Here is a 62288-nt window from a genome sequence, read left to right as displayed (position 1 = left end):
ATGAGATGGAGAAAAGAAAAGTCCAATGATAAGCAAGCTACTTTTAAGGCAATGAAGAACTTGAAAATCAAGGAGAAGAAGAAGCAGCTTGTTGAGGAGGATTCTGATGAGAGTGAAGATGAGGTTACAACTCATGTCACCAGAAAGTTGAAAAGGGGAACAGGAAAATACAAGGATAAGTTGTCTTTTAAATGCTTTAACTGTGGAAGGGTTAGACTTTTGTAGCCAAGTGTCCTAATTAAAGAAAAATAGAAAGTGATGAAGATGAAAGTAAAAAGAAAAGTCATTTCAAGGGAAAGAAGAAGTTCTTCTCAAATAGATACAAGAAAGGTAAGGACAAGAAGAAACGTTTGGTTTCTAAGAAATGCAGTGACACATATGATGATGAAGATGATGAGGCTATGTTCATAGTCTTAATAGATGTGGAAAAAAACAAGGAAGATTCTTCTAGCAAGGAAGATTCTACAGTAGAAGAAGAGGAAGATGAAAAATCACATCTAAAGGCTGAACTTACACTTACCATTAAAGAGCTCATAAAGGAAAGAAAGAAAGTCAAGAAGATCACCCAAGACCTCAAGGGGCAAGAACAAATTGTTATTGAGTTGAGAGAGCAAGCTGATAAGTCAAGGAAGACCTTAGATGATATTGAGTATCAACTCTCTCAGAAGAACATTGACTGCAATGCTCTTGAGTTAGAGAAAGTGGATTTGAAAGCACAATTAGAGGAGCAAGTTGAGATTCTTGCACAATTTGATAGTTATACAGATGAACTAGCCTTATTAAAGGCTAAAGTTGAAGACTATGGGAGAATTGAGATTGAGAGAGAAGACTTAGAAAATGAAGATGTTGAAAATGACTCTACTCCAAAGAAGCATCCTAACAGTAAAAAGCTTAATGACATCATCAAAGCTCAAAGATCTGCTCACATCAAATTTGGGCTTGGATTTATTGGAGAATCTTTCAAAAATACCAAGGCAAAAGGTAAGGGAACAATATATAATCCTATCAAAGTTAATGACAGGAATGCTCAAAGAGGGAAGGCATATGTTGCTACTGCGGGCAATGTCAAGAGAGCAGTACAAAAAGATGGAGTGCAGACTGGTTCAATCAGAAGAAGAAATCCCTCTGTATTCCATAAGGCTAACAATGCTAGACAACCACAGTTTGCAAGGCCAAGCGGGATAGCAGAGAACTATAGATATATTCAAGGTCCTCAACAGAGACCTAGAGCATATGACAACTTTAGAGCTCCTTACAGATAGCAGATAAAACCTGTGATGCCGATGCACACATTTCAAGGCTATTATTATAAATGCAATACTTTTGGACACAAGATCTCAGATTGCAAGTTCAATATTGGTCCAAAGAGTTATATGGATAGAAATCCTTTTACACCCCTTATGGAGGAAACAGCTGAATGTTACAGATGTAACAAGCTTGGACATATTGCAAGGAATTGTAGAACTGTGTTTCCCCCACAAAGACAGGAGAACAGAGGTAAGCAGAGAGTTTTCAGAAACACAAAAGATGATGAGTTGGAGAGACAATTTTCAAGATAGAAGAAAGTAAAGAAATCTCAATCTGTCAAGAAAGTCTGGGTTCAGAGAGAGAGAGAGTAGAAGATGAAGAAGATGTAGCAACATTTGTTATTCAGAGAGATTTGAAGGCTCAAGGAGACTCTACTCCATAGATTCTTGATAGTGGTTGCTCAAGCCACATGACAGGAGATAAGGAAAGGTTTGAACAATTCTAAGACTTTGAAGGTGGATCTATGAAGTTTGGCAACAACAATGGTGCCAAAATTATAGGGAAGGGGTCCATAAGTCTGAACCATGGGAAGGTGAAATCCCTTGATAACTTGTATGTTGAAGGGCTCAAACACAATCTTCTCAGCATCAGTAAAATCTGTGACAAAGGGCTTTCACTAGTAAAGGGTGTGAGATAAGAAGATCAAGCAGTGGAAAGATTATAGCTACTGGACAGAGAACTTCAGGGAACCTATACACCTTGATAGAGTTAGAGAAAGATTATTGCATGGTTAGCATAGATGAGGAGATATGGTTATGGCATAGAAGACTTGGGCACATTGGTTTCAAGAACCTTGCCAAGATTTCTTCGAAGAAGGCAGTGAGAGATGTTCTTGAGTTGAAGAAGCTCTCCAATCCTATATGTGCATCTTATCAAAAGGAAAAACAAATCAAAATCTCCTATAAGTCTAAGGAGTACTATTCCAGCTCACCATTGGAGTTGATTCACACAGACCTATGTGGTCCTATGAGGACACCTAGCACCTCAGGAGAGAGATACATCATGTTGTTTGTTGATGATCATTCAAGAATGGTGTGAGTGATATTCTTGAAACACAAGTCAGAGGCTTTAGAAAGATTTAATATCTTTAAGAAGCAAGTTGAGAATCAGACAGGGAAGAAGATAAAGTATTGGCGATCTGACAGAGGAGATGACTACAATTGAGATGATTTTGAAGAATACTACTATGAGCATCATATCAGAAAACAAACTTTAGCTTCAAGAACAGCCCAATAGAATGGTGTTGCAGAGAGAAAGAATAGAACAGTGCAGGACATGGCTAGAACAATATTGACAGAGAATGACATGGGCAAGAAGTTCTGCAAAGAGGTAGTTCTAACTGCAGTGTACATCCATAATAGATGTATGTTGAGACCTCATGAAAGCAAGACTCCGTATGAAATATGGTTTGATAGAAGGGCTACAACAAGACACTTTAAGGTCTTTGGTAGCAAATGTTACATTAAGACCACAAACCAAGATTTGAGCAAGTTTGATGATAAGGCTGATGAGGGTACATTTCTAGGCTATTCTACTTCAAGTAAGGCCTATAGATACTACAATAACAGACTTGGCAAAATTATGGAGAGTGCTGATATTACAGTTGATGAGAAAAGGGATATTCCTTCTGGTTCAAAAAATGAACTTCGGTGCTAAATGGGTTTTCAAAAACAAACTCAATGAAGATGGTCAAGTGGTGAGGAGCAAAGCAAGACTCATATACAAGGGGTATGCTTAAGTGGAAGGCATTGACTTTGAGAAAACTTTTGCTCTAGTGGTAAGACTTGAGGTTATCATAATGTTCTTGGCTTTGTCAGTGTACAAGGGTTGAAAATCTATCAGATGGATATCAAATTAGCTTTTCTAAATGAAACTTGAAAGAGGAGGTTTACATAGAGCATCCTGATGGGTTTCAGTTGAGTGAGGATCCCACTCTTGTTTACAGATTGAAGAAAGCCTTGTATGATTTGAAACAAGCTCCAAGGGCATGGTACTCTAGATTGGACTCTTACTTATGTTAGTTGGGTTTCAAGAAAGGCTTAGTGGACAGTAATCTTTACATCAGAACTGAAGAAAGTAGTCAACTTGTGGTTGTTGTGTATGTTGATGATATCATCTTTGGGGGTCACAAAGATGAGTTGTGCAAAGATTTTGCAATGAGGATGCAAAATGAGTTTGAGATGTCCATGTTGGGCGAACTGTCATTCTTCTTGGATTTGCAGATCAGTCAAAAGAAGGAAGATATCTTCATATCTTAGTCTAAGTATGTGAGGGAGATGTTGAAGAGATTCATCATGGAGGGTTACAAGCCAGTTAGTACACCTATGATGACTGGGTGTAAGTTGATGAAAGAAGATGACTCTCCATCAGTTGACCACATCTCGTATAGGTCAATGATTGGTAGCCTATAAGTTATGTGCATGGTAGCCAGATTCCAAGCAGGACCAAAGGAGATACACATGCCAGTAGTGAAGAGAATTTTTAGATATTTGAAGGGGACTGGTGAGTTTGGTTATGGTATTCGAAAATCAAGAGCTTCAATTTGTCAGCTTTTTCAGATGCAGATTGGGTCGGATGTGAGAATGACAGGAAGAGTACCAGTGGTGGTGCATTCTATTTGGGGAGCAGCTTTGTGGCATAGCATAATTAGAAGCAAAAGTCAATCTCTCTTTCAACTGCAAAGGCAGAATACATTGTAGCTACATCTTGTTGTACACAAGTGTTGTGGATGAAGCAAATGTTGAAGGATTTAAGTGTGGAGGTTGAGCAGGCAGTGCCACTGTATTGTGACAATACGAGTACTATCAACATTTCTAAAAATCCGGTGATGCATTCTAGAACGAAGCACATTGCAATTCAGTGTTATTTCTTGAGAGACAAGGTGATGGAAGGTAAAGTAAGGATGGAGTTTGTTTTCACAACAGAGCAAGTGGCTGATATCTTTACTAAACCACTTCCCAAAGATCAGTTTGATTTCCTCAGACAAAAACTGAGAGTGGTGGTTCTTCCCAAGCACTAGGGGCGTTGGGAGAGGGGGAGCAAGTTGCTTGATGTTGCTACCCCCATATTGAATTCAAGGGGAGTCCATTGGTTTCACCCTTTATACTTATTGTCAAAGGGGAAGAGAGTTACTCATCGGAGCTTTGGAGTGTATTGGTGATGAGGTGGTTGCCACCAACTTCAAAGGGGGAGATTGTTGTTGTATGGTTGTTCTTGTTGGCAACCCGGTCACGTGGCAGTGATGATGTGATCGAAAATGATGACATGATAACATTGAGTGTCACTGATAAGATAACATAGCCACATTATGTGCATGGAGTGGTTTGATTTATCCATAGTAGGTGATGCGGGTTTCTGGGTCAAAACTGACAAAATTGACCTATTTATGCTCGGAGGCATTTTCTATAGTGAAAATGACATTTTTGGAAGACCGTTTCTTCATGAAAAAGATAAATTGTAATTTATCTAGTCCAATGCATTTGATTTTGTCGCATTCTGATAACGTATAAAGAAGTTACAGTGTTTATGGAAGTCAAGGGCAATTTCAAAATTGGAGATGATTTTTAACGATACGACAAAAATCTGATCTTTCCAATGGTCCTGATTTCATCGCATTCTAATTCCGTATGAGGATGATGCATCATTGGAAAGGTCTAGGGGAATTTTAGTCTTTTTATATGGCTGAGTCAGATGATCATGTCTTTAAAAAATTGTGGAGTGCCCAGTCATGGTTCTAACGCACTTCATTTCGTCTCGATCGAAAATCATATGAAAAAGTTACATGTATTTCTGTGAAGTCAGTTCAAAAATCCGAACCAGAAAACCAACAGTAGCTCTTGGCCAATGCGGGTTCTTTTAGAATTTTGATTGAATTTTTGGAGGATTTTCTTATAATTATAAGAAGTCAGGGGACTGGTGCGTGATTTAAGAAAGTGGGTGCTGATTGAGTATGGCGCATGTGTATGACACTTTCCAAGAAGATGATTTTTGGGGCTTATGAAGTTAATCTAGATTTTAGATCCAAATCTAATGGCTATTATTAGTTTCAGCTTTTTGTGAGTGGGAGACAAGCTCCCATAAAATCCGAAAAAGGAGCCAATAAAAAATCGACACCAAAAAGTAACTTGACCGATGACATCAACATGACATCATTAGGTCAACTTTACATCAATCTATGATTCTAATCTAATGGCTAAGATTCAATATCTGTTACATGGATCCAAGGGCTTATATTAAATGTGTGCCTTTCGATTAAATGAACGGCTCAGATGGCGCCATTGCTTCCCATGCCGCCAGCGTATGCCAAGCCATCCTCTGAAGATTCTATTTTTGGCTTTCTGGTTAGTCCAACTTCAAATGGCCATATCTCCCTCATCTCAACTCCGATTTGGGTGAATCAAATTACAGATTCTTCACCACTCCGAGATCTACACAATGGAAGTGAAAAATAAGGGTTTTAGGGAGTGAAAAGGTACAAAATTTGTATGTGAAACTCCTCCCTCTATTGTTGATCATTGAAAAGTTTGAAGCCTTCATATGAGTTGTTTTACACTCCATTAATAGTGGTTTAGGAGGGTATTTGGGTGGTATTGATGGTACTTTATTTCTAAGCCAAGAGAAGAAGAAGAATGAAGAGAGGAGCTTTTCCCTTTGTTAGTAGAACCATGAATGGGTTTTGTTGCTCAATAGGAGTTTTGTTTACTCCATTAATGAGGGTTTGAGGAAGTGATTAATGTGTGTTGATGATGCATTGTCTCAAAGCTAAAGTGAAAGAGAAGAAATCAGATAAGGGTTTGATTGTGGTTACTTTGAAGAGCAAGAAGTCAAAGGGGAGAGAAGGTGTGAACACCAAGCTTGTCAATGCAAGTTCCCAGTCATCCCAGGTAATCGGTTGTGAGATTCCCTAACTTTAGATTTACATTATATACATGTATAATGATATTTATGTATGCTAGGGTGTTAGTTGTGGATGAATTGTATACATGTTAGGTTAGTTGTGGATGAACTGTAAGCATGCTAGCTAGTTGTGGATGTATATGCTAGGCAGGGTTTGACTGTAGGACATTGATAGAAGCCCAAATTTACTATATTCTTTATTGAGTGCTTAGTGGGTGCTAAGTACTGGGAGTGGGTGCTCCCGTATAGTAGGTGCTATACATTGTACTGGCACTACGAGTGTCATCTTAGCTTCGACTTGGGAAAATTAGGTGTGGGTGCTCTGGACTATGGGTGCAGTCAAAAGTAGTGTATTGAGTAGGTATGAAGCCTTTATAGGTACTACTCTGGGGATGTAGATAAATTACTGAACCTCGTAAAAATCCTGTGTTGTGGGTGCTTGTTGTTTACATTTTATATGAAGTGCGTGGAATGCGGAATGTGTGTGCACACTTGGAAGTGCCTAGAGAGGCTGAGTGTGCATACGATTATATGCCAACAGGGATAGGTACAATGACAGGTGTATCAGGTTTTTCTTGGCCAGACATCAGACAGGTTTTTGTAGGGTGTCAATCGGTTGGGCCGGTCCGATTTTGATCGGGCTTAATCGGGCTTGAAGACTTTCAGAGGCTACATTGTGTCCACCCATTTAACTAATCGGGCTTAGTTATTAAGGGCATGGTACATTTTATATTCGGTCGGTCGACCTTGGGCTATAATCGGGCTACCTTAATCGGGCTTTAGTCGGGCCTTAACCAGGCTACGGACATGTTTAATGTTAAATGGGCTTTAACTGATTTTTAAACGGGCCCTCTTTAAAACGTGCTCTTATATTCCGGCCCACTCATATAAGTCCAAAAAAATGACAATAAACCAATAAATGATACCAAATATAACCATTATTTAAAATGTGAACATGTCTTTACTTTTTAGTTTTTATTCTTTAATTTGGGGGGTAAAATAGGTATTCTACAATCATTAAAGGGTCGGTCCAAGTCGGTGCACAATAGGCCGGTCTCGGTCGGGCGTTATTCGGTCGGTCTCGGTCGGGCGCCCGACGGTTCAAGTAGCAAAACCGAGACCGACCATTTATAAACGGGCCGGGCTCAAGCCCGACACGTTTAATAAACGGTCCGGGCCGGGCCGGTCTTTAAATGGTCGGTCCCGGTCGGTTTACCCGGTTCGGGCCACAAATTGACACCCCTACCTCGAACTGTTGAACAACCTCGGCTGAGAAAGTGAGGCGGTGCATCTCGAATCAGATTAAATGCTCTAGCAGGTCGACTCGAACTGCTAGAGCGGGGGGCTGGTGATGAGGCAAAATATGTCACTTTCCTCAGCACGGCTAAAGTATGTACCCACCTCGGCACCAACCAGGCCGTGCTCACCCTCGGCCTCAATCATGCCGTGCTCCACCTCGGCACCAACCAGGCCGTGCTCAACCTCGGCCTCAATCATGCCATGCTGCACCTCGGCACCAATCAGGTCGTGCTCCACCTCGGCCTCAATCATGCTGTGCTCCACCTCGGCACCAACCAGGCCGTGCTCAACCTCGGCCTCAATCATGTCGTGCTGCACCTCGGCACCAATCAGGTCGTGCTCCACCTCGGCCTCAATCATGCCGTGCTATTGCCTCGACATCCAACAGGTCGTGCTCCACCTCGGCCTCCATCAGGCCGTGCTACTGCCTTGGCCTCCAATATGCCGTGCTACTGCCTCGGCATCCATTAGGCCGTGCTACTGCCTCGGTCTCCATCAGGTCGTGCTCAACGTCGGCCTCCATCAGGCCGTGCTCCACCTCGGCCTCAATCATGTCGTGCTTCACCTCGGCACCAATCAGGCCGTGCTCCACCTTGGCCTCAATCATGCCGCGCTATTGCCTCAACCTCCAACAAGCCGTGCTATGTGCCTCGGCATCCAATAGGCCGTACTGCCACCTCGGCCTCAATCATGTCATGCTCCACCTCGGCACTAACCAGGCCGTGCTCAACCTCGGCCTCAATCATGCCGTGCTATTGCCTCGGCATCCAACAGGCCGTGCTCCACCACGGCCTCCATCAGGTCGTGCTACTGCCTCGGCCTCCAATATGCCGTGCTACTGCCTCGGCATCCATTAGGCCGTGCTACTGCATCGGTCTCCATCAGGCCGTGCTCCACCTCGGCCTCAATCATGTCGTGCTCCACCTCGGCACCAATCAGGCCATGCTCAACCTCGGCCTCAATCATGACGTGCTCCACCTCGGCACCAATAAGGCCGTGCTCCACCTCGGCCTCAATCATACCATGCTCCACCTCGGCATCAATCATGCCGTGCTCAACCTCGGCCTCAATCATGTCGTGCTCCACCTCGGCACCAATCAGGTCGTGCTCAACCTCGGCCTCAATCATGTCGTGCTGCACCTCGGCACCAATCAGGCCGTGCTCTACCTCGGCCTCAATCATGCCGTGCTATTGCCTCGGCATCCAACAGGCCGTGCTCCACCTCGGCCTCCATCAGGCCGTGCTACTGCCTCGGCCTCCATCAGGCCGTGCTCCACGTCTGCCTCCATCATGCCGTGCTCCATCTCGGCACCAATTAGGTCGTGTTGTTGCATCGGCATCCATCGGGTCGTGCTGTTACCACGGCCTCATCTGGCCAAGCTGCCACCTCGGCCTGACGTCAACAACAAGGATTCCAAAAACGTGTTTCCGTCCACCCCTACATTCAAGGAACGTAGTCTAATCCGGAGGTCAGGAGTCTATCCACTACACGTCATCATGACGTCACACGGTTGATCTCTCCTAGTTAAGAGGGAAATATTCCAAGAATATTCCCGGAATCACAAAGCCACTCTCCTTGAGGACTCCACTCTCCTTGAGGATTCCACGCCTAAGTAGGACTCTTCACAATCGTCTCCCACTTGCCTTCCATCACAAAGGATCGATTACTCACTTCTCATACCGTAAAGCTCTCTTGAGCATCTGTTGTGGAAATGTCTAACTTAGGCATCGGAGAGTCTCCCGTCGGGTCAACTCGGCTCTCTTTGTCATCTCTTCTGTGCAGGTCAGCCAAAGTTCCAGGAACTGCAGGAGAGATAGTCCGGTCAAATTTTTCCGCATCAATACTATTTTTTTAATTTAAAAAATTCTCATTGGGAATGGTTAAATTTTATTCTGCTGTCAAAAAAAATTCTTATCTAAAACATAAAAAAACATAAAAAAACACTAAAAAAAAAATTTCATTTCTTTTCTTCTATTGGTAGTTAAACAGACATTTTTATTTTTTCTATTGGCTACTGAACACAGCCTTAACTTGACACCCTTAAAGGCTTCCAAGACATACGCAAAAAGGATATGACTGACATGGCAAATTGATTTTAATTATAAATTTAACATGTGGTTAATTCACATCATTCCCTATGCATCCAATGATCCAAATTGTCACCACTTTTCTATGCGACAAAAACATAACGTGTGATTACATAGAAATCAGCATCAATTGTCACATCACTTTTCCTTTTCCATTTCCATGTAACAAAAATATTAGTTTATTTTTTGTTTTCAACACTAAAATATGGAATGGATTACTTAGAAGCATTTCAAGAATGTGCTGTGTCTTTTACACTAACTGATGTGCTGCAGCTTCCTTGCTCACATCATACCCAAGATTAATTGTTCCTTCCTTCTTTTCTTCTTCTGTGATTGCAATTGCTTCTGGAAAACTCCTACCGTCATGAAGTCAAAGACTTCAAATGGGTTTTCGTTCATATCTCTGGAAAGGGCATCAGAATTTGACTTCAGTAACTTGAAGATAATCCAGTGCCACAAGATCAAAAACCAACCTGTCCTCTTACCAGATTTGTCTTTGAGAATGGTCAAGGCGGCTGCGAATAAAGCCCAACCGAATACTTAAATCGTTCAAGATAGATCTCAGATTCAATGCATCAGAGAATGGTAAAGACAGCAATATCTGGTCCACACGACCGGCGTCAACATTTGAAAGAGCAGAAATAACAAAAATCAGATGAAGAGAGCCCAAGCACTGTAACATTTTGTTGGAAAGTTGGTTTTCCAATTACATTCTCCTCCAAATGCTGAGGCACCTGCTTCAATCTACTAATTCTGCCTCTGCCTACTTGAATCCATCAACAGTTGAGGTTTCTTGAGTTTTCTTCCCTGTCAACTGTAAAGTCCCCCTCTCCTGGAATTTGTTCCTTTGCAGATCAAACCCACTTTCAAATGAATTATCTGGATCAGACAAAAACATTTGTTCCAATTATTTGCTCTTCCCTGATAAAGAAGGGTTCTTGAGCACATAGCGAGAGTGTATAGATCTGTTATAAGAAATTGTCATGGAACATGACAAAATCTCTAAGACATTTGAAAGCTCTGAGACGTCACAATTCAGCAAAACTTACCCGCATACCATGACTTTACAAGGCAATGTTCTCCGCACTAGTCATGGAATAGGAACTGTTCACAAATTACACTGCCAAAAGACTGCCAGCACAAGTAAACATGGAATTCTGACAATCACCAGAACCCAAACCCCAGAATTTCAAAAAATTATCCACAATTCTTCCATCAAACAGAGCTGCATACAATGAAATATCCATGCAAAGCACAGTAAGCTTGTGACCAAGCAGTGAAAAAGAAAATTCCAGTGAATCCAGAAGACATTGGCTGTGATGAATTTCGCATCAAAAACCACGGCAATTGTTCTCCAAACTGACACCACCTGCAGGGAGACTGAGATCGGAACAGAGTAGCAGGATTGACTTGGAAATTTCCAAGATGCCAGACTGGCCATATGATTTCAAACATATTCGTAAGCTTGCCGTTTGCTTTCCCATAATTCGTTAAACAAATAGAAACAAATATATCCTAGCGATTAAAGTTTGCCTTCAGGGCATCTCCCACAGATTACAGTATGGACCATATGGTAGAACTTACCAGGAACCAGGAAAGAAAGATAATTCACCATACCAATTTCCTGTAGGATTTTTTTAGGAGAGAATGGAAGACCAAAAAATCCACACATACTAACCGACGCAAAATGGATGAAAGTACATGTCATTTGAGATACAACTATGCGCTCGGGCACCAAAAAGCCACAAATCAAGAGCATCCAGGAACAATGACCAGGCCCTATGGTACTTAATAGAAACAACAAAGTTTTTCACATACAAAGTGCACTGCCCGCAACCTGTAGAGTGTACATGACCTCTTTTCTCACAGATAAACTTGAGGATCTCAGCACATAATCTCTGGATCAGCCCTAGAGATCCTCCCACACCTAAAGGCCATTAGGACTGCAATGAAAAAACAGGCCACATTTCTTCACTTCAAATTAAAACAAACAGCGAATTGATTTGCCTTTACTAGAACCTTCTGACAGAAAATATAAATGATGAATCATACTGGGTAGTGCATTTTTATAACTATTATTGTTGAGAAAGTAATATGAAACAAGTAATGAGTTATATTTTTTTATCATTCAACCAGGGAAAACCTACATCACAGAGCAACTAATTAAAACTTCATGTGCAACCATTAGTCCATACCAGGAGATCTGATCGGCTCTATCACGAATTGTCATGCTTCACTAATATTGCAAGACTAAGATTTTTACAACTGTAAGTCCTCAAGATTCCAAGTTTAGAATATACATTGAATCATAAAATAAATAAATGAATAGTTAATAAATATAATGAACAACATAGCAACTTTAACTATGAAAATATCTACAACTTATGCACTATTTCTCATAATGCCCTGTTTATGAACCAAATAATCTACAAACCAACAAATAAATCAGGACAAGCATACCAGGGATGGAAGCAAGCAAATATTGGAGAGTTGGTAATGATCACTTCATGTCAGATCATCTTACTCTGTTGTTTTGATCTCCAGTAATGAGGTTTCCTCTTCTCAGAACTTGAATTGTTGCCCTCAGCGAGGAAGGCCTGATAGCCACCTGAACTAGACAGCTGACCCGAGCCACTACCACTCACTGAGCTCTTGATAGCACCAATCTCCGCTACAATAGGAATAGGACGATCTGGTATTGAGGGAACTGGCAGGTCAGTCTCCAATATCTTCACAATTTGATCCATAGTTGGCCTAGCATATAAATGCGGATGAGAAGAAAGAACAGCAACCAGAACGTACTTCTCCATGACTTCTTTATCACCCAACTCAGGCATGCCGTCTTCAATGACATCCAAAGCTCTCCCTTCTCTCACCAGGGACCAAGCCCAATCAGCCACAAGGGAGGTACGGCCATCATTAGCACTACCAATTGCCTTCTTACCACTCAAAAGCTCAAGAAGCACGACCCCGTAGCTGTAAACATCACTTCTCTCGGTTAATTGCCCATACAAAGCATACTCAGGGGCAACATAACCCAGTGTCCCAGCCACCCTGGTGCTCAGATGGGTCATCCCCTCCGGTCTATACTTGGCGAAGCCAAAGTCCGCCAATTTGGGTTCAAACATCTCATCTAATAGGATATTACTAGCCTTAATATCCCTGTGGATGATGGATGGCTGTGCCCCGTAATGCAAGTAAGCCAAACCTCTTGCCGTTCCAAGTGCAATTTTCTTACGGATTGGCCAGCTAAGCCTATTATCTGTTGACCCAAAAAGATGGTCATGGAGACTTCCATTGCGCATCAAATTGCATACAATGATCCTCTGGTGACCCTCGAATGGAGTAGTGGCAGTGCAGTATCCTCTGAGAGCAATAAGGTTTACATGCCTAACACTGGCAATAACCTCAAGTTCATGGGCGAAACTGGCATCCCCAGAAGGAGAGCAGTTCTTAAACCTCTTAAATGCAGCCTCAGACCCATCCCGCAGAGTTCCCTCATAAACATTCCCATAACCTCCTTTACCAATAATGTTATCCCTAGAAAAATTCCTCGTAGCCCGTTTGATTTCATCGAAAGTGAACTTAATAAGAGTCGTACTCCCACTAATCAATTCCAACCCCTCAAATGAATTCGTCCTAGGAATTTTGACAAACATCTTCCTCTTTCTCCTCCGTTTCTTATACCTTCTCCTCACAAACCAAAAGGCCACAATTATACCCAGCAAGCCAACACTACCGCCTATCACAATCCCAGAAATCAGAGTCTTGGGACTGTTGTTGCTCGAAGCAGCAGAGGAAGAGAAATATAGAGAGAACAAACACATGGCAGTCCCTTTGTCAGCCGGCCCAAACCGATTAACGATACCGGCAGCATAGATTGACGGGTATCCAGTACAGGCCGAGACGTTCCCTACTTGAGAGCCACGCAGGTAAGCTGCCTGAAGGCTCGACAGGCTTGTGGTGCACGAAGCGCAGGGAGATCCATTTTCGAGGGACTGCTTGCAGGAATGCTCGACTTCAAGCAAAGAGGACTCAGGAACTATCGATTCAAACTGCGAACGAGACGTAATATTCATACAACCCTCCGAAATCCAACTGATCTGGAAGCCGCAAGAGGAGAGAATGTCGAAATTGGGGATGATTTCACTTATTAAGGATTGGTATGACTCCCAACATGACTCAGATGCATTTAACGGAGGAAGGAAGAACCCAGTAGTTTGAAGATACAAAGATTCAACGAGACGTAGACCTTGAAGAACGTATCGACACTTGGCGGAGACATCGGTAAGGACGATCCCATTCGAACCCTGAACGAGTTCGCGTAAAGCATCGAAATTCAAAGGACAGGGAGCGTCTGCGTCTAGCCTCCTATGTGGGGATTCGAGCGCAATAACGTCACCAGAGTCGAACCCAGAAAACCCTAACCCCAACGTGATGAGAAAAATCAAGAAATGAAGGAGGGACATGAGAGAGAGGTCCAGAGGGTCTTACGACTCTTACCAAGTTCTGCAAGTTAGCATTTTTCCTCTTTCTTCTTGTCCAGCACCAATCACTGCGACTGTGAATTGTGATGGCTTCTGGTGATTTCATCTCTGTTATTTTAATGTTTATAAGTCAACAGCATTCGAAATCGAAAAAAGACTTGATGGCTCTTTCCTCGCCGTGGAGAGACGGACAGGGATGAAACACCATCCCTTGAAAATTTCTGAGATTGTTTTGACTGTGACTGTGAGGGAACGAGGAGAGAGAGAGAGATGTCCTTCGTTAATAATTAAGTAGTAAGGGTATTAATCGTTTCGATGTATTTGGTGTGATTCGATTCGATTCACATTTATTTTAAAATAAAAATCTCATTATTTACTAAATGATTGTACTTTCTAAAATTGCAACCGTTTAGTGAACAATTCGAATTTCATGATTTTTTAATGGTGTGGGTTTCACAGTTTTAAATCATTTCGATCGTGGTTTATTTCATACGATTTCTAAACAATTAGTAATCAATTTGCTAGTTTATTCGCATACTTACTAAAATTTATTTTTGTTGATAAATATTTCAGTCTTATATTAAATTAAATGAGGCATTTATAGAAACGCAACCCTAAAACGATGCAGAAGATAATAGAAAAACAAAACAAATAATGAATATAGATTTTACGAGGTTCGGCAAGGTTGCCTACGTCCCCTGTGAGATAAGATCCTGCTTCACTATCAATGGAAAATAGGGTTACAGCGCTCGTCCTCACACCTCTCAGTATTGCTTGCATCACAGAGAAATAAACCCTCCCTACAAATATATAGCGAAAAAACCCTAATCCGGATTAAACTACAATTGCCACCCTAATCCGGATTAAACTACAATTGCCCTTAAATAAAAAATTCGAGCTGGGCCTACGCCCCCCCTACACCCTCTGCTATGCAGGGGGGCCTCCTGCCCCCCTTGCAACCCCCACGGCCCGCTAACCGGCTAGCGGGACCGCCGTCCTGCCTGTCTAGGTGTTGCACCAGTACTCCCTGAATTAAACTACGACGGAATACAAGACATCATACACCAACGACATTGAACAAGTAAGGATTTAACTACATAACTACAGAATATGAGTAAATTATTGAATACATTGTTGGACAACCTCTATGGTCCTTAATTATTCTCTAAATCAAACAATTATGTTTTGTTAAAACAATCAAATATTTAATTGTTATACGAGTTAATCAGATCGATTTAAATGGTTCGATTTTCACGGTGTCAAGTCAGTTTGAAACCAACAAGTTAAACGGTTAAAACTGACACGATCAATTTAACAAATCAATCTTAAACTTGAAACCAAAACCAAGCCATTAACTAAACGATTTTACGATTTCAATGTAAATGGCTCAGTTCGATTTCGATTTCAAATTCACATCATTATTAAGTAGGGTTTAAGATACCTATTTAAACAAAAAAAAAAAGGGTCAAAGATCCATGCCACGTGGAATTGATGATGTATATATATATATATATATATATTTTTTTTTTGGGGGGTAAAGATGATGCAGATCTTATCACTATCAACATAAGCCCTCCTTGAATTTGTATAGACTAAGTTTTCATTCACTTTATCTACTTTAGAAATTATGAAATTCAAAAAATTCACCCCTTGATTATGTCTATATGCATTCTCTTAATGACTCTTTTATTAGTGTAAGGACCACGACCAAGGATCATTCTTTTTTTTTTCATATCTCCTTCCTATTTGGTGCCAGGTAGTTTCTATTACTCCTCTAAATTCTATGGAATGGTTTTGTTTCCTGTTTAACTATGGAGTCATATCCATTTAAGGGGTAGTTGGTTTTCTTAAAGGAAGAAAATTTAAGTTCCTCATTTTTTCCTAAGAAGTGTAAAGATTATCTTTGACACTTATTACGCTGCAATGAAAGTCTAGTCTTCAAACCTGTGTGATGTTGCAAGGGATGATGTAGAAACCTTTTAATTTAAATTTTACTTTAATTTTCATCAAAAAAATTTGGGTTCGGTGGGCCCTAAACCCCTTTTTTTGAGGTCTTTGAGGTACCAATACTTATCTTTGGTTCCCAAAGTTCAATATAAGATTCTGACCATTGAAGCAGCCAAGGTTCATAACACATTTTTTCATAATCTAAGGTTTTTTTAGTAAAATTAAAACTAAAAAAAATGGGAATACCATAACAGTGCATATGACATACACAAGACGTGAATGATATACCTACATAAAGCATATTTAATTTTAAATTTAAATTTGATATGTAGCCAATCCACATCATACCATAGTTAGCAAAATGCATTTAAAACAAAATTTATGCTTTTTTACTACTTTAAAAATATATTTGCCTTTTGTTTCCCAAAGATATGGAAAAAAATGGCAAACAACCAGCATTTCCATTTTAAATGCATTTAAACGTGTTCCTACTTTTATGATGGTTTTTATGACATCAGATTTATCGAACACAATATTTACTTAATTGATCATATCTCACTCTCCCAAACTCTGATTGATCTTATTCTTTCACCAACATGAAGTTAACTCAAATGATTACATTTCTCGTGAATCATTATATCACCTTCAACTAAAGTTCAATACGTGAACTTTGAAATTAAAAAAACCAATGTATACGTTGAAAATTGTTCATAAAGTTATAATTTCCAATTCAGGCTAAATATGCATCACTTTAAGAGTGTGTTGACTGTTTACTATATCGATAATAACAAGCAACATCATGGCCAATCAACACATTACTCAATAGGACTTTGGACTCTTTTTTATGGTGTATGTATTTATAATTGATGTTGGATGATATATCTTGGAATTTTATATGGGCTACGGAATATATGTACATTGATGTTGGATGTTATAATTATTTTAAACATTAGATACAAATATCCATATAATTCCTCAATTTATATACGCATCCTATCATTTTTATGTTTGGATTGATTCTGACCGATTCTTGTAATGAGTCGAGATACATGAAAACCGATTCCACTACTGATTCACTTATTTCAACCTTGACCATGACCAATGGTAGGCCAAAAAATGAAAGGGATAACTTGGAAGGAAATTGAACACAAAATCCACCACAAATTTATATTCCTGGTCCATTCTCCAGACGTTAGGGTACAAACAAATTCCAATCCCATAAATCCCATACCAAGATGGGAAGAAGAAGAAGACGAGTGGATAATACTATTAGTAGTGGAGGTCCTAGAGGAGATGGCCGAAGTGGTGGATTCTACACCAACACCAACCTTTGATATTCCGGAGGACATACTCTCGGTGCTCCCGTCGGATCCCTTCGACCAACTGGATGTGGCTCGTAAGATCACATCCATCGCCCTTTCGACACGTATCTCTAATCTCGAATCTGAATGCTCCCGTCTCCGTTCTTATCTCGACCAAAAGGATGACCTCATCTCTGACCTCCAAGCTCAGGTCCACTCTCTCGATGCTTCTCTCTCTGAAACCGCCGATCGTCTCGCCCTAGCCGATCAGGAAAAGGTAATTCCGCCTCCTCCTCCGTCATCTTCTTCCTCCGGTTCGGCTTCTCAACTTTGTTTGTGGTTGTTGCAGGAGAATCTGTTGAAGGAGAATGCTTCCCTGTCCAGTACTGTTAAGAAACTCAATCGAGATGTTTCCAAGGTAACATTAGTATGAATCTTAATAAAGGATGAACGTCCATCTCGTATTGGATTAAGCTTAATACTTTTCTGTTTGGATTACTGTATGAGATTTTTTTTAGCTCTGAACTGAATTCTCTGTTTTCCGAAGTTGGAGATAAGGAATTCTCAATTGAAATTATTCATATAAGTAATCTAGTTAGACAATATATTTTTCTCATTTTGATACATATATTTATAATTGAACAAAGATTTCTCCTCATTGGGAAGAAGGATGGTATAGTGCGTAATAGCAGCAAAGAATAACTTTCTCTTACTGTAGATAAATACTTCTTTTCTTTTTCAGTTGGAAAGCTTCAGGAAAACCCTTATGCAGTCACTTGAAGAGGAGGACGACAATTCTGTAAGTTTTCTCTTCGTTAGTTTGTCCATATTAGGGAAAAGTATTGTTCGTTCTGGACACTACAGTAGTATTTTATTTCCCCGATTACTAGTTGATTACCATGTGTCTGATAATTCCTCCATTACCCTATATATAGGCCTTAGTTATACTAACGTGTTTCATTTCTATTGCAGGCACGAGGCTCCCAAGTTGTTGCAAAGAAAATATCTAGCCATGAGAGCCTATCTTCTGCATCACTTTTTGGAGGTCTTCTAGCTGCTTTTATAAACTTTAATTGTTTAATAAAAGTACAAATTAATATATCCTTTGGTGGTCCTTGAGGATGGATCTCTGCATCCTTGGATATCTCAGGCCAAAAATCAAATGGATCGAACCCTTGTGGTGTTGATTTATTTTAGACTGTATAAATGTACTTCTTAAGATCCCAAGAGATTGCAATAGTTTACTGGTATATGATCATCCTGAGTAGTGACTTTCAGATCCCAAGAATTCCCTGTCAAGATCCATTGAATCGTGGAGCCTCTCTCCTTGCATGTGATCAAGATATGTAGCTACGCAGTTTGTATTTTAGCTTCAGTGTTTACCCGGACACCTTGATATCTTTTGAAAATAATGCTATGATGGCATCTTGGTAATTCAAAAAATGAAGCTTTAAGCATCCACGTATGGATTGTTGACCTTTGTATTTTTTTCCCCCTCTTGAATCTGGGAGTGATTTGTTGTCCAAACCACCAGGTTATTCAGCAAATTTTTTTCTGAATTTTTTCAGAAGAGGAAGCTACATTAGCACCATCAAAATCATCTTCAATCCGAAGTCAGTTCTCAGAAGCAGGAAATTCGTTTACTGAGGATAGTGAGATAGATGGTATATAGCTTTTTGTTTCCTTCAATGACCTAGATATCAGTCTCTGGCTGTAATATAATGTATCTATTTCAATTTCACTACTCTAGCTCATCTGTATTACCTTTTTCACTATAATTACTTTGGCAGCCTCAAGACCTCGTATATCCCAAGGCCTTTTATTAGCATCCCAAACTAGCACTCCAAGGTTTACTCCTCCAAGTTCCCCGCCGAGTTTCTCTGCATCAGCATCTCCAACAAGAACATCTAAACCAGCGTCGCCAAGGCGACATTCAATTTCATTTGCAACCACAAGAGGCATGTTTGATGATAGGGCTTCAATATTTTCTTCTGTGCCATCAAGCCAACACAGTTCAATAACGAGCTCTGCTGACATAGGATTTCAAACTGGTTAGCTCTGAGAACTGTGTCTGATTTATTTATTTTATAACACTTGAACTCTCTCTGATTGATGTTATTGAAAGCTATCCACAATCTAATTATTCTAGAGGCTGAATATGGTTGACCCTAAGCTACAAGATAAATGGTCCAGCAGATACTTATGTGTTGCATCATGCATTCATGCTATATGGGCTCTTCTAATTGGTAAAACAACTTGGTATCTACACCAACATGATTTAAGTATTGGATTGTGTATGGGAAGATTCTTTTCGCATGGATCCTTGCATTCCTCCTTGCTTGGAACATCCATATAGCCGAACCCATTAAGTTGGGATAAGGCTTTGATTGTTGTTGTTGTTGTTGATGTTGATGTGTTGTTCTAGGATTAATTAGTATATGGCTACTCTTATTTTGCCCGTCAGTTATTGGATTGCTTGTAGAACTGATTTACATATTTACGGGTCTTAACTCCTACCTAACTCATCCGTCCTGGAGAATGTTTCATTCAATGGAAAAGTGTCAAAACTCTTGGTGGGTGAAAAGATCTTAGAAACTGAGGAACTGCACATTCACTCTGTATAGTGTAAACAGGCTATATTTTTTGGGTGTTTTTCACCATTTCTCTTTCTAATAAATTCTTCTATAAAAAATAGTGTCATTATGCCATTGTTTGTGATGTAGGGAGGGTGCCTAGAAAACTAGGTTTCCTACAAGGGGTCAATCCACTAGGGTAAAGAATACTCGGTCTTGAATTGGGTTGGGTTCAAAGTTGCTCAGAAAAGTACAGATTTAGCATGCCAGATAATAGACTAATTAACAGGGCAACAACGGTCAATAATACTCTAAGCATGAAAAACACTTAAACTACTCGAGCGTCAAATGGGGATATGGGGAGGAAAACATGGCAACATAATGTAGATAGGCATAAATCAGTTCAAGGATTCAAAGAGTAGGTATCATGCTCTCCCTCAAATCATTCAACTAATAAAGAAACCAGCAGAATTCTTAATCACAGGAAATTAAATATGTAAACAGCAGCAGCATGTAAGTTCAGTAGGACAGAGATATATGAGCAACAGATCAGGTTTTAGACTCAGTAGGATATTTCTAAAGGACAGCAGAAAATAATAATGGCTAGAAATAGAGACTAATTCAGACTTCAGTGGGAATAACAGGGAGGTAGTAAAACAGTTAATGGAAGTGAAATTGGGGGGGGGGGGATTTACTTACCTTACGCTGTCCAATTTTGAGGGGAAAAGAAGAAGTCGAAGTCCTCCAAACAGAGGTGCAGTCCACCTTATTTGATGAAGGAGAAAAAGTCCAGCTTGATGATGTAGTGCTCAGCTGCAGCCCAGTTTGTTGATGAGGAACTCAGCAGCAACCCAGGTGGGGGTCCATTCGATGGAGGTGATCTTCAGTTATTGTGAACAATGGCTGCAACATTGCAGCAGTAGCAGAGAGAAACAGAAACAGCAAAAGAGAGAGATAAAAGGAGAGGTTAGCGAGAAAAGGGGAGGGGCGAGACTGAGAAACGAGAAGAGGGAGAAGGCAGCGAGAGAGATTAATCGTGGGGGGGTTGGGAGCTTTCTTTTCTTTTCAATATTCTTCATTTTATTTAAAAAAAGAGATGGCCATCGGCCTTACACATATAAAGAAAATTACCAAAAATAAAAAAGGAGTTATTTCGAAACTCAAATCTCTGAAATAAGAAATTACCTAATAGACCAATAGAAAGAAATACTTAGTTTCCTAATTATGCAAAACAGTTAAATAATAAGATGAACTATAGTAAATTACTAAAATAAAACAGAATTTGGTGGGGGCCACAAAGATTGGCCGATTGGGAGAGAAGGGGGGTCGAACCTAGCGTTGGGAAGGCTGGTTCGACTCCCTCTCTTTCCTTCTTCTTTCTTCTTTCTTTCTTCTAGCTTTCCTCCAGCCAAATAGAATGTACGTGTGGCTGGGCCTTGCACCTACGCCGCTGGTATACGTGGATGTCCCCATCAGTTTGCCTACCATCTCTAACGTCTATCCATCAGCCAGCTAGAATTCTCTCTATATTAAATATCTTCCCTTTATATGCTGAACGACATGTGGCTTTGTGAGACCTTGCATTTTACTCTAGCCGTTTTACTTGTTTATATGTTACTGCCTCCTTGTTTATGTAATTGAACTAGAATAGAAAAGGGTAGCGATAAGTGAAAACCATGCAAAGATCCAAAAAAATCATCAGCTTTGAGAGGAAGCTGCTATATAAAGATCATTTCAATTTATGTGTTGAAGCTGCTAGCTTCATAGAGGAAGACCAAAAACAAGTTACAAGACTCTTTTTATCAAAAACTACTTACATGACCTTCATTTGTTGTCAAATACTGTGCATTCATCTCTTTCCAAATACTCTAGTAGAGGGCTAGGGCAGTCATTTTGTAGAAGATGTAAAAATGTGGTTCCTGAATTTCCATACCAATACCACTCTGGAAGCATTGTAGGACACACCACTTGAGCCATGCTGCCTAAAAGAAAAAATCCAAAATTATGGAGAATTGGGTTAGATTATCAATGGACTAAAATATATTGTCTTTCCAAAGTTCATGAACCATGCAATTTAAGGAAAGAATTCATATTATACCAGCATTTTCCTTTCACGGATCAACCTTTAAAATGAAGATGAGTAGTCAATCTGTGTAAATAGCTTGAGCAACTGCCTTATCAACAATATTTTCAATCATTTTTTTCGTTAGGCATCTTTTGGACCTTAAAAGCATAGATGCACATGGAATGAAGGAATGTCCTTGGGCATATTATAATCAGCTGCTTTTGAAGCTATTTTAATCTTTATTGGTTTTGAATTTGCCATCTATTATTTTTGTTCCAAGTGTCATGCATGTGAAACACATTCAAGCAGATCTCCACACCCCCCCCACCAACCTTTCCAATGATAAAGGTAAATGCTTCATTAAGTCATGATTTTGAGCGTTAAATTTTCTTACAACCTGGTTGTGTGTATGTTTTTCTTTGGTAAATGGTTTTATGAGTTTTTTGAGCCATATTGTATTGGGAGGCCGGGTTAGCTAATAATATTTGGATTCTTTAGTTTGGTACTACATTTTTTGTTCTGACACTAATCTGTCTTTTATTATTTCAGGACGAACTCGAGTTGATGGGAAAGAGTTCTTCCGCCAAGTCCGGTATATACAAATCATCTGTCTTGAAACTAACAATTTACCTATGATAGATTCGCTAAACCACCTTGCTCCATTAAAATTAATAATCAAGCATGCTTTTACATTACTCTTGTTTCTGGCTATGCATGCTCAGAAGTTAGATACATACCTGGAGCACACAAACTTCATTTCATTTCATGCATAGATATGCATAGATATGACAAATGCTAGGATATTTGCACTTTAATTTGGTTATTTATGAATATGCATTGGACTAGCTGGATTCCCAATTGCTGGTGCCTGGCAGCACTAGAACCAGGAAAGACCCAGAACTTTTTCTCTTACGGCCTACTACTCTAATAACACACACACACACACACACACACACACACACGTCAATGAAAGAGGTAAAATTTTTTTTAGGGTGGGGAGGACAGCTTCATATATTTTTCTTACATACACTAGAACTTTGTATAATACAGATGCATTCAAATACAGTTTTCAAATTTTTTAGGGGGAAGGTATTACCCATGACAAGAGCAACCTGTGTATCCTGTGGCACTAAATAACATCCCTAGCTTTGCACTCTAAATCTGCTAATTTTTTCCCTAGGAAAAAAAAAAAAAAACTTCCAAATATAATCTCTGTTTTTGTTTCATCAGGACACGTCTATCTTATGAGCAGTTTGGAGCATTTCTTGCAAATGTCAAGGAATTAAATTCTCACAAGCAAACAAGAGAGGTATGTGGTTTGAACTATAGTTTCTCATTTTCTTTCCCTTCTAACATGTTTCCATGGAATCCATCTTGGTCCAACTGCCTGTGATTTGTTTCCAGGAAACTCTACGGAAATCAGATGAGATATTTGGTCCGGATAATAAGGACCTTTACACCATATTTGAAGGATTAATCACCCGCAACATTCATTAAATTAATGCAATTGTAACCAATCCAAGTCTTACTGTTTGTTGTGCCAACCCCAATTTCTTAAATCTCTACATAAATAAGGTAACTACTTGGTGTCACCGTACAATTCTATGTATAATCCTTCTTCGATCAGTATGTTTTGTAATTTATTTAATTGTGAATCTTGATACACAATGCCAGAGATCAAACCGCAAGAAATCAGTTGCTTGTACTGTTCCTAAGCATTTGCTTCGATGACAAACCAAATGATGAAAGATATATAACAGTGCAGTGACATCTTTGGAGTCTGCCAAGCTTGTCCATGCAGACTTTGAGCAGTAAAGTTATGGTATTTGTGAAGAAGTTTCCAATACAAAGCAGTATCATATGATTGAGTTGGACATCCAAATTTCACATTTTACCAGTCAACGCAGTCCTGATCTAACTATCAGGTCAGATATGTGGCAGACTTGAAAGCCTTTTGGACCACGGGTAAAGAGATTTTCTTCACCGATGGTGATTTATCACTATGATTGGACTCTGGGAGAGAATGTTATATTTAACTCTCACCCTAAAGCTTTGGGAGAAGATGAATTGGGTCCTCCACTCCAATATTTAACAGATTAAAACCAGGAAACAGGTTGAATAATATAATACTAAAAGCCACCGATTAAACTGTTGGGTCTATGATCTAATTATTAAAACTTGTCGGTGGTGTTGATAAATTTGGCTTTGGAATGGGATATGGGGACTCTGGGAGAAGACAGACAGGTACAGAGAGAGCCATGGGCCAGAAGGCAGGGTGACAGGGTTCATGGCCTGTACTTGTTTCTGTTAATAGGCAACGCAACTGTGAGTTTTGTCCTTAAAATCTGGAAGTGGGTCGGTAATTAGGTCCAATAGGTGATGGCATGATCTGGATTCTGTGGCCCATCTCTGAGATCTCTTGTTTTGATGGTCACCCGACTTTATGATCAGCTAAGCCTCAACCCGGCTGAGCCTTAAATAGTCTTAACAAAAATTGGGCAAGAGGGAGTGCCCAAAAGGGCATCAACAAAGATAGAATTTTCTATTTCATGGAGTGTAGAATGATAATTTTGCACGCTCCTTTCTCTCGGTGCAGGAACCATGCTGCCAGGCAGTGTTTTTTTTTTCCATGTAAGAATTTATGCATTTTAAATGGATCCTCATGAATCCGGTTCGTTCTTGGGCTTTCAGTTCTGAACCTTTTGAGAAATCCATCCCAGAACCATTTCATCTCAGTTAATAAGCTCCCTAAACGGCCCATTAAAGGAACGGATTGATTTTGGTATTTACGGGAAGATTCCTGTTTCCAAACCCAAATACTTTGGTAAAAAAATCTGCAATCTCTTGAATAAAATATCTGTTATTGTATATAGTAATAATTATTTGGTTTATTTGATGGATAACAAAAGTTCATATTCTTTCAATTCTGATTTGCTAAACTAAGATGAAAGGATAACAAGTTAAACTGGACTTGGAAAGCAATCAATGTAGGACGCCCTACAAATGACTGTCGAAATGAGTGGATATTAATCTGCTCTGTGTCTTTTGTCATAACAAGAACGAATCCTTATGACATGTTCTGTTTGAATGTGAATTTTCCAACAAACTTTGGGCATCAAGTCTATTAGGCCTAAGACCTACTGCTTTTAACCATTCTGTCTTTTATTAAAACAATTTTTTATTATTTTTGATTTTGTGGCATCCATAAAAACAGAGCTAGCATTCTTTTTCTCTAAAATTATGAACATTTGCTACTTTATGTTGAACCACAAGAATCAATTACTGTTTGGGTAGCAAAGCTTTTAACCCATTCAGTAAATTGAAACACGCTGAATTTTGGATATATAATAGTTTAAGTCCTGACAAGTCAACTAATCAGGTGATACCAAGCCAATCTCCACCCAACATCTCTACCCCGGCCTATCAGAATGATAGCCTCGTTCTAGTAGTTCCGTGCTATGTAGAGGGGAGCTTGGCTGGATGGGCTTTCTGTTTCTTTCATAAAAATCATAGCATCTTTTGCCATGCTAACTGTATGTAGACAAAAAAAAGTGGTGATACTGCATCAAGAGGGCTGCTATCAGGTCTCCAGCAAGCAAGGACAGAAGGATGAAAAGTGGACATGATTTGGAGTGACGAAGAAGCTATTAGTAGTATTCTAGACGGGAAGAAAGATATGATAATAGGCCATTGGGTAGCTATTCTTATATATATATATATATATATATATATGTAGAACTAAACCAATACAATCTTTACCCAAAATTTTGTCTACCAAAACATAACACTTATGTAACTAAGGTCAAGGAGCTCGAATGGCCAAGATCACCAAACAAACTCTACCTCTTTCCGATATGCTGTAATTATCTTATTACCTAGTTAAGTTTTTGCTTTGAAAAAAAAAAAAAAAAAAAAAAAACTTAGACTTGACTTTTACCTTACGTCGACCTTTTCTATCCAATAGAGAAGAAAAAAAGAAATCGTCACCCCTCACCCCTCACCCCCCACTCCTCACCCACCTTTCATTCCAAGGGTTTGGCATAGCAAGTACTAGGGGTGCAAGTTTGGCCCTGATGGTCCAAATCTGCCCTTGGCCCACCCTGATCCTGAACAAGTACCGATCCAAAAAATTTTGGTTCTGAGGGCTTGTCCGACCCTGAAATTTTTAACCCTAAATCAAGGTCAGGGTAGGTAAGGGTTCATATCTTTGGTTCACCCAGCCCGCCTTGAGTCCATCCCTAGTTTTTTTACCCTGACTTTTGGCCCAGTCCGGCCCTGATTTTTTCCCCTGATGTTGACCCTGGTTGTGACCCTAATGTTAACCATGAATTTAACGTAATTTTATATATTGTTTGACATTGAGTCATTAACACCTCAAATCTCCTAATGTATCTTCTTACTAATCTCTATTGCATTTTTTACCAAAAAATTTGTAATATTTTTTTATCTCCTGTTTGTTATGAATATTTTATATTTTTAAGTTATTTCATATTTTGTAGGATCAGGGTATACCCAGCCCTTGATGGCAAACCAATGTCAAGGTCAATCAGGGTCAGGGTCAGGGTCATCCCAACCCAATCTTGAAAAATCATGGTCAATCAGGGTCAAGGTCAGGGTCATCCCGGCCCGATGTTAATAATTAGGGCCAATTAGGGAGGGTAAGAGTTGGGCTGAACCCTTAAGGGTAGGGCCAGGGTTAAAGTTTTGCGGCCCTGAGTTAGAGTCAGGGCGGGTTTGTGTCCAATTGAGGGGACTTAAGGCTGGGGTAGGGTTTTAAGAAACCCAGTCCAACCCGGCCCTATTGCACCCCTAGCACGTATCATGTATTGTTCTCACTTCTCGCCATAGATTAAGGTATTGGGAACGGATCGTCTGACACTAGCTCGAATGGGGCGAAAAATGGGAAAAACAACAAAATAAGAAATGGCATTTTAATCTTAGGGGCAAAATATCCGATCTGGGCCGATACAGATTATCCATATCGGTGTCAACCGATACTGTGAAATAAAACCCGGCTTCTCTCTCACCTCGGTTTTAAATCAGGGTTGAGGCTAAGGTAGGGTCATTGTTGGGTCTCTGATCCAGCGACCTAACTTGAAAGCAATTTATGGGCCCACACTAACTGCTATAACTAAACACAGCATAAGTAGGCGACCGACAATTTGTTGTTCATAATTGAATGACCGAAGGTAGGATGAGCTTTTCATCTTCCTTCGTTGGCAAGCTCTGAAGATATTTTGAACCCTTTAGTGCTAGTTCGGGCCAAATCGGTTTATTTGGTGCTGGTTCTTAGCCAACACCAAACAGCAATTGCTGATATAAAGGCTTATTAGTGAATTTTGATTTCTGATTGAAGGTTTTGTATCACTTCCTATTAATATATGGTTCCACGTCAAGGTTATTAAACTCGGAATAGATTCCCGGATTGGTCCAGCCGATTCTGATTCTGAATCCAATTCAACCGGAATCGATTGCGAATCAACCTAAACCCTAAACCCTAGAAACACAGCCGGAATCAGCCCTTCAAGAACAGTGAGAATTGAGGTCAGTCTCAACTCTCAACTAATTTTGATTCAAATCTGAAGATGATACAGTGAGAGAGAGCCCATACTCAATCTTGCACACAGGTATTCAAATCATATGTATCAATATGTTTTAAGTTACACTTGATAGATCAGGTGAAGCTCAAATTTTGCTTACAAGTATGTCTCAACTTCTTCTAGTCTGGGTTTTAGCCCAAATAAAACTACAAAGGAAAGAATGCAATAAAAAAAAATGGACCATGACAGATTGAGCCCTAAAATTTGAATAGCCACATCGGCCCTCCTTACAGTCAAGATAAAAATTGATACTGGGTTGAGTGATAAAGAGGGTCTAGGGCCTTAGATTGAGAAAGAACAGCAAATGCTTAGAAAATAGTGAAAACAAATAATTGAGAGAGGGCTTGTTAAGGGAAACAAGCTTGCTGTGATCATATAATATCCAGAGAGATCTTTCCTGTAAAGGGGTACCCTTCTGAGTTAGGTCCTGACCTTTCCCTCACGATATCTTAACCATTTCTCAGCCTTGAAGATAATTAGGGTTTTGGTTATACATTGCATGGCAGCCAAATGAGCCTTGCATGGTTTAACCTTTGGCAAGACACCTACACTAAGCATCTTACGAAACAATCACCATGGATGTTAAGTTAAAGGTAACCCAGAGTAAAATGCTAAGAGTCCAGCCCATGTTTCTACTGAGGAAAGAAGATCCATTTGAATTTGACAACTTACCAAATAGTGGTGACATACAGCTATATATATATATATATATATATATATAGAGAGAGAGAGAGAGAGAGAGAGAGAGAGAGAGAGAGATTGATTTGTGCCAATTTTTGTATTCTTGGAGTTAGAATGAGATTTTCCTTCAACCATGGTGAAAGAAGAATCTCTTTACTACTACTAATCAGTCTTGTCTGATTGGACTAGGACCGGGTGCTTTCAACTATGAATTATGGAGGTAGGAGTTTACGATAATATAGAAATCCTAACACAAGGTCAAACTGTTAGTTAGGGGTGTCAATTTCAGAATGAATAAATGCGGACCAGTTTAGCCCATATTGAATCGAACTGGATCCTTGTCGAGCCAGCTTCGGTCTGAACTTTATGAAAAGATAAAAATAAAAACCTGCTGGGCCAGCCAAAATCAAACCCAATAGAAAATCAAATCGATAAAAAATTTGAAAAATTGAAAAAAAAAATTGTTACAATTTGTTCCTATATTTATTTATTTTATCTTTATATGTATATATATGAAAAACCAAAAATGAACCAAACCAACCCAATAGGAACAACTAAGAGTCCATTAACCCAAATTGATACAAAATAGGTACGAAACTGGACTGGAACCAATCCTCATTTTATCAGGTTCGCATTGTTTTAGCGTAATTGAAATCAAAAACAGTTCAATCTGATTAAAATCAAACCAAATTGACGATTGACACCCATATCACTAGTGGTGAGAGGATTCTTCCTCCTCCACAGGTAAAGAAAAACTTTTGCCATAGCTGGTAATTCCCTTTTTCTTTTTCACTCCATTAAAACCACCACCAAAGAACCGTGTTCTTGTATAAATTCATGCATTTATATTTTTTCCTTCTACTAATTACAGGTGGGTCCTCTCTCCCTTGATAATCCCAAAAATCTACCCCTAGTCCAGGCTATAAATATGACCTAATTCAGGGACTTTATCAGGCTCATAACACCTTTCTTTCAAAGAACGTAGAAAATCCATTAACCCAAAAAGACAAAACAAATAAATTAATACTACTTGGTGGCGTGACCACTGCACAAATGCACAAATGCACAAATGTGAGGCCAAGGGGGGGAGGAGTTCATGAGAATCGATCAATCGTGGTTGGGTTATTCGCATTTTACAAGGACAGCTGTTTTTTCACCTCCCTTTTGTGTCTGGAGACTCTAGACACAATGACCACATGATCAAGTAGCATTTTTTCGAATTCAACTTCTTTGTGATGCAACATGATGTTCAGTGTACATCCAAAGGTTAGAAACACTTTGACATGGAGCCCAAGGTGATCACACGTAACTTAAGAAGTTTCTAGGCGTTGGATACGTGCCGGATACTATGTTGCGCTATAAAGAATCCAAATCCCATTCCAACCCCCCCCCCAAAAAAAAAAAAAAAAATATATATATATATATATATAACAATAATAACATTAAGAGAAAGAACCTTACAAGTAAGGAAGTCTCACACATAGAGTTAGGTTTAAAATTGATGAGGCTCCAGTTAATGACAAGCCCTACTTATTCACATTTATTAGGTAACTATATATATGAGCTACGTAACATAATATACTACAACCCCCTCCATTAAAATAAAAAGCCCACTTGCATTTCCACTGTCATTAAATAATTATAAAACTATCAATCCAAAAGGCTATGCCTTTGCAAAGCCCCGGATAATTGGGATTTATGGGGATGGAAAAGTGTGGAGGTTGGGCCAGGTTGGTACCAACTTGTTTAATCTGAGCCTGATCTGGACCAATCAAGTTGAGAATAGTTGACCCCAACCCGGAAAAGCTGGTGTGGATTAATGTGGATAGATTATAGAACCCAAATGACTCCCGAAATAAGTGCCAGGATTTGCTCTGCTCTAGTCGACTTCCTTAAAATCATCATTTAAAGTATATATAGTAATAGAATAAAAGCTAATTCCATGACCATTAAAAGTGATAAGAAGGTATGGAAAAAATTTTAGACAATGTATTGGGTTGGAGCACCCTAAAAAGGACTAATTATGAGGTATGGGGTACGGAGGAAGCATTGCTCAATTAATTTTGGTATAAGCACGCCTAGTGCACTTGGCTCCCACCACTGTGGGGGTATCGGGAGAGTCATTATGTTAGCCTTATTTTCTTAGTGATGATATTTTTTTATTCTAATTCAGCATCACTAAGTTGTAATAGAGCAATCTTACTGTTGTGCCAAAATTTAATCTTTTATTTGTAAGAATATATGAATAATGGAGAAAGGAATACTGACTGTCTATGTCCTCTAAGTCTAGGCACAGTTGATCGTGAAAATACCCAGCACATGCGAGGGTAGTTGGATCTTTCACATCCAATTGTGTTTGGACATGAGAATGCTAAATGGGCAGTGTTCTTTCTCTCATTAATAATAAAAAATATTTTTTTTTTAGATCAATTTTTTTATCTTTTTATCATTGGGTCATACCAGTGGATCAGTCATACTCAAGATTGATCTCAATCCCTATAGATTCAATCAATTTTTTGAAACCATGGTCATGGTTATTTAGGTTCTAGCAAGGATTTAAGGGATGGGATCCAATACCTATCCGGATCAGTGGTATCGGTCGATTTTGCCCCTGCTTTTTATAAAAAGTTTTAATTTTTTATTATTTTATCCCTGAATCGATTTGGATCGATCAAGGATTGGAGATCGATCTTAGTCGATACCAATCTGATACGGCCGATATTAGACCGACACTTGAAATCATGGGTTCTAGGCCTTTCGGCTCTACACCTAATGAGAAACTCATCATACTATCGTCTTGTCTTACTATTAGTGAGTTTCAAAATTAGATTCTAGAAAAATCCTGTTTATTAATAGTAGAAAGTAACTCTGCCACCCTATGCCCAAATACTGCTGGGCATGAAAATACTCAATGCGTATAAGGGCAACTGGAACTTTTCACAAATAATTGTGTTTGAGTGTAGGAAATGTCAAATGAGTAGTGCTCTTTCTTTCATTATTAAGGGAAAATAACGATACCTGGTCACATGGCTCTTTACCTAGACACAATGGAGACAGAAATGATGATCCATTCTCATACAAAGTACCCACCATCCCTATTGATGCCTCTTCATGTCCCCTTATTTGCCCCATGCTAGTGCAGGCCCCGCGGTCCCAAATTACTACTCTTTTTGGTGGGTCACCCCTCATATGGGCCATACTCCATATTACTGCCTGCATGAGACGATCTGAACGGATCCTTACTATCCTGGATTCTGTGCTTATATGATTATGAACAGTTTGCGCCATCATTGGATGCTAGGATTTCACACTTTAAAGTGACATGATGAGGATGACATCATGATCCGGAAAACCGTACCCGACCCGAATCCAGGTTTTGGCATTGTTAGGAGCATCAATTGATGTGCCACTTCTTGGTATAGAGTCTACCTAACGGCTCTGAAAATTGAATATTTTCTGACCCTACCTCTACATGGCTAGTCTGTGAGCCTAGTGTGGAGGCCGACTCAGGAGGAAAAATATATATTTTTTTATTCAATTTTTGGATCAAAGGAGTAAAAATGGTTGCTGTGTTCGATTCTGTATTAGCCACCATCACCACGTGGTTTCAATCTTCATAAGGCACAAGCTTTTCTTTATCTGAAATCTGAATCATCCCTTGATTTATTACCAATGGTTGCTATTAATAGATTTTGTTTCCTTCCATAAGGCATTAAAGATAAAGACACAGCTTGCAATAGATTGAAAAGGGTAGAAACGAAAGCTATTTTTTTTTGGGAAGAAGAATCCTGGCTAATGTAGAACCAAGGCGATAGATTTCTCAGGCCTAGAAGAAAAAGAACACATTGTCTCTCCTTTCTTGCTTCTCTTTTGGTCGCATTGCCTCTGGTGGGTTTTTGATTCTTCTGAAGTCTTAACATATATGGAAGATTTCCGAGAATCTTTTTCTTCTCCTCCATGGTATGCTTCGATTTCTCCTTCTACTTTTGGTTTTTACTTTCTGGGTTTTGGCGGATTTTGTTCAGAAGGTATGATAAGAGTAGGTTTCTTGGATAATAACTTTGCTCTGTTTTCTGGGTTTTTTTTTCCTCCCCCTTTCTTTTTTCCTTTTTGCCCTGTGCTTCTGAGTTTCTCTGTATGGGTTTCCTCTGTTTTCTGGGTTTTCTGCTAATTTTTTTGTTTTCATATGCTAGCAAATTATTAAACGCTTCAGACCTTTCTTGTTCTCCTTGATTTTCGGTTTCTTTGCAATGGGTACTTGGCCTTTTACTTTCTTGAGCATTTTGTGTTCTTGCGCACAAACAAAGAGGTTTTATGGCGTCATCTTCTGTGTCATTCAGCTTTTCTGATAACCCAACATCTTTCTTCATTTTCTGTCGCTCAAATCTTTTTTTTTTTTTCTTTTTAATGTTCTTCCGGCCACATTTTGCTAAGCCTTTTTCTAGCAGCAAAGCAGTTAACGTTTCTTTCTCCATTTTCTCTGCATCTTGTTTCTATAATCTATCTTTTCCTCTTGAGATCCCCCTAGTTTCTGTTTAAAGTTAGTAATAATTTTTTCTTTCCTCTCTTGGGTTCTCTATTTATATGCATTTGTTTTGGCAGCGGACATAGAAGCTGTTTCAGTGTCGTCGCCGGAAAACCCCCAGAAAGCAAGGTTTTTCCGGCTCGGGATAGAAAGACAGTTCCTCGGCTTCCTGTTTCGGTCTCTGCTCAAGGTAAAAGACTCAAAATTTTCCTTTCTTAACTTTTGAAAGTTCACATTTCCGTCCATATCTTCTTTTTTCCCCCTCCACCTACTCTGCTCACTTAAGAAATTTTATTTTGGGGCTAAAATACTCTGCTCGCTTTAGAAATTTGTTTAAGGGCTAAATTGCTAAAAGACTCTGCTCATTTTAGAATGCTCTTTTGGTAGACCTAGCATCTGCAGATATGGAGAAGGAGGGAGAAAACGAGTTCTCTCCTAGAGGAATCCTCGAGGACTGCTTAAGGAGCTTAGAATCAGAAACGGGTTCTTCCAAGGCCAGCACCTCTGGCTCTGAAGCACAACCCAGGTCCACTTCTCATTGGAATGGGTTATGCCGTTTATTTAAAGTTAGAAACTTGAGGCGTTTGTACACCTTTCCTCCTGTTAGTGTTTTTTCTATGAGAAAAGGTGGAAATGTTGGAGAAAAACAGGGCCCAACAATCAATTCGCCTGAAACCGATTTGCACCATCTAAAGCCGTCCTGGAAGGACTTTACGTTTTCAGAACTACAAATTGCAACTAACAATTTCAGCTCTGGTTAGTAATCTTTTCTAGAATTTTAACTGTGCAATTAAAACAGTGTTAAGTCTTTGGTTTCTGTTTTTGATTTTTCGCTTGTTAATTTTCTCCCCCACACCCCGGGCCTTTGATTGAGCAGAAAATTTGATTGGTAAAGGTGGTTATGCTGAAGTTTATAAGGGGTGTTTGCAAGACGGGCAGCTTGTGGCTGTTAAGAGACTGACCCGAGGAACTTCAGAAGAGAGAACGGCAGCCTTCTTATCCGAGATTGGAATCATAGTCCATGTAGACCATCCTAATACTGCTAAACTGATAGGATACGGAGTGGAAGGAGGAATGCACATTGTTCTACAATTGTCTCCACATGGGAGCTTAGCATCTCTACTTCATGGTCTGCGTTTGTATACATTATTTTTTTCTCTAACTGTTTGTTGGTTTCTTATGAGTTACTTGCTTTATAGTCTCCTTGTGTTTTTGTTTCTCTTTTGCAGGTCCAAAGGAGACACTAGTCTGGAGCATCAGGTATAAGATTGCTTTAGGGACAGCTGAGGGTCTCCAGTATCTTCATGAGAGTTGTCAAAAGAGAATCATCCACAGAGATATCAAGGCTGCTAATATTTTGCTTACAGAAGACTATGAGCCTCAAGTATGGTTAAAACCTAAAGTTCCATTAGACCATGAGACCTCAATTTTGTGGAAGTTTGTTTCATTTGTAATTTCATTGAGAGTTTAGTATTTAGAAAGTCTAGGAATGGAACATTTTTTTATTCTTTGCAGATGTTCTCACTTCTTGTCTATTAGATTAACCCCTCCAATAATTTTTGGTCATACAATTTCAAAGGTTTCCATCCCAAAAAAAGTTGTATTGCTCGTCTGTTGACTGTTGGATGTTGCTCTGGGTATTTTGTTTGAGACATATAGGCAGATTAGGTCAGATACTGATGCTGATTTCCTATTTTAATCGATTTCTCTTTCGTTATTTCTCAATTCTTTTCAAATTCTGATTTTTTTCCAACCCCCACCCCTCCTTCTGTAGCTGTGATCATTCTCTGATGACTATAAATGACATAAATTGAAGAATATGCACAACGAGTTCCTTTTTTTTTTCCTTTTGCCAGGAGAGGGGGGGGGGGGACACTGTTTTTGAACTCTCAGCTAACTTGTTCATCTTCAATTCAGATTTGTGATTTTGGGCTTGCAAAGTGGTTACCTGAACAATGGACTCACCATACCGTATCAAAATTTGAAGGCACATTTGGGTCAGTAAACCTTTTACCAATCTTTCCCAAGCTATGAAAAGGATCTTCTTTCTTATAGTTTTGCTTGATTTCTTACCAATGGCAGGTATCTTGCCCCCGAGTACTTCATGCATGGCATAGTAGATGAGAAGACAGATGTCTTTTCTTTCGGTGTACTACTTTTAGAGCTCATAACTGGGCGACGAGCTTTGGATAACTCGCAGCAAAGTCTAGTCATGTGGGTATGTTAACTTCTTCCTGCCTTGATAACATCATACCCTATGTTTTCATCTCAGTTCTCTTTTATTAGGATTTATAGTTCCAAACTGTTTCAGTTTTATTTTTCCTTGTAGGCAAAGCCTTTGCTTGACAAGAATGATATGAGGGAGCTTGCGGATCCTTCTCTTGATAATGACTATGACCCACAACAGATGAGTCGTGCACTTTCAACGGCTTCTTTGTGCACCCAACATTCTTCACTTCTACGGCCTCGAATGAGTCAGGCATGTTTTCTCTATTAACTTACGCTATAATGGAAGAAACAAATGAGTGAAAATAATTTATTGATTAAAATTAATTTAATTAACTAGTTATGCAATTTTAACAGCTTCTTTTTGCACCTACTCAAAGTTGGACTGTTTGAGTCATAGACTAATAATATATAGAGTTTGAATTCTTACCTGTTGACTCAAAATGCAAGTTGGTGAAAATGAAAAACAAAGCTTAGTGAAGCATACACATGTATAAATATATTTAAACGCATTGAAGTGCATTTTAGTAACCCAAGGAATAGATAAACATGTAAACAGAATCTCGGCATAGAGGGAAACATTAACTTGCAAACTTGGTAGAGCAGTTTATGAGAAAGGGACATTTAATTGAGTAGCTTTTATGCATCAAACAAGTGTCTATGTCTAGACGTGTCCAGTATGACATCCATGGAGAGAAATTTGGGAAGGGAATATCCTACCAATCACTGAAAAATTGGCTGAATTCAGCTTTTACTCTGGGATTTTTCAGTAACTTGCCCAGTATTGATCAACTTCAACCAAAACTGCTGATTGATTTGTGTTTGCTTGGTTCTTCAGGTAGTACAACTTCTAAGAGGGGATGAAGGCATTCTGGAGAGCACAAAACAATATCATAGACCATCCTTCCAAAGAACCTACTCAGACGAGTTGCAGTATGCAGAAGAATACAACTTAACCAGGTATCTGAATGATCTAAGCCGGCATAAGCAGATTGCTATGGAGTTTTAAAAGCATAGGTAATCCATATATCCTCTTGAAACTTTTCTGGAGGTACAATATGAAGGTTCTCTTGGGGCTCTGGAAGTAGTATTCTTCCCTGAAACTATGAGGTCCTTTTGGTGCAACTTTGGAGGAGGGGTATGCCTATTGGATTTAAGCCAATGATTTGCTCTCAAGGAATTGAAACTCTTCTAATTCTTGTGTTACTGAAGGCCTGAACAGTTTGTGAGTGGAATCCTTACTCAAAATCAAATTCCTAGAACCAAATGCAGCTTAAGAGTATTGAGAATGGGGAGGGTAGTTTATTAACCCCAATTCTCTCATCCATGCTACATTTTGCTTTCGATGTGTTACCAAAATTGCTGATGTAAAAAAGACTAGGTAGCTGATCTTCCCATGTATATTATTTAGAAGAGATGGTTAGTATAGCAATAGACAGAAAGAAAGTAAAGTAGATTGTATTTGAATTTTGACTCTAAATCTTACTTGTATGTTTTGGATTTGTTGGTTGACAATATGAAAGTGGCATATAATTAAGAAATGGAAAAAGTGTTCCAACTCCATTTGCAGTTGGTCTGATCACTGGTTTGGAGTTAGGACTAGAAGCTGAAGATGTCTAGGAGGCCTTGCTGCGAAGCATAAGCTGGCCTAGAATGGGCTTGGTCTGTCTTTTGATATTTTTTTGTTGGGAAAAACTTCTTCACAATGGCAGAGATAATTTATGTGGGTCCTATATGGATGATAAAACGAGTGCAGTGATGCAGTGAGCATCGGGTGGTGATCAAGAGGACCTCGGGTCACATGCTCGGATGCTCTTAGCCATCCAATGCTCACAGCACTGTCGCACTCACTGCAGAGAATAATCACTTGTTCCTCTATTTTTCTATGTGCCTCTTATGATGTTGTAAATTTCACATCTCTGATATAAATAGATCACTAAGCGAAATAGTTTTCTTTCATACAGGACTTGGGTAATTCTTGGGCTAAGCCATTAAGTTTGGCACAGTATTTTAAGTATAAAGCGTTTTGGTATCCCCGTGGCCCGATACCAATATGATCAAAAAATGGATTCAGATACGTATTAATATCGGTATGGGTAGTGATGGTACTCGATCACGATAGGATCTTGAGCCCTTTTAATCTTTGATTTAATATTTGGATCAGTTTCTTTCCACCCACGGTGAATAGAGAATCTCTTCATTCATCCGATCTAACCCTTTAGTTGGATGGGGAAAAGAGTGTTTTAGATCTTGAATTATAGGGGTAGTAGTTAGTGATGATTCCAAATCTAGTCATAGCATTATATCACTATTGATCAGCCTTTTTTTTTTTTTGGGTAAAAAACATTGGTCACCTTGAGTGAAGGAAAACTTAATCTGATATCAGGATATGATGTCAAAGAAGTGAATTCAATGTGTGGTTCTAGTCCACATGGTTTGGATAACTAGATTTGACAAGTGGCTTATCAAGGTTCCTTAACTTAAAACATGTTATTTAACAATTTATTTTTTTTAAATCCCAAATTTGGTGAGACCTATTATTTACATCATCATCTAATTATGATTGAAATTTTAGTTTATTTTGGATTTTTTTTTTTTTTTTGGAAGGAGACGCGGGGATGTATCGTGTTAGGGGATTGGAAAATGTTTGAAAAAAAAAATGCATTCTTCATGAATTTGGCACAAATTTATTTACGACGTCAAGCTATTATATGAAAATAAATACCTTTTTAAAATGATTTTTATTTCCTCACCTACCTATTCAACGAGCATCACAATGGCTAAGGATGAGTCATACTGTTGAGATAGACAATTGAACTTTTCTTTTTTCTTTTTCTCAATAACAAAGACTTTTATTAAACAAGGCACACAAGAAGACATGGGGGATTGGCCGCAAAATAACAACTCAACTTTATCCCAATTAAATGGGATCCTACATGGATCTGATCATAGACATCAAAAGAAAAGTAAGAAAATGGAAGAGATCAACAATAAATTAATAAATTCTCACCTAAATAGGGTTAGACTACATGGATTATTGCCCTTCGGTCAAATCTATACGATTGTTTTGAGGATTATCCACTAAAAAACAATGAAGAAGCTCAACTTTAATATTTACCCAATTAGGAATGAAACGAAAAAATACATAATCAAAAGAAGAAGCTAAATAAAAGATATCATTCAATAGGATTGTTGAAGATGCTCTTGTGCACCTTCCCATTGGTCATGTCCACTTATGTATACCTGTGCTAGGACGTAGGGTTCCCTTACCAATTTCTATTATTTGGGTAATACCATGGCCATTGGCTAATATGGATCCGATGTTAAAAAGTGTATTGGTACTTTGGACCCTTTATGAATTGCAATAATGTTGGCCCATCAAGTTTATTCCAATGGCATAAGGTACCATTTATATAAAGAGGCCCACAAGTTCCACGAATTGATGATCAAGTTTGATCAGCCACTTGTCCCGCCAAACAAGTACTGTCATCTGGATTCTAATCCAACAACGTCCCTTAGTTGCCCTTTATATGACCTGCCCATTAAGATATAATTCTATCTGGTAGTCACCGACTCACCTAGCATATACGTGGGGGAGATTCCAATACGCCGCAAAGTCAGAGAGAGAAGATAAAAGAAATGAGCTTTTTGGGGGCTTTGGATCATCTGCTCCCGTCCATGTATCCATCAATTAGGTATTTGAAAAGAACATGGACGGTAGTCTGTCGGGTCAGGCCCGGTCGGGTCAAAATGGCAGCTGTACTGCCCTAAAACTGCACCTTAATGAAAATGTTTCCTGCACGTTTCAACAAGGAATCCTTTTCCTGCACTTTGTGTGCCCCCTTTTCATCCACATGCCACATTGGTTCTAAGTATCCGTATCTGGGAATCGATATTAAATTAAAGTGCAAAATGGTAAAATCATAATAGGAGTAAAATTTTAATAGGAGAAAAATAGGTAAGCTGCTGATGTATGGTTAATAAACTAATAGGCAATCCAAAGGGGAGCACATGATGGGGCATCACTTAGGAAGGATATAGAAGAGAGAGAAAGAGATAGACACATGGGTGCTAGTTTACAATCTACAGGGGGATGCCCAACTTTTTTCCATATTATATTTTGAGAAAAAGATTATCATTTTTCATAACAAAACCAGTTCCATGTGTTGCTATTAGTGTGATATAGGACATTCCTTCTACACGAGCAATGTGCGAAAATCGTCCACAACTACTGCATCGGTGCAGTCAACATCGAGTGGCTAGAAACCCCTTGAGATGCATGTTCAGATGCTCTCAACCGTCCGATACTCACTACACCTGCCCGCTTGCTACAGAGGATGTGGAGAACTCTTCTCCAATAATTTTAGTCTAGATGAGAGAAAAACGTGTGATTTACCAAAAACAACCTAGATATGTTTTTTTACTATATGGAGTTTGCAAGGGAGAATGGAAAATTGAAATGCCACTTGATGGGTCTTAATCTATTATATTAGATTAGATTAGATAGAATTAACAACAATTAACCCACTTGCCCTCCCTCCTTCTCTTTTTATCTTTTCATTTTAAAATAAAATAAAAATCTTGAATCCAAGATTCCAAGTGGTTGGACTTGGACTTGGACCTGGAACATAACTAATGAGAAAGGCTGGAAAGCGAAGAGATCTAAATCATCCAATCAATTCAAATGAGGACCTTATCACTTGTAATTATAGCTAACAAGACCAACCCCACCCCTCCCGGAAATTAAGGTTGGGGAGAGAAGGATCTTAAAATTATACGAGATAATTGGAGTTCGGCTGAGCTGTCATGTGATTACTTTTCCGCCCAAAGGAATGAACTCAGGAAGAAAGAAGTGAACTTCTGGGCTTGGGCTTTTGTTTGGGCCCGGGAAGTTGAGTATACCATCAAAGACCCAACTTGGACCAGAAGAGGAACACAACCCTGTTGAATGTGGGTGCAAGGGTGATGGAGCAGAATTGGGTATGACATGTGGCATGGCCGACTATAGAGTGTATAGCTGATAGTTATCTATTCCAACACTCCTCTTAACTAATTTCCAATCACCTCACCACCTAGGTTTTTTTTTTTACACTACATAGTAGGTGAGGGTTAAAATTGTAAAAAAAAAACCTCTTCAGTTGAGAGATGAATACTGTTTTAGGGAATTTTGTAAACTCAAACTTAAAATAATGTATTTTTGTTAACTGAAACATAGATTGGATAATTTTATAAATGGAAACCAGAAATGAATAATTATATAATTTTTCCTAATAAATTCTTGGTTTCTGAATAAAAAATCCCTTCGTTCTTTTAATTAAATAATGTTTTTAGATTAAGTTTTCTTTTATTCAAGATTAAAGGAAGATTTTTTTCACCATTATTGATGTGACCCTATGATAAGATTATTTTGTCATTATCCTTTTCCATGCTAACCAAGGGTTTAGATTAAATCTATTCACAATGGATGAAGAAAAACGGGTACCTAAGTTTTTGCTCTATGCCACTAATTAAGTTTTGGGAAAGGGCTCCGTAAAAGATAACATAGCTTTTGCCCCAGTTGCCATAGTATAACGATCAGTGAGAATGCACATGAAAGCATCAATAATGGTAAGATTTTTCCCTTTCATGTTGGGCAAGAGAGTTATTTCATCCTCCCATATGTCTTGGCGTAAGGTGACATTACTTTTTATGGTTCTTTTCTCCTTAAGTTCTGAAAGATTTTTCCTTATAAGTGGAAGGAGGAAGAACTCTATCTCAAATACTAGCTAGGCAAAGTGCTCTTCTATCTCTCTCTCTCTTCTATATAAAAAGACATCTTTACCCCTCTTTCCAGGGAGAAGAATCTCATCATGTTCTCATATCAAGTCACATCGTGGGGGAGTTGAACGGCCTCTCTATAATTTAGTTCAACTAACGTGAATCAGATCCGGATAATCTATCTCTTCACACTCCTTTATTGGGGAGAGGGCCAAAGGAGTAATCTCCACGGTACTTACTATAATTTTATTGTAAGGATCGGAATCAGAGACCTTTACTTTAGAATCTTTTTAGTTAGTAACGGATCTGATATACTCCATCATAGATTCCAATTGAGCCATAAGATTCTTATCTAATGATCCCTGAACATAACAAGTATATGCCATCCTTATGCGGACTACTATACTCCGCATTCTCTTTCTCTACTGCCGGTCCCCCACCACCGAAGATTTCAAAAATGACGAAAAGAGAGATTTTTATATTTTTTTAAAGGAATAATTAAAAGCCCCACTAATTTGAAGAGATCAGTAATTTTTTTCTTTGGATACTAGAAATTGCCCATTGTCGGGCCACCAGACCACTGTATTAAGGAATCGGGTTTGGAATCGGTCCCAGCTAATACCGATCTAATCCAAATCGGGATTTGGGTGTAACGGGGTGAGGATTAGACACATTTACCTAGGGGTGTCAAAACCTAGCCCGAACCAATAAAATCGATCGATAAAACCCAAATTGAACCAAATCGATCCTTATTGGATTGGTTTTGGATTGAGGTATGTTGGGACTAATTGAAAATTAGTCCCAACCGAATTGATCAATAACCAAACTGGATGAAACCGATAAAAATAAATAAATGATTATGAGATTATAAATTGGTGAATTGACCATTCATTTTTTACAATATTAGTGAGAAAAAATTTTATTGTAAGGGGAATTATTACAAATCATTGAATATTAGGTTATAAATAGAGAAATTGATTTGTAAATTGTAATAATGCTTTCATTGATTTCCTTGTTCACTTTACAAAACTAATTGGATAGTTAAATGAATGATTGGATAATAAGATTCATTTTGTGATTTCAATATTAGTTATTTTCTTAGTAATTTGTTATCCATTGATTTCAATATTAGTTATCTTTCTCATATAATGATAAATCATGATTTAATCATAAATTAAAAGTGTATTTCTTGTCAAATCTTGTCACTATAAGTTATGAATCTAAGATTTCATTATGGTTCAAGCCCAATAATAAATTGATCTACACCGATATTAACTCGATATTGAAAAACCAACATAAATCAAAACCATACCAAAATGAAATTGACCAAAAACCAAAACCGGTATAGAAATGCATAGTTCAATTTCATTGGTTCTAATCTTGTTTCAATTCGGATCAAAATCAAATAAAGAAACCATTTATGAAAAATCAGTTACATCATATATGAACTGATAAAAATTAAAAAACTAACAAATCCCTTTCCCTACCTTCATTTTATATTCTTATAATACATTTCCCTTGACTTAATTTGTTGCTTCACCAACACTAATGAAATAATATGATCTCCCCCACATAACGAGGATACAAGAAATAGAATTTTGATAACACAACAAAGCGATAATCCATTCACAAGCAAATAAAAGGCATCCATAAAGCAATATGTTAAACACCATATATAAAGTGAAAACGTCACCAATGATAAGAATGATTATCCAAAATCCTTGAATTTTTCCTTTTAATTGGAATGTGATGCTACCTAACAAGCCGCACATTTAATATCTCAATACATGAGTAGTAGAATATAAATAGAATTAAAAGAGAACAAAGGTGAAATTGAATGTGGATTGGCACTACAAACTGCATGTAAACCAAATAACAAAAACCGAATAGAAACCAGTAAATACCATATTGGCGTCATGGAAAAAAAAAATCATCCAAACAAATGCCCCCGTGAGTGCTCTCATTGACTAGCATTGGTGCAGGGGCTATATGACCAGGAAACGATTTCTTGCCATAAAAAATAAAAGAGAAAATATTCTTTGACCTAACCATGAAGGGTACACTAATACCCTCTCTCAGGGATTAATTGCATGGTATAAGATCAGGTATTGCTTAATTCCAAAGTTGATATCATATCCAATATGCATTGGCGATATCGAAAGTTTTTGCCCTCAAAGATACTGATACCAACATTTTGACCTTTTTTATTAGAGATGTAAACATATCGAATACATATAGGATGTGGTTGGATGTGAATATTCGTTGTCTGGATATGGATAATCCTAAACAATTACAGATGCAAATCGAATCTAGATTTATAACCATCTGTTTACATCATTGATTTGTGTATCCCGAACCTTCTTCATCCCCCAATGGATATGATTTGCCCCGTAATCCCTGTCTCTCAGTTGTATTAGCTCTTTCGAATCTTGAAGAACTCTCAAGATCATTAACTACTTTTTTTTTTTTTTTAATTATTATTACTAGTTGGACATCTATTTGAATCGGATAGTTATTTTTTTGGATTATCCAGATTCAGATCCAAATACCCTCTAGTTGGATATGGATAGCACTCGAACCGTTTACATCAAAATCGTGAAACCGTTTATTAGATGTTCGATTTTGGTTTTAATTGAAACCGTGATTCGGTATCGATTTTAAAGTTTAAACCGTTGGTAAACCGTTTAATAGATTAATATTTACGTAGTAAGTTTAAGTCATTAAATGCTAAGTTTATATACATTTTCAATAAAAAAAAATTTAAGTTTACATTAAACAACTATTAAAAAAAGAACAGGTTACAATTTACATCCATTTCGCTAAAAAATTTAAAGGTAAAAAAATTGTTTGGATAAAAATATAGAAAACCCTTTAAACCACAAACATTTATAAATAGTTTTGGTTTTAATATATGAAATCGTTTATTAAATATTCTGTTTTGATTTTACCTAAAAAGTCTTGCACTAAATCGAATCGAACTGTCTAAGTTAGAACCGAACCAATTCGATTAACATCCTTACATTGAAGAGATATGGATGCCAACTTAATTCAGATTTTCAACTATCTGTTTACATACCTAGTTTTTACACTCTGACGATTTATTATCGACTGGGTATTAATATCAGAGTCTACATCATCTGCAGCGAACGGTGAGGTCCGGTGAGCATTGGATGACTGAGAAAATCTAGGGACACGCCCCAAAGGGCTCCTAGCCACTTGATGCTCACTGCACCAGTGCAGTGGCTATAGATGATTTTCACACTTAATGTCGAGTGATACCATTAACATGGCTCATCGGATATTGATTTCTAAAACCTAACTCACTCACTATTCATTTATTCTTCTATTCATGGCATGAAATGACCTCTTCATCCATTATGTACAAAAACATCATCATTATCGTGCTCCTAAGCCACTTGCTCAAAGATCCTCTCCCAAACATATATAAAATTAAGAGAATATAAATGCTACTTGTCTACATTCCCCATGCCTCAATAGTGTTATTTCTCCGTATAATTTATAGAGAAAAAATCACTACCTAACTTATAGAACCCTGCCCCAAACATAGAAGGGATGGCTAAATGATGTCCCTTACCCCGTAAAACCCAAAAAACCACCCCTCTTTATACCCATGTGCACCCCCTCATTTAATTTAATTTTTTGCTCGCAAATTAAGTGCTGACAGACTAGATCTTAGGGAAATAATAGTGAAAGATAATTAGTTATGAGTTTAAACATAATTAATTATGAGTTTAAACATAATTAGTTTCATCTAGTCGCGTGACTCGCGTCAGCTTTAGAATATAAACACGAGTTTACGTTAACTTCCTACTCCCGTAGTCGTAGTGCTGTCTATCGACACGCAATCCACGAGGCCAAAATCGCCACCCAAGTCATCCAAAAATACCCATAATCTTTTTAGTTTTTATTAATCATCTAAAAGTCTAAAACCATATCTCAATCATATCCGACGCGATCCAATTCAAATCGGATCCATAGTGACCCATCTGACCCAATGCCCCATATGTTTCTGCTCGAGCCCACCGCTCCATGGCAGAAGAAACCAAAGAATATTCAATACGGTCAGACGATTATATCTCTAGATCCTACCACTAATTACTTTATTACCCACCTTTAAGAAAAAAAGTTACCTTTGATACCTACAAACATCCAAACACGCCCTCAAAACTGTTTTGATCGGGTTTGTATCATTGTATCATTGTATGTATGTGTTTGATCGCATAGATTCTGCATCAGTGTATGGGTCAATAAAAACTTGTAAAAGCATATATGTATGAATGAAATTTTTTATTTCAAAAGAAGTGGAGTAGTAATTTTACACACGTGTGTCTAGGCTCATAGCTATGCAACCAGGCAATGTTCTCTACCATTGGTATACGGTAAACTAACGGACAACACCAATGAAGACACATGATGAAGTATCATATAAGAAGAATATGGGTTCATTTCAAAGAGGGAAAGAGAGAGATAGAGATAATGGATGCTAGTTTAAGGTATACCAGCGGCATATCCAACATTTACTCCCTTTTAATATACACATAGTGGACAAACCAAACTTTCTATTATTGAGCCGGCTTCGATTTCACCTTTCATCAACCTAAAACCGGTTCAACCCAATTAAAACGAGACAAATTCGATGAGTTAACACCCTCACTTATCAATATCGGATACCAATGATACCGATACATATCCATACCAATTCAAACACAAATACCACGGCACACTTTACATAGCCGCAGTTCTTGTTCTTTTTCCAAGGTAGGAATATACTATACAGTAGTAGTATACTTATAGAGATGGTGGTGATGTGCACATCACGCCCCATACAATGTGCTAATTAAATAATAAATTATTAGTTTTTTTGGCAATTATTTAATAATTAAGAGGTGGTCAATGATCGCATACTTACATCATAGTATCAACAAAACAATTCAAATCCACATATTTAAAATGTATGAAATCGTCTGCAACTGTTGACTAGTGCATTGAACATCGGATGGTTGGAAACCCCTTAAGATGTGTGCCTAAATACTCTTAATTGTTCGATACTCATCACACCTCACTACTCACTGCAAAAGATGTATACTCATTTAAAATCAATCTATATATCTATATTTCTTCTTCATTTAATTCCAATCAATAATTAATAATTATTCAAATGTCTCTTCCACTCCCACAACACAAGACAACTCTCCTTCTTCTCCAAAACTTACTTTCTTTAATTATTGGTGTTTAAATTTAGAATTAATTATTGAACCCATTAATGGGAATGATTAAAATAAGAAATTAATAAAGTATTTATGTTTCTATTCCACACTCACTCTCTCTCTCTCTCTCTCAAGAGTCCTTTGGTTGCTTGCTTAGCAGAGACCAAAAACCAAACAGTTGCTTGGGCATCCCGTTAAGATATTCTATTGCGTGTTGCAAACCTCAGATTTCTATCTCTTTTGTTTTGAGTTTCTTAGTTTGGATTTCGGAAGCTAACAAACAACCCAACACTAATCCAAAAGATTTTTTTTCATTTATTTTTTAAAAAATTTAATTTATTTTATTTTTTTAATTTATTGGGTTTAACTTAGAGCACCCACCAAGCTAGTAAAGAGGAAGTCTAAAGGAGGTGGTGGGTTAGAGGGGGAAGGAGGGACCGTCTCGTCTTCAATAGTGTTCTTCAACTCGAAACGATGAAAATTAAAAGAACCCGCAAAGAAAAAATAATTCAAGAGTTCATAAGGAATTAGGATTCCGATCGGCGGACAATCGGATGGTCTTTCCGATTGTGGGCTTCGCGAGATGGTCGGCGATGGTGGAGGTGATGGTGGTGGTGCTGCCGGAGAGCGGCGGTGGGTGTCTTCGTTTTGACCACTGCTTGTTCTGGAGAAGAAGCTTTACGGTGTTGGGAGGATGATGAGGAAGGCAAAGGGTGGAAGCGGTAGTGGTAGGAGCAACGGGTTGTTCCCCAATTCTTTTCGCATAATCTCTTCTTGCTTGAAGACGGTTTCCACGAATGCAAGTTCCGTTGCTTCCACAGTTCGCTCCGCTGGTGCTTCTGTTGCTGCTTCCATTGCTTCTGAGGATCAGAAAGACCAGGTCTTTCTTTCTTCTGTTCTTTTCTTTCCAATTCACTCATGGCCTTTGAAATTGCATTCCATGCTTCTTTATACTTTTTATTCTAGTTTAGTAATTTGTTTTCATTACTGATGTTTTGTTTTTGTTATGTTGGTATGAGTATCATTATGATGATACCATTTTTTGGCTATTTGGGTGTTTCGGATATGGTAGATATTTAGGGAAAATCCTGGCTTGATTGATCATTCATTTCAGTTATTGGATTTATTGGTTTGTTCACTTTTCCCTTCTTTTTTTTTTCACAACAAATTTCAAAAATTTCGGTGCTCGGTTGGGGTGGGTGAGGGGGTTTGGTTTGGTGGAGGCCAGAGGGAGATTCGATCTCCTCTCAGTTACATCTTATGATAAAGATGCTACTGGTATTAAAGTTATATGGGAGGAGTTTGGATAAAGGTATTGTTTGATCGTTTGATACTTTTAAGGATACAAAGAAGGCAAATGATTATCATATCTATTATCTGAGCAAGCTAGAAAGAAGGAACATGATTAGTATTTCTTGGCATTTTGCCTTTGTGTTTCCTCCCTCAATTTAATTTAGTCATCACAAGAGGAAGACACATATAACAACTCAACACATTATTTTCTACCTCATTGAATGAATGTGAGAATTTGGAAAGATGAACTTCATAAATAACTAACTGGGTTTCAAAAAATTTCTCTCCTTATTCCACCCCTGTATTGTTGACTAGGTGGTTTGGATTTTTTATCGGTCAGCTTTAGCCTTTAAGTGATCAGATACTTTGTCTCAGGTGCAAAATATGGTCTGCTTTTATTGATCCTCTCTTCATTTGGTTACTTGGTACTATCTTCTATTCATCTGTAGTATTTCCATATTGGACATTGGACTGCATCAGCTTCTGGGAATCTTAAGTCCTGTACTCCAACAGTCAACACCCCTTAACATGATGTGTTGGAGTGAATAGAACACGGTCATCAGTACTTTTCTCTACTTTTATATTCTAGGAAACCAACCAAAATGCATTTAGGGGATCGTGATGATATCTTTACTCAGGTTCAGAACCAGAAAATTAGATGTTCAACCAGATACAAGGACAAAAGAAATTATAATATTTGGTTTGAAAACTTTAGAGGAAAATTTTCTTCCTACATGCTTGGGAGGAAGCAACAAATGGACTAAAGAGCAATGTTGACGTGTGTCATGCTCTGGGTTTTACATAATGCGTTGAAGCATCTTTCCCATAGCTTTACGTGAAGCAAATCATTCTATTTGAAAGAAACAAATTAAACAAAACATGTTGAACTGATTGGTGTGTTAATTCTTGTTCACGTAAACCCTACCTCTTTCTTTATTGCTTTTGTGATCTACCGCATTTATCTACCAGTATAAGGGATCATCTATAACATTGGGTTTGTGGCAAGTATGTTCTCTAAATATTCTTGGTCAAACAGGTATTATGGGCTGGCTTTGACAAACTAGAGCTTGGTCAGTTTGTCCTCAAGCATGTTCTATTACTTGGTTACACCAATGGATTCCAAGTCCTTGATGTCGAGGATGTCTCCAATGTCAATGAACTGGTCTCGAAACGTGATGGTCCAGTTACCTTTCTACAGATGCAGCCCACCCCTGCAAAGTCCGAGGGCGAGGAAGGATTTATAGCATCTCAGCCCGTACTGTTGGTTGTTGCCGGAGATGAGACTGTCTCTTCGGGTCCAGTGCAAGGTGGTGGCCATTTTGGTGGACAGATCAGAGATGGTAACATAGAGCCTCAACCAGGAAATTCTGTCTACTCTCCTACAGCGGTTAGGTTCTACTCCCTAAGGACACACAGTTATGTGCATGTTCTGAGGTTTCGGTCAGCAGTCTATACTGTTAGATGCAGCCCACGTATAGTGGCTGTTGGTCTTGCAACTCAAGTAAGCACTACATTGATCATATATTTACATAAGAGAAATCTTTATCATGAGACCCTGATTATTTAAATGGTAAATAACATTTTTTGGGTGGGAGGGGGGAGGGGATGTCCCTATGTATGTTGGTTATATGTTGGATATCTCTCCCACCTGTAGATGGCAATGCCATAAATGGCATTAAGCATTGTTTTGTTCATTTGATTTCTTAATTGATGGAGCTAAGTTGCAAGATTACCGATTGATATTTTTCCCTTTTTATTTTTTGGTGCCAGATATACTGTTTTGATGCTCTCACCCTTGAGAATAAATTCAGTGTCCTCACCTATCCTGTTCCTCAGGTGAGTGGACAAGGAGTTGCTGGGGCTGCCAATGGTTGTGGTCCAATGGCTGTTGGCCCCAGGTGGTTAGCCTATGCTTCCAACAATCCTCTGCTATCAAACACTGGCCGCCTAAGTCCACAGAATCTTACGCCTTCTCCAGGTGTTAGTCCGTCTACTTCACCTGGCAATGGGAGCTTGGTTGCTCGTTATGCGATGGAGTCCAGCAAACAGTTAGCTGCTGGCTTGATCAATCTTGGTGACATTGGTTACAAAACATTATCCAAATACTATCAGGAGCTTTTGCCGGATGGTTCAAGCTCTCCTGTGTCAAAAAATTCAAACTGGAAAGTTGGTAGAATGGCATCAGCCACGCATTCAAATGAAACAGATAATGCAGGGATGGTTAGTCCTCTACACAGTTTTTTCAGGAACTTAGCGTGAGAAAATCTCATGTGACTCTCTTACCTATTTTTTTTTTTTTTTTTCGCTGAAAGTAGCTGAATCTGTTGAAAAGTGAAGTGTTTACCATATGCATTGGGAGAAAGATACATTCTATTCATTTACTTGTTTGGTTTCCATGTGGAATGCCATTGTTTCGTTAGCATTTGTGTACAATATGTGTAATGTGATGCTTCAAGGTGAACCCAACTTGGTTTACATTGTTTTGTTAATAGAGGCATGGAGTAATTTCTATGTGGTTATTCATATTTTGGGGGGTGGTACTTGAAGATCTCATGCACTTAAATGCTACAGTAAACTAGAAGGAAATGATTTAATTTCACATGCTAATCGAGTGCAGACTAAGTTATATTCTACGTTGATAAGAATTTAATCTGTGTTTGGTCATATTTTTCTGAAATGTTTTTTGGGGTTTTAATTGGAAAGCATAAGAAGCACCACCAACAGATGAGAACATATAAAGGTGGATAAACATTTAAACATATTTAAAAAAAGAAAACCCCCAAATATAGCCATTCACAGTTCAGAAAGTACTTAATTATTTTCTGTGTTCCTGTTAAATATCAGAGTTAAATTTCCTGTTATATGGAAATTATCTTGAGAGATTTTTTTGTTAGATTATAAAAAAATGTCGAGATTCTTTGGAATGAGAAGTGTTTGTGGGATTTCAAAGTTGAATCTGCTATATGCCTTTGCTGATTCAATATAATTTTGAGTTAAATGAGTATTTTTCCTCTGTTTATTGTATGGTTGCAGGTTGTGATAAAGGATTTTGAATCCAGGGCTGTTATTTCTCAATTTAGAGCCCATTCAAGTCCAATTTCTGCACTCTGTTTTGACCCAAGTGGTACACTTTTGGTTACTGCGTCTGTTTATGGAAACAACATAAACATATTCCGGATCATGCCGTCCTGCATCCTAACTGGATCAGGCACCCCTAGCTACGATTGGAGCTCTTCTCATGTGCATTTATACAAGTTATATCGTGGAATGACAACGGCAGTAAGCAATTAATATGTGCTTCTAATACATGTTCTCATATTCTTTCACTGTCTTCATGTGTCTATTTGTTAATGGTTATTCTTCATCTTTTTTCGTGTCTGTGTTTCTGACAGGTCATACAAGACATATGCTTCAGCCATTATAGTCAATGGATAGCCATTGTTTCATCCCGAGGAACTTGCCATATTTTTGTTCTATCTCCTTTTGGTGGTGATGCTGGTCTTCAATTGCAAGGTGCTCATAATGATGGGCCTATTCTTTCGCCAGGTTTATCTTTACCATGGTGGTCTGCTTCATCTTGCACAATGAACCAGCATGCTTTCCCACCACCACCACCTGTAACACTCTCTGTGGTAAGCAGGATAAAGGATGGTAACTCTGGGTGGCTTAATACAGTAAGTAATGCGGCAGCTTCTGCGACAGGGAAAGTATTTGTGCCCTCCGGTGCTGTTGCTGCTGTTTTCCACAATTCTGTATCTCGCATTTCTCAAAACTCTTCCTCAAAGGCTTTGGAGCACCTGCTAGTTTATACTCCATCTGGTCATCTAATTCAACATGAACTTCTGCCATCCTTGGGGATAGAACCAAACGATAATGGGCCAAGAACTGGGTCGGTTTCTTTTGTGCAAGTACAGGATGAGGAGTTAAAAGTGAGAGTTGAACCTGTTCAATGGTGGGATGTTTGCCGAAGATCAGATTGGCCAGAAAGAGAAGTACACATTTCCCAAATTACCCATGACACACAAGAAGCTGCACAAATTGTCATGGATAATTCTGCTGGGGATGATATCAATATGAATCATGTTGTGGATTCAAATAATAGTTCTGGTGTAAAAGGTTTAGTAAAACCCTGTGAAAGACCACACTGGTATCTATCCAATGCGGAGGTGCAGATATACACAGGGAGGATAGCCATATGGCAGAAATCTAAGGTATTTATCGTATCATACATTGTAAAATGCTGCTCTATATCATCTGTGTTCCGTTTTGGTTTTGATTTTACTTCTGTTCTAGATATCTTTCCATATGATGATTCCTTTGAGGTCTAACGAGAGGAAGCTTACCGATGATAATGTGGGTGGAGAGATTGAAATTGAAAAGGTGCCTGTTCATGAGCTTGAAATAAGGCACAAGGATTTGCTTCCCGTGTTTGATCATTTCCATAGCGTTCAGCCTGACTGGGGTGACAGGTAAAATAACACATTTCACTTTGGTTATTGAAACTCTACTGCATGTCCTTTTATTGAGATCTGGAAGTTTATATTTTATGGAACAGTTTCGTTAATCTGGGTTTTGTGAATTGGTGGTGGCTAATTATGGCTTTTAGAACTGAATTCAATCAATTTGATAACAAATGTTTCTGGATATCTAACTAACTCTGCTGCTTCAAGCTTTGGCCCATATTTATTGGTTAATTTAAGAAAGGGAGAGGGGTTTGGGAGGGGGGGGTGGGCGGGGTGGGTGGGGAGGGAAGAGATATTGAACGAACCTAAATAAATCTTAGTACCTGATTCTTCAAAGGCATTACGGGAGTGTGGGGTTTTTCCCCTCTTCCCCACAGCCTTGTAACAACTATTGATTCTTCTGTTGCTTAGATAGTGTCCATTCAAATGCCTAACCTTTAAAGAGCCCTTGAATTATGTGCTTCCAAAAACAATGGTTTTGTGAAATCTTTCCCATTTGTTGCTTTGATCTGCAATTATTTATGCAGCATTTGTCCCTTAGTGCTGAAAACCATTTGACATGTTACTGTTGTAAAGCACAATTTGTAGGTAGTTGCAATCCCTGAGTAGGAATCCCTATTTATGGCATTCCTAGTGCACGAGGCTCCTGCTACTGCTGGGGAGGGGCATTTGTAGGCAGCTTTAACCCTACTTCGCGGAGAGGCTGTTTCCTGAATTATGGCTGTCTACAGATTGTGACTGCCCTAAATTAGTTCTTTGATAACCCTTCTGATGTTGTAATTCACAATGTTCACAGAAAGAACCTTTGATACTGAATATAACCATAGAATCAATTGCCATTGTCTTAACAGTTTTCATCTTAGAGTCAGAAGTACTATTTTGAGAGAGAAAGAACGGAAAGATTAAGAATCTGTTGTGTCTTATTCTTGATCTTTTTTGAAGTACAAGATGTACTCTGATTGGTGAAGTGGTTCTTCTTCAATGATGGAAAAATCTAGGGTTTGAGTTGTGAATTTGGGCTTCTGAAAATTCAGTTGTTCCTCTTAAAATCAAAGTTCACGTTGCTGCTTCAGTATACCACATGCAGAATTCTTCTGGATACCTTAGCATTTTTGCTGCTTTCTTCTTTGTTTTATTTTTTCGATCCCCCTCTCCTCTATATTATTGTGGGTTGCATTTGACATAATACGACATATGTCCTTTAGTTTTTGGTATGACTACCATTGTTTATCTGTTTATATATTTATGTTTATCAAGTTTTCCTTTCTTTGGTAGGTATGTCCCTCTTTCTCCCACTTCTCTGTAATTGTTGTGATGCTGGCTTGGTTGTCTCATGCAGGGGCCTTTTTGTGGAAAGATCTGCAAGTGTTTCATCTTCTGATCCTCATCGAACTGAAGGCAAGTTAATGGAAGTGAATAGTTATAACTCTAAGTCAGCATCCCTTGGGTCAGGGGGAAGCTCAAATGGAGGTAGTGCAATGTTTATTTAAGCTGACAATTTAACTCATACTCTGGCTAGTGCTTCAACTATAATTTATCTTAAAGCCAAGATACTATGGTAGGAAATACAGTTGACCTCTAAAACTAAGTCAATGCAAAATTTACAGAGTATGGTTGTTAAGCCCTTATAGATTTTTGTTTGCTCAAAGTGGTGTTTGCTCAAAGTGGTCTGGTTTTAACAACGGTAATTAATGCTACCACATAGACTTTTGATAGATCTTGTATTTTGACCAATAATGGAACTAATTGTTTAGTTGGTGGCATTGGTCACCATTTGGTAAATATTAGTTGTTAGACAATCATTTGTAGTATTTTGAACCTTTAATATTAAAATATTTTATTCTAGATATTTGTTGCTAGGTATTTTCTTCTTATGGGCCATTGATCTTTTGTTTTCAATTTTGAACCTTAAAATATTGGACTAATAATATTCTTGATATAATTTCACAGGATCATCAAGAGCAACTGAGAGCTTGCTTGATTTAGATCAAACAAATATGTTGAAGTCTTATGCATCGATGAATCAATCTGTCAATGAGATTGATGTAGAGAGGGAGAGTAAAACACAGGCCTCCACCCTTGTGAGCCAATGCTCCTCTGAACAAGATCATGAACCAGTTCTTCCTAAATATTCTACAAAGGGTGATTGCAAGGTGGAAGATCACGTTGTTAATGATGTATCCTCTTCAAGGAGCAACACACTTTGTGTTGGGAAACCACCTGTCTCTGAACCAGTTCCCTCCATAAATGCTGGTGGGGTTAATGAAATCATAAACACTAGTGGCATTAGTGAAATGACAAATGCTAGTTCTGAGCATTCTGGTTCTAGTCCAAACATTCGTGCGGAAGACCCTACACGTGCAGAGTTGCAAGACCCTCTTGATTTTGGGCAGTATTTTCAAGAGGGTTACTGTAAAGTAACAGAGCGCACCGGGTATCCTGAGCTTACTGACATTAATGATGCTGACAGCAGCAGTAGCCACTGTGAGAGGGAAAGACCTGAAGAGGAAGCAGAGAACGATGACATGCTTGGGGGTGTCTTTGCCTTCAGTGAAGAAAGTAAGTGTCGTAAATTAGTTATTTAGTTTTGTTCATTTCATGTATATGAATTGTAGCAATGACATTCAAAGAACCGCTGCCATAAAAAACAGTTTGGGTTGTCACTATCCATGAATGTATAAATTGTTAATGGCTGAGTTTAATTTATGGCATTGTGTTCTTGAGTCTCAAATATAGAATAGTTCTTGGTTATTTGATTGCATGCATCTAGTATCTAGTTTTGCTTACCATATCTTTTGTGTGTAGGTTGATCCTTGCGGACCATGGTGCTGTTTGTGTAAGATAAACCTGAACTAATTCTACTGACCTGCCATCAAATTCCAAATCATGAGGTGAAGGCTGTGTGAATGTCTCCATCGGACTTTCATCTAAAGTGAGTTCAAATTGTCAACTTGCTGTGGTGGAAGAGCAACTGACCATAACCCCTCAACTTTGTGCCAAGAAGGGTTCACATGTATGCACAAGATTGTGTCAGCATCATTCCAAAGCATTATGATTCTCTCTTTCTCTCATGTACATTTTGTATATGGAAATTTGTAATTCATGGGGGTTGGGGGGACTAGCTTTATGCTTGGCGGGAGTTCGCCTTCTCGATAGAGGTAGATTGGGGTTTGTATTCCCTGTCTAAAACATTTTACCAAAGTCTGTTTGTACAGTTTGAACAGTTTTTCTCTTCAAATTGTATTACTAATATATATTCTTGGAAAAAAAAGGGGGGAAAAAAAAAATGGTAAAAGAAGGCTGATTATGCTGCATCAAATGTGAGTGTTTATAGTGTGATTGTATGCTTTGGCAACTCTATTTTTGCTCATCAGATTTACATTCAACTGCACTCAGTGTTCTTGCCTGTTTCATAGTGAATTCACCCTCTTTAACCCATTAGTTTAAGAGGTTCTCCCCTTCCCCCATGTATTTGAATCACTTTTTAAGGTCTCACAGGAAGATGATCTCTCAGGGGGGGTTGAATATGTGGTTCACAATAGGAAAACAAAAGTTCACAGTTGTAAGTTCACCTATATTTGTTTTCAAGCCTTGTCAATATGGTAGTGAATGATCTGTAAAGTACTTTGGCTCCCCAGTTCTATACCATTTTAAGATGTCCTGTTCAGGATTCAGATAGGTTAGTGAGGCAACTCTGAGGTAGTTTCTCTGAGAGGTTAGCTAAACCCTTATTTTATGTGTATAAAGCAGTAAAGGTGAGATGTTCTTTTACTGCAGAAATCACATGATATCCGGATGGTTTTGATGAGGACTGAAGGGTGGATAACCACCTCACTTGGGAATAAAGCTGAAAACCCTTATTATGTATGTAAAGCTGTGGTGTAGGAAGACCTGAAGCAACATTCACCAGATTAGAATATATGGATTTTTTTTTTTTTCATCCAAGAATACAGATCACCAACCCTACACCACCATCCTAAGTCTCAAGCTGAGCTGAGAAGTATTAATCCCAACCCAGCCAGTCAAGTGGGCTCAGACCTAGAAACCCATTCTGAAAATTGGGTCAAGAAAAGAAAAAGAAAAAATGGGGAATTTACTATCACTTCCCTACACTTCGCCTATATTTATTAAAACATTTTTACCTTTTACTTTTTTTTTTATACTCCGTTGTTTTTGGAATTTTACATCTCTTTCTCCCCTCCTCTTTTTAAATACCCAGATTACCACACCTTTTCGCTTGTAACATATTAAACTTTTTTCAATTTTTTTTTGTTCAGAACATGCTTTTACTAATCTAAGAAAACAACCAACTGGCTTTGTCGATCTATTATTACTTGGTTTAAATGTTGCTTCTTGGTTGAAACTCAAACTCCTCCTTGGCTCCCTCGTTATTTTTCTATTCTATCTTTTTTGATATTTTTTTTTTTAAATGCATTAGTATTGAGTCACTTAAAGATATTATTTATTTATTTATTATTATTATTTTTTGGTCTCATCCATCATCAAGGTTGTTGTTTATTTATTATTTTTTTTTTCTTTTGTCTCATCCATCATCACGAGTTTAGTAATCTATTTTTTTTTTTTTTATCGGTATAGAATTAGTATCGGTCTCAACTGATGCTAATTCAGATTAGTATAGAATTTATGTTACATTCTCTATTAGGATTGCTATACATGGTTTTAGGGATTAAAAAAATTATAACAAAATTGATAAAAGTATTGCATTTGTATCGTTCTCAACCAATGCAGATACGGACCACTTAATCCTTCCATAGTGAAAATGGATTTAAATTTATGGGAACTTGCCACCCTCTAATGGAGGAATGGGACCCATGTAAAGAATTAATTTTCATTCCCAATCAATTTTTGAACCAATCAAACTGAAAAAAGTTTAATAGGTTACAAGTGAAAATGAGGGGTAATCTAGGAATTTAAAAAGAGCAGGGGAGAAAGAGATGTAAAAGTCTAAAAGCAGGGGAGTATTAGAAAAAAATTAAAAGCTAAGGGAGTTTTAATAAATATAGGCCAAGAGTAAGGGAGTGATAGTAAATTCTCCAAGAAAAAAACATATTAAAACAAAGAAGAACGAACGCTACCCTTGATAGTGTGTACTAGAGCCAAGAGAGAGCAAGGAATATTCATGTATGTGAATGACCCTGGTCCGTGGATATGGCATATATTTTCTCTCTCATCATTTAATAGATGCCATATGCACGGACCATGGTCGTTCACGTACATTCACGTACATGAATATTCACTTTCCTCGAGCGAAAGACAAAATGGGTGCGAAAAGACCTTGCAACCCCATGCTGAAGATGGTTGTGCGTGTCCTCCCATTGGCTGTGGGTGCTGGTGTGTACTATTGGGTAGCTTTCTCACATTCCAAAATAAAAATCATAATGACACAATAACTCATTTATATGTTTTATTGCTCTCCACAAATTCAAATTTTTTTTGAATTTTTTTTTCTTTTCTTGGCATCTAAGCATACAACAGGAAAATTTTCCATCCAATCCATGCAATCGCTCCCATGTGTTCATCTATCTCTATCGTCCCCTTTTGAAATGACATCTATGCCCCCTATTAGGGGAGAAGTTAGAGAGGGGGAACGCAGGTGTAGGCCACGCTCGTGAACAAAAAACACTTACCCAAAAATAAATGGGAAAAATATTTTTATATGACACAAAACAGGATACAAATCCGGGATCACCGTAGCCGTACATGTCCGTCAAGGTTTCTTACATTTTTAAATCTTTCTTTCAACTAAATTCCCGCGTCGGCGGCGGCCGTCAGTACGGCCGACGAAGAGAGAGAGAGAGAGCAGTTCATGATGGAAGAGCTATCTGTAACAGTAGCTCTCACTATTTTGAAGTTGGAAGACAGGAGGGAGGAACACGAAGGGGTGCGTGATCGGATTGGATCAAACTATCCAATCGTAGAAACGCAACCCTAAAATAATGGAAAAACAAAATAAACAATGCATACGGATTTTTACGGTAAGGTTGCCTATGTTCCCGGTGAGATGAGATCCTGCTTCACTATCAATGGAGAATAGGGTTACAGCGTTCGTCCTCACACCTTTTAGTATTATTTGCACTACAGAGAAAAAAACTTTTGCTACAAATATATAGCGAAAAAAACCCTAATCCGAAAAGTACATAATTGCCCTTAAATAAAAAATTCAAGCAGGGGGCTGCACCCCCTACACCCCTGCTATGCAGAGGGGCCTCTGCCCCTTGTAACCCTTACGATCTGTCAATCGGCTAGCGGGACCTTTCTATGTGTTGTACCAGTACTCCCTGAATTAAACTGGGACGGAATACAAGACATCATACACCAACGACTACTCCAGATGATGATTTCATGTTGGGTTGGTGTATGTGTGGATATCACTCCGCTTATTCCAATTTCTGCTTTTAATCTTTTTGAATCCTCATGAAGCTTCGAGCTCCAATTCAGTAATTTCTCCTGCAAAAGTGAAGCTGGTCTCATGGAAGCCCAGGTCATTTTCTTACTGAATCTCTACTCTTTACTGACTGACGATCTGATCTTTGCCATTCTTTTCTTTAGTATAGTTCTTCTTCTCATCCTGTTGTATCTAATTGCAGAGCATTTGTGTACGAAGGTTTTCTTACCGAAGAAGAGTGTGATCATGTAATTTCACTGGTAAGTATTGTTTTCTTCAAAATTTTCCCCCAGATTACGCGCAACTAACTACTTCAACAAGTTACACCTATTAAGGAAGTCTTACTATTGCTCTCTCTCTCTCTGGGGATCCATATCCATAGGCGAAATCAGAGCTCAATAGGTCGGCTGTTGCAGATAATGTGTCGGGAAAAAGCAATCTCAGTGAAGTTCGGACTAGTTCGGGAATGTTTATCCGCAAGGGAAAGGTATCCTTTGATCTACATCCTCCATTTTGTTCTTAGTATGCTTTCCTACGTATTATTTCATCCTTCCTTACAACTAATTTTCAGCAGCCTATCTCAATCTCGCTCCTTTTCTTCCTTTTTCTCCTAATCCACCCTCCTCAATCAATGACATTCAACTCTCTCTTTTTTTTTCATTTTCCTTCCACGCTATTGTGATGCGAGGAAGGGGTGGAGGGGAGAGAAAAAAAGAACAGAAGTTCTGAGGAATAATGCGTAATGTAATTCAAATGTTAGTGAACAATAATTGAATATCAGAAATGCAGTAATCTAGCTTAATGGGAAAATGGAAATGGTGAATATGATGAAACAGGTTTAATCATTACAGCTCCATTTTCATGTTAATTTTAATAATAACTTTGAAACATGATCAAATAAAGAACCTCTTCTTTTATTTTTTTCATGAAGAAAAGTCTAGAGTATCCCAAGGTTCTTGGCTACGAGATTTCATAATATTATGATACATATTAACAAATAGAAAAAAGTCAGGCATGAAGATACACACGAGAATATCGTGTAGAGGAAGAATTAGGCAGGAGTCAATTTCTTGTGGGGCACACATGCGTTTCTCTCTAGGTGGTGAATAGACAGAGAGCAGAAAAGCATAGGAAGTGTGGATGGAGACACAGAATTATTTTAGCTATTTGTTTGTCAACATAAGATTTATTAATTTTTTTCACTTAGGCAATGCCGGCCTGGCCTGCCGAGTCATGGATTAATATACAACTTGCTTGACAAGGTAGAACAGCTGGTTGTCAACTAAATGTTTAACTACAATTTTATTTCCTTTACCTTTCCAGTAGAGCCAAAATCTTTTGGACAACCTAATCTGATTTAGGAGATTGGCCCAAATATCAGCCTGATTGGTAATTCTCTTGCTTGTTGATTTAGTGGTTGTCCACAATAAGATTTTTACTTTTAAAACATTTTTTCCCTGTAGGTATTTTGCAAACTCAAGTCCAGTTGCTTTGAAGTTTGAACACCAATTAAGCTGATTCTGGTTGTTATTTATTAGATGGAAGGTGAAAGGGTCAGAAGCATTGCACAGAGAAGCTTTCTTAACCCCACAGGTATCTGGGAAGGAAAATGTCCATTGGTATCTGGGAATGAAAGGAGTCTCAGGAGATTAACATAATCAAGGATTGTGGACATAGACGAGAGAGCATTAACTAGCTTTACGACTTGGGAAAAATGGATGCAAGATAAATGAGTTTTGAATTCAGTGGTTGACAGGAGAGTTGCCACCTAACCTCTGTCCTTTGATTATGGACGAGCATCTATACATTTATAGGAGGGTGGTTCTGGATGAATTCATTGTACATTTACTATAGCAGGTCCTACGTGTTGACATACAGAGCATGGGTAAATGCAAAAGGTAGAGTTATGGACTTTGCTTTAGAATCCAAGGGCTACAAAATAATCTGTATCGATCTTAGATTTCCAGATGGATTTGGATATGGAACTGATATGAGGAGTGGGAATATGAAATTGATTTCCTAGAAATCTGACACTGACGTATGTGCAAATCTCCACTCTAATGTGCTGATAACATGATTCTGCTTCTAGATTTGTACTCATCTTTAATTTCTATATGAAAAAAGTACATCTTGATAGCCTTGTGAGGATAATCTATTGTAGCGGGGATCTTTGAGTGCAACTGTAAGAAGAAGTTGTTAAGTTTGTTTCGAATTTTTGATCTGTTTTGAAGATTGATCCGATCCGACATATTTTGGTGGCGATTCAAATGTAAATTTTTATGAGATCTGTGATGGAAGCAGAGGGCTTGGGCCTATCGAGCCCATCACTGATCTTGTATGGGGGTGCGGGGGCTACGCCCCTGCGGTATGGTTCGACCATGACCCGATGGGTCGAACCGCTATTTGGAGTATATATATAATGTACTGTTGCTTGTTGAGAGTCATTGTATTCTAGGGTTTTCACGAAGCTAGGGTTTCAGGGCGAGTTCTTCCTCGCTGCTGCTGCTAGGGTGTAATCTTTCTTCTGCATAGTGAATCATCTTCTTCTTTGCCCGAGGACGTAGCACACCACCCTGGTGTGTGAACCTCGTTAAATCTTTGTGTCGTACGGATCTATTGTCTCTCTTTATTCGTGTTTCTTGGTGTTTGATCTATCAGAAGTGATATGTTACACATTAGAGGGATTAATATACGAAAGGGTAGACCAAAGATGACTTGAGAGGAAGTGGAGAAGATATGGATAGCCTAGGCTGGAGAAAGAACATGAACTACAAAGTTGAATCGAGGAACAAAATTCATTTAGTTTGACTAAATGAATTTAACTTTGTAGTTGAGTTGAGTTGGGTTGATTTTAGTTGTGTTGTGAGGATACTCTTGTCTAGATGATCAACCGGTTTGAAACATGTGGACAGCTGTTCTTGGCAGACTGACAGTTGGATGAGTTGTACATCTTATGGATTAGCCCTGTATCAAATTTGGCCCATCATTTTTCAAGCTTTAACCCTTGTATTTTATATGGTCAAACAATATTGCTAAGTTCAGACTCGAAACTTTTCATCCCCACATTGGGTTAATGGACAACACCTCTATAAAATTCGATTGCCAACAGAGTTGCCATGAGGAAGCTTCTCCTGATGAGATGTTCAGCTAAAACTGCCCTTTCTAATTTGGGGTTTTGACATCTTCATTTATGAACCAAAAAAAAAAAAAAAACTTGGAACATTATTGGAGGCTTTTATATTTTTCTGAATCTGACTGATGGTTATAAATGTTATATCAACCTTATTGTTTTTTGCAAAAACAAAACATGTTATATCAATCTTATTATTTTTTGCAAAGAGAAAACAATAGGAAGAATCCTATGTAGTGAAAGTCTTCTGTAATATTAATTGCATGATTTTTTAAACATGACTAGTGAACTCTTCATTTGTAGGACCCCATTATTACTGGTATAGAGGACAAGATTGCCACGTGGACTTTTCTTCCAAAAGGTTTACTGTCACTTGAAATTTGGCTAGATTCACCGTGTTAATTGTTATACTTGTATCCTCTTCCAATTACAGATTATGTAAGATTGGTTAAAAAATGTATTACCATGTACTAACTTTATACTTTCTCAGTAATCAATATCTGAATATCTTGTTTGTTATCTGATGTATTCATGTTCATAAAGACAACTATTATTTTCTTCAGAACCATGATATGTGGATCTGTTCTTCGTAAGGTGAATTTGTTGTCTCTCGAGTTATTTCCTGAATCTGGGAAAAGTATAAATAAATAATATATATATATATATATATATCTCAACTTGGGTGTCTAATTCATTGTGTGGATGACATGTTTTTCATCTTGTGTGTTGCCCCTGCTGAAATTCAGTAAAACCACGAAGAGGGGATGCCCTTTTGTTCTTCAGACTCCTCCCAAACTCTACTCCAGACCAGAGTTATCAATTCGGCCAAATAAATTATTCTGCTGAACCGAATTTTAAAGAATTTTATCAAAAATTTGGACCGAATCCGAATTAAAAATAAAATTCTTTAAAATTCGCGACTTTTTCAAAACTGAATATAAATCGCGAATAATTCGGACCGAATCCGAATTAAACCGAATTATTCGGTTTATTTAAACATTATTTAAAAAAAAAA

General features: G+C 38.3%; 4 protein-coding genes and 1 pseudogene across 8 annotated transcripts; 4 read left to right on the top strand and 1 right to left on the bottom strand.

Moving 5' to 3' along the window:
* Nucleotides 1–9916: 9916 nt before the first annotated feature.
* LOC122071167 (probable LRR receptor-like serine/threonine-protein kinase RKF3) lies at nucleotides 9917–14343 on the bottom strand. Its single transcript, XM_042635482.1, has one exon. It carries the CDS (start codon nucleotides 14058–14060, stop codon nucleotides 12102–12104), a length of 1959 nt encoding a protein of 652 aa, XP_042491416.1. The 5' UTR covers nucleotides 14061–14343; the 3' UTR covers nucleotides 9917–12101.
* Nucleotides 14344–17236: 2893 nt separating this feature from the next.
* Nucleotides 17237–23746, top strand: LOC122071168 (uncharacterized protein At4g15545). 2 transcript variants are annotated; one of them, XR_006138073.1, is made up of 10 exons: nucleotides 17237–17603; nucleotides 17676–17744; nucleotides 18069–18125; nucleotides 18299–18371; nucleotides 18895–18990; nucleotides 19117–19377; nucleotides 22514–22556; nucleotides 23195–23273; nucleotides 23369–23539; nucleotides 23639–23746. XR_006138073.1 is itself a non-coding variant. In XM_042635483.1 (9 exons), exons 1-9 carry the CDS (start codon nucleotides 17319–17321, stop codon nucleotides 23459–23461), a joined length of 1056 nt encoding a protein of 351 aa, XP_042491417.1. In that variant the 5' UTR covers nucleotides 17238–17318; the 3' UTR covers nucleotides 23462–23746. The 2 variants fall into 2 exon arrangements, 1 of the variants encoding a protein (XP_042491417.1); XM_042635483.1 differs by having other exon boundaries at nucleotides 17238–17603; nucleotides 23369–23746.
* An 8073-nt stretch (nucleotides 23747–31819) lies between these two features.
* LOC122071148 (receptor-like cytosolic serine/threonine-protein kinase RBK2) lies at nucleotides 31820–36511 on the top strand. Of its 2 annotated transcripts, none has more exons than XM_042635439.1 (9): nucleotides 31820–32205; nucleotides 32848–32960; nucleotides 33158–33526; nucleotides 33648–33899; nucleotides 34000–34154; nucleotides 34688–34767; nucleotides 34853–34988; nucleotides 35100–35249; nucleotides 35835–36511. In XM_042635439.1, the coding sequence occupies exons 1-9, from the start codon at nucleotides 32168–32170 to the stop codon at nucleotides 36003–36005; spliced, it is 1464 nt and encodes a 487-aa protein (XP_042491373.1). In that variant the 5' UTR covers nucleotides 31820–32167; the 3' UTR covers nucleotides 36006–36511. The 2 variants fall into 2 exon arrangements, with proteins under 2 accessions (XP_042491373.1, XP_042491375.1); XM_042635441.1 differs by lacking the exon at nucleotides 31820–32205 and adding an exon at nucleotides 32266–32499.
* A 9636-nt stretch (nucleotides 36512–46147) lies between these two features.
* Nucleotides 46148–55056, top strand: LOC122071188 (autophagy-related protein 18g-like). 3 transcript variants are annotated; one of them, XM_042635505.1, is made up of 9 exons: nucleotides 46148–46861; nucleotides 48311–48775; nucleotides 49045–49494; nucleotides 50308–50553; nucleotides 50667–51485; nucleotides 51568–51743; nucleotides 53077–53135; nucleotides 53688–54296; nucleotides 54543–55056. In XM_042635505.1, the coding sequence occupies exons 1-9, from the start codon at nucleotides 46676–46678 to the stop codon at nucleotides 54545–54547; spliced, it is 3015 nt and encodes a 1004-aa protein (XP_042491439.1). In that variant the 5' UTR covers nucleotides 46148–46675; the 3' UTR covers nucleotides 54548–55056. The 3 variants fall into 3 exon arrangements, with proteins under 3 accessions (XP_042491439.1, XP_042491438.1, XP_042491440.1); XM_042635504.1 differs by having other exon boundaries at nucleotides 46150–46861; nucleotides 53077–53207; XM_042635506.1 differs by lacking the exon at nucleotides 49045–49494 and having other exon boundaries at nucleotides 46150–46861; nucleotides 53077–53207.
* A 3043-nt stretch (nucleotides 55057–58099) lies between these two features.
* LOC122071186 overlaps nucleotides 58100–62288 on the top strand; it is a 4609-nt pseudogene continuing 420 nt past the window's right edge.

Source organism: Macadamia integrifolia, unplaced genomic scaffold (assembly GCF_013358625.1).
Source record: "Macadamia integrifolia cultivar HAES 741 unplaced genomic scaffold, SCU_Mint_v3 scaffold_190A, whole genome shotgun sequence".
NCBI lineage: Eukaryota > Viridiplantae > Streptophyta > Magnoliopsida > Proteales > Proteaceae > Macadamia > Macadamia integrifolia.
The sequence above is the reverse complement of the archived record's forward strand: the minus strand, read 5'-3'. Positions and strand labels throughout refer to the sequence as shown.

What these genes read in the sequence shown, in the direction of transcription:
- LOC122071167 (XM_042635482.1), bottom strand. Translation starts at nt 14,060, where the DNA reads ATGTCCCTCCTTCATTTCTTGATTTTTCTCATCACGTTGGGGTTAGGG.
- LOC122071168 (XM_042635483.1), top strand. Translation starts at nt 17,319, where the DNA reads ATGGCCGAAGTGGTGGATTCTACACCAACACCAACCTTTGATATTCCG. An exon ending in TGACATAGGATTTCAAACTG is followed by an intron (nt 19,378 to 22,513) that starts GTTAGCTCTGAG and finishes TTATTATTTCAG; the next exon opens with GACGAACTCGAGTTGATGGG. An exon ending in GAGTTCTTCCGCCAAGTCCG is followed by an intron (nt 22,557 to 23,194) that starts GTATATACAAAT and finishes TTGTTTCATCAG; the next exon opens with GACACGTCTATCTTATGAGC.
- LOC122071148 (XM_042635439.1), top strand. Translation starts at nt 32,168, where the DNA reads ATGGAAGATTTCCGAGAATCTTTTTCTTCTCCTCCATG. An exon ending in TCTTTTTCTTCTCCTCCATG is followed by an intron (nt 32,206 to 32,847) that starts GTATGCTTCGAT and finishes TTGTTTTGGCAG; the next exon opens with CGGACATAGAAGCTGTTTCA. An exon ending in AACTAACAATTTCAGCTCTG is followed by an intron (nt 33,527 to 33,647) that starts GTTAGTAATCTT and finishes TTGATTGAGCAG; the next exon opens with AAAATTTGATTGGTAAAGGT.
- LOC122071188 (XM_042635504.1), top strand. Translation starts at nt 46,676, where the DNA reads ATGATGAGGAAGGCAAAGGGTGGAAGCGGTAGTGGTAGGAGCAACGGG. An exon ending in ATCGTGGAATGACAACGGCA is followed by an intron (nt 50,554 to 50,666) that starts GTAAGCAATTAA and finishes TGTTTCTGACAG; the next exon opens with GTCATACAAGACATATGCTT. An exon ending in AGGGGGAAGCTCAAATGGAG is followed by an intron (nt 53,208 to 53,687) that starts GTAGTGCAATGT and finishes ATAATTTCACAG; the next exon opens with GATCATCAAGAGCAACTGAG.